This window comes from Capricornis sumatraensis, chromosome 20 (genome assembly GCF_032405125.1).
Source record: "Capricornis sumatraensis isolate serow.1 chromosome 20, serow.2, whole genome shotgun sequence".
In the NCBI taxonomy this organism is placed as follows: Eukaryota; Metazoa; Chordata; class Mammalia; order Artiodactyla; family Bovidae; genus Capricornis; species Capricornis sumatraensis.
Genome location: NC_091088.1, coordinates 51,766,183 through 51,830,110, shown reverse-complemented (window position 1 = coordinate 51,830,110; position 63,928 = coordinate 51,766,183). Strand labels below are relative to the sequence as shown.

The 63,928-nt window shown below is 54.9% G+C and overlaps 9 protein-coding genes and 1 long non-coding RNA gene across 21 annotated transcripts in view; 4 read left to right on the top strand and 6 right to left on the bottom strand.

Annotated features, from left to right (window-relative positions):
* Positions 1 to 150, top strand: part of LOC138096230 (uncharacterized) — a 564-nt gene extending 414 nt beyond the window's left edge. The window contains exon 3 of the long non-coding RNA XR_011146428.1: positions 56 to 150. This is a non-coding gene — a long non-coding RNA (uncharacterized lncRNA). The remainder of the gene's footprint in view (positions 1 to 55) is intronic.
* Positions 1 to 2,398, bottom strand: part of ARHGAP33 (Rho GTPase activating protein 33) — a 9,249-nt gene extending 6,851 nt beyond the window's left edge. For all 3 annotated transcript variants that reach the window (XM_068992335.1, XM_068992333.1, XM_068992334.1), the window contains exons 1-7: positions 2,306 to 2,398; positions 1,619 to 1,741; positions 1,454 to 1,531; positions 1,302 to 1,368; positions 1,160 to 1,219; positions 914 to 1,066; positions 727 to 829 (exon numbers count right to left, since the gene is read on the bottom strand). In XM_068992335.1, coding sequence (XP_068848436.1) covers positions 727 to 829; positions 914 to 1,066; positions 1,160 to 1,219; positions 1,302 to 1,368; positions 1,454 to 1,531; positions 1,619 to 1,741; positions 2,306 to 2,398 — 677 coding nt within the window. The remainder of the gene's footprint in view (positions 1 to 726; positions 830 to 913; positions 1,067 to 1,159; positions 1,220 to 1,301; positions 1,369 to 1,453; positions 1,532 to 1,618; positions 1,742 to 2,305) is intronic.
* A 9,173-nt stretch (positions 2,399 to 11,571) lies between these two features.
* PROSER3 (proline and serine rich 3) lies at positions 11,572 to 21,209 on the bottom strand. Of its 2 annotated transcripts, none has more exons than XM_068992731.1 (9): positions 21,154 to 21,209; positions 19,904 to 20,031; positions 19,707 to 19,816; positions 18,795 to 18,877; positions 18,551 to 18,660; positions 13,138 to 13,331; positions 12,034 to 12,997; positions 11,853 to 11,934; positions 11,572 to 11,698 (listed from the first exon to the last, which is right to left on the bottom strand). In XM_068992731.1, the coding sequence occupies exons 1-9, from the start codon at positions 21,207 to 21,209 to the stop codon at positions 11,572 to 11,574; spliced, it is 1,854 nt and encodes a 617-aa protein (XP_068848832.1). The 2 variants fall into 2 exon arrangements, with proteins under 2 accessions (XP_068848832.1, XP_068848831.1); XM_068992730.1 differs by having other exon boundaries at positions 18,551 to 18,693; positions 19,707 to 19,813.
* A 2,441-nt stretch (positions 21,210 to 23,650) lies between these two features.
* On the top strand, positions 23,651 to 26,139 carry HSPB6 (heat shock protein family B (small) member 6). The gene is made up of 3 exons (XM_068992410.1): positions 23,651 to 23,855; positions 24,852 to 24,974; positions 25,086 to 26,139. The coding sequence occupies exons 1-3, from the start codon at positions 23,658 to 23,660 to the stop codon at positions 25,257 to 25,259; spliced, it is 495 nt and encodes a 164-aa protein (XP_068848511.1). The 5' UTR covers positions 23,651 to 23,657; the 3' UTR covers positions 25,260 to 26,139.
* A 95-nt stretch (positions 26,140 to 26,234) lies between these two features.
* LIN37 (lin-37 DREAM MuvB core complex component) lies at positions 26,235 to 31,361 on the bottom strand. Of its 2 annotated transcripts, none has more exons than XM_068992704.1 (9): positions 31,205 to 31,361; positions 28,297 to 28,486; positions 28,062 to 28,112; positions 27,711 to 27,740; positions 27,545 to 27,630; positions 27,291 to 27,457; positions 26,599 to 26,739; positions 26,438 to 26,511; positions 26,235 to 26,350 (listed from the first exon to the last, which is right to left on the bottom strand). In XM_068992704.1, the coding sequence occupies exons 1-9, from the start codon at positions 31,236 to 31,238 to the stop codon at positions 26,269 to 26,271; spliced, it is 855 nt and encodes a 284-aa protein (XP_068848805.1). In that variant the 5' UTR covers positions 31,239 to 31,361; the 3' UTR covers positions 26,235 to 26,268. The 2 variants fall into 2 exon arrangements, with proteins under 2 accessions (XP_068848805.1, XP_068848807.1); XM_068992706.1 differs by having other exon boundaries at positions 28,297 to 28,372.
* A 1,396-nt stretch (positions 31,362 to 32,757) lies between these two features.
* On the bottom strand, positions 32,758 to 34,120 carry PSENEN (presenilin enhancer, gamma-secretase subunit). 3 transcript variants are annotated; one of them, XM_068992784.1, is made up of 4 exons: positions 33,997 to 34,120; positions 33,710 to 33,825; positions 33,189 to 33,293; positions 32,758 to 33,002 (listed from the first exon to the last, which is right to left on the bottom strand). In XM_068992784.1, exons 2-4 carry the CDS (start codon positions 33,768 to 33,770, stop codon positions 32,863 to 32,865), a joined length of 306 nt encoding a protein of 101 aa, XP_068848885.1. In that variant the 5' UTR covers positions 33,771 to 33,825; positions 33,997 to 34,120; the 3' UTR covers positions 32,758 to 32,862. The 3 variants fall into 3 exon arrangements, with proteins under 3 accessions (XP_068848885.1, XP_068848883.1, XP_068848884.1); XM_068992782.1 differs by having other exon boundaries at positions 33,710 to 33,863; positions 33,997 to 34,119; XM_068992783.1 differs by lacking the exon at positions 33,997 to 34,120 and having other exon boundaries at positions 33,710 to 33,883.
* A 158-nt stretch (positions 34,121 to 34,278) lies between these two features.
* Positions 34,279 to 36,410, top strand: U2AF1L4 (U2 small nuclear RNA auxiliary factor 1 like 4). Of its 3 annotated transcripts, XM_068991993.1 has the most exons (9): positions 34,279 to 34,332; positions 34,478 to 34,565; positions 34,706 to 34,756; positions 34,964 to 35,030; positions 35,113 to 35,162; positions 35,241 to 35,339; positions 35,513 to 35,646; positions 35,756 to 35,851; positions 36,206 to 36,410. In XM_068991993.1, the coding sequence occupies exons 1-9, from the start codon at positions 34,289 to 34,291 to the stop codon at positions 36,288 to 36,290; spliced, it is 714 nt and encodes a 237-aa protein (XP_068848094.1). In that variant the 5' UTR covers positions 34,279 to 34,288; the 3' UTR covers positions 36,291 to 36,410. The 3 variants fall into 3 exon arrangements, with proteins under 3 accessions (XP_068848094.1, XP_068848095.1, XP_068848097.1); XM_068991994.1 differs by lacking the exon at positions 34,706 to 34,756; XM_068991996.1 differs by lacking the exons at positions 34,706 to 34,756; positions 34,964 to 35,030; positions 35,113 to 35,162.
* Positions 36,411 to 37,224: 814 nt separating this feature from the next.
* Positions 37,225 to 39,154, top strand: IGFLR1 (IGF like family receptor 1). 4 transcript variants are annotated; one of them, XM_068991990.1, is made up of 4 exons: positions 37,225 to 37,396; positions 37,856 to 38,040; positions 38,356 to 38,725; positions 38,808 to 39,154. In XM_068991990.1, the coding sequence occupies exons 1-4, from the start codon at positions 37,240 to 37,242 to the stop codon at positions 39,152 to 39,154; spliced, it is 1,059 nt and encodes a 352-aa protein (XP_068848091.1). In that variant the 5' UTR covers positions 37,225 to 37,239. The 4 variants fall into 4 exon arrangements, with proteins under 4 accessions (XP_068848091.1, XP_068848090.1, XP_068848092.1 ...); XM_068991989.1 differs by having other exon boundaries at positions 38,353 to 38,725; XM_068991991.1 differs by lacking the exon at positions 37,856 to 38,040 and having other exon boundaries at positions 37,225 to 37,415; positions 38,682 to 38,725.
* Positions 39,155 to 39,794: 640 nt separating this feature from the next.
* KMT2B (lysine methyltransferase 2B) lies at positions 39,795 to 59,885 on the bottom strand. Its single transcript, XM_068992921.1, has 37 exons — positions 59,523 to 59,885; positions 58,325 to 58,397; positions 56,087 to 58,089; positions 55,762 to 55,875; positions 55,518 to 55,668; positions 54,970 to 55,249; positions 54,753 to 54,808; positions 54,227 to 54,505; positions 53,837 to 53,931; positions 53,464 to 53,562; positions 53,222 to 53,335; positions 52,947 to 53,093; positions 52,752 to 52,847; positions 52,173 to 52,290; positions 51,535 to 51,648; positions 51,194 to 51,378; positions 51,031 to 51,120; positions 50,843 to 50,947; positions 50,645 to 50,718; positions 49,932 to 50,047; positions 49,745 to 49,836; positions 49,528 to 49,665; positions 48,743 to 48,901; positions 48,381 to 48,501; positions 48,219 to 48,297; positions 47,940 to 48,100; positions 46,677 to 46,904; positions 45,299 to 46,595; positions 45,125 to 45,214; positions 44,938 to 45,047; positions 41,666 to 41,803; positions 41,508 to 41,582; positions 41,225 to 41,402; positions 40,817 to 40,924; positions 40,616 to 40,699; positions 40,375 to 40,504; positions 39,795 to 40,284 (listed from the first exon to the last, which is right to left on the bottom strand). Exons 1-37 carry the CDS (start codon positions 59,883 to 59,885, stop codon positions 40,009 to 40,011), a joined length of 8,136 nt encoding a protein of 2,711 aa, XP_068849022.1. The 3' UTR covers positions 39,795 to 40,008.
* A 1,248-nt stretch (positions 59,886 to 61,133) lies between these two features.
* ZBTB32 (zinc finger and BTB domain containing 32) lies at positions 61,134 to 63,274 on the bottom strand. Its single transcript, XM_068993462.1, has 5 exons — positions 62,388 to 63,274; positions 62,057 to 62,130; positions 61,873 to 61,941; positions 61,593 to 61,757; positions 61,134 to 61,411 (listed from the first exon to the last, which is right to left on the bottom strand). Exons 1-5 carry the CDS (start codon positions 63,272 to 63,274, stop codon positions 61,134 to 61,136), a joined length of 1,473 nt encoding a protein of 490 aa, XP_068849563.1.
* Positions 63,275 to 63,928: the final 654 nt, after the last annotated feature.

Sequence of the window (63,928 nt, the reverse complement as noted above, 5' to 3'; positions counted from 1 at the left end):
GGGGCTCTGGTGGGAGACACCCTGCTTGTAGCTACCCAAGCCCATCTGCCTCCAGGGTGTGACTGGGCTCCATCCACAAAGTTGTGCCATTTTCCTGGCTCCAAGAGGCACTGGAAACTGCAGCTGAAATCCCAGCGGCCTCTGCTCACAACCTGGCAGTGTCTCGCCCTCTCAGGTGAGAAAGCTCTATACACGGGACCTCAGCCTCAGGCCCTCTGCGCTCGCCTGGAAGCCCGGGCCTCAGCGCTTCCTACTTCTTAGACTGTTATGCCTACTGCCCCTCTTTGGCCCACAATCCTTCCTGTGGTTCCTCCCTTACTCCCAGTAAAAGCCAAGAGCCTAACAGTCATCAAAAAAGGCCCGTGAGCCTACTCGCCCCTTATCGCTTCTCAAACATCATCTCCTGCCACTTTCCCCTCCCGCTGGCTGTTCTCTCCATGGTGGGAACCACAATGCTCGCTCCTCCACCTCCTGCGCAGCGAGCACTCTCCCAGGAGGCCTTCTCCACCCACCTTGAGTTTTTATTATGATCTCCCTCACCCCGTCTTTTTTTTCTCCAGGCCACCTGTCACTATTGTCAACTCTCTCCTTTCCTGTCTGCCTCTCCTTCCAGCACGTGGACCCCAAGAGGCAGGAGTCTCCGGCTGTCTCGTTCACCATGGTGTCCCTACAACTTAACGCTTGACGTGTGGGAGGTGCTCACGAAGGTTGGTGGAGGGTCCTCACCGTAGCCTCTGGATGTTGGATGACACACCTGAGAGTCGATAGATTCCATCCACCACCCCATGGGCCTCAATAAACTCAGAACAGCAGCGCAGCACCTGGGGCACTGGGAGAAAGCAGGGGTTGGGTCTGCTGCTGTGGGTCACAGCCTGGCGGGGAGGAAGGACAGGGGAGGCGGACTGGGCCTCACCATCCTGGCCTGAGTTGCTGAGGTGTTCTCCCAGGTCACAGCCAAATACCCTCTGCCGCAGAATGCCCCGCTGCCGCAGACGCTGCCGGGAAGGGCGGGAGCGCATAAAGGTGCGGAGGAGGCCAGCCAGCTTCCCCCGCGGCCGGGGCACCGCTGTGGAGATAAAGGCTGGTCACACAGGGTCGCATGGGGAGACGGGGCAGGGTCTGGCCCCTGGTAATTACAAACGGGTCATGTTCACATTACCTGAGGTCAGAGAGGAAACACCCTGGGAAGCCAGGACACCACATGGGGAACCATCGGCATCTGCAGGGTGAACAGTGGTGGAAAGGATGGAGGGCAGGGAAGGGATGCAGGAGGGCCTCCCCACTCTGCCCAGGACACTCACCCCCCTTTAGTCCTGGACCTGGCCGCTCCGTGAATAGTTCCACACACTCACTGGGGAAGAAACCGACCTGAGGAGGATTTGGGGTCAGTGACGGGGCCACCTGAGCTGGCCCAGTGCCCCAGCCCTACCTGTCCAGCTCCAGCCAGGCTGACCTGGAAGCCCCGCTTGCCCCGCCACCAGCTCCGATCCTCCGTGGGCGGCATGTCGATCACGGAGACAATGTCCCCCACCTGGGAGTAGGTGGGCATGAGGAGGCGGGGTCAGAAGGTGCAGATGAAGTGGGAGCCCAGCCAGAGTCTGCTCCCTCACAGCCTTACCTCGAAGGACAGCTCGTCAGGTGCCTGGGCCGTGTACCGCTTTACCACATGGGCAGCGGCCACTGCGGGGATATTGAGTGAGGCCTCCTCACTGAGGAGCAGTCGCCGGCCGTGGTTGTCCAGCTGAGATGGAGGGGGATGTGGCAGGGAGAGGCCAGAAGAAGGTAATAGTAAAGACCGAGAAGGTTCCCCCACTAGAGGCCACCCCGTCCCCTACCTGGGTGCCCCTGTCACTCAGAGCTATTGGTAAAACACCTACACTCTTGCTCCTTCCAAAGCAAATTCCCTTCCATGTCCCAGGATGCCCCTGCCCGAAACCATGCTGATTCACTCCTGCACCCACATCCTCCACAGCAAACATTGCATATCTCCTATCTGAAAACCTGCACTCTTAGCCCGGCGTTCTGCTAGCTGCAGCCAAAACTATTTCTAGCCAGTATATCAATATACCTTGAAATTCTCACATCCCCACAGCCCAACACCTGCACACACACACACACACACACACATGCACGCACCCACTTGTGTTCTCTCTCACAGGCAAGCGCCCACACAGACACTGAAATACCAGTACCTCCTCCACTCCAGCTCTTTTCTTTCCTGTGCCCACACACCCTCCCAGGCTGCTTCTTGCTCCTCAGACATCCCTCCCTCACTCCCAGCTCCAAGCCCCCTGCCCGGGCCCACCTCCATCCAGGTAAGCACCGGCCCACAGTTGAGGTTACTGTCCACCAGCCCTGACAGGGTTTCCAGGTACTGCAGCAGCAGCGGCACCAGCATCTGGGGCAGGTTGTCAGAGTGGGGTTTGTGAGAAGACCCCACCCAAGGGAGCCCACCGCCCTCCTGTACTGCCCTGGGTCGCCTCTGGCAGGGCTGAAATTCAGCGTGAACACATGGGTGCCACTCCGCTGTGAAGTACTGAAATACTGCCATATCAGTTGATAAATAGGCTGAACCAAGGCCCTGTGTGCCCCCAGCGGTCTGGCCATTCTGACCCTCCCCTGGAGCCCCCTGAAACTCCCCATGATCCTAAAAACTAAAGGGAGTCACCCTGCTGCAGTTCTGAGGCCCCCAACTGGTTGGAACTCAGGACATACCAGTGTTTAATATTTATCTATTTCCCCTGCCTTGATGGTTTCACCCATCACTGGTGGGGACACACCTTGGCTGTAGCAGGGCTAGGACAAGTAGTTTACCTGAGCAGCCCTGGCGCCCTCTGGGGGTGGAGGAAGCTCTGGGAGGCAGGAAAACCTCCGGTCAAATATGCATCGGTGGAGGTGGGCATCCAAGGAACGGAAGTCATCATAACTGCGGAGAACTGGCCAGGAACGGCCCTGTGGGAGAGGGAAGGACAGGGGGATAAAGCAGCTTCATCATACTGAGCTGAGGACCACGGCAGTCAGTTCACCAGGCCAGAGGAGAGGCAGGGGTGGCTGCCACACCTGACAGGTCACCTGCACCCCGAACACCAGTTCATTCTCTCCAGAGACGTTCGGACTGTCACGCTCTGGAGACAGCAGGAGCTGCAGAGGGAAACAAAAGGCCCAGGTGAGGGTCTCGCTTTTGTCCCTGTCCTGACCTCTCCAGATGGGCACTTTCAAGGGATGGGACCATGTCTGCCTCCTGGGTCTCCCCACAGTCAAGGCCTGGTGATGGCTCAGTCAGAGTCCAAGGTCCTGGCACAAAGTCATTGCTGAATGAATGAAGGAACAAGTCTCCCCTCTGCCCTGCAGCTCCCGCCACCGAGCAGTCACTCCTGGGGGTAGGTTTCAGGGGTAAAGTGGCTGATGCTGCTTCAGGGTTGGGTGGGATCCCACCTACCCACCTGGGTGCAACCCCCATACCTGAATGTGGCCGAAGTCAACGTTCTCGTAGTGAAAATGGGCACAGTCTGCCAGCCGGGGAAAGGGACCTCGAGGAGCCGAGAGCCTGGGGAACAGACGACAGGTCACTGGCAGCCCTATGCTTGGCTCCCCTCCTAGGTTGAGGCTCTCCCTCACCTCTCACCTCTTCCCAGGCTTCCCCTTCACACTGGGTCCCCCAGCGGGGGGCAGGGGCTGCACGGAGCCCTCCCCTGGGCCATCCAGGCTGTCAGTGCTGCGAGCCTGTAGAGCAGAAAGAAGAATCAGAGGCCCCCAGAGATGGGAGCAGAGAGACAACGGAAGCATTGTTATCTGGCAGCCTGGGCCTGCAGGCCCGAATTGCTCCACACGCTGTCCTGAGCATGGAGTAGAGGGGTGGGTCAGGGGGAGGTGAAGGCCGGGCTCAGGGTAGGTCTGCTTCTTCATGTGCAGTCTGGAGAGGGGGCTGGAAGAGCAGGGGCCATGGGTGCGTCAGGGCAAGAGCATGCTGGTACTCTCTCTCCCTGTTTAAAAGCCGCCTCTAGCCCCAGGAGAGAAGGGGTTGTGCCTTTCCGTGCCTTTCATCAACGTCTGGACAATCACAGCTCCCATCTTATCAGTCTCCCTGCTTCCACCTCTCCCTTCCTGCCAGCTTCTTCACAGCAAGAGTCAGTATCACTTTCACAAAACGCAAATCTGCCTCTGTCTCTCCCCAGGTCAGGGATCTTCAATGGCTCCCTGCTGTCTTTAAGATAAAGTCTAAACACTGTGGTCTCTGCTTACCTCTCCAGCCTCATTTCTCCCCACTGCCTCTACTCTCAGAGCTCTCAGACTTCTAAGAGTCCAACAAAAGAATCATCTTCTCATTTCCTTCTAGGCCTTTGCAAAGGCTGTTCCCGCTGCATGGAACCCTCATCCCCATCTTTTCCCCATGCTTTCACTTAGCCCTCAGATCTGACTCTCATGGTAGCCTCCCCCATCCCAGGCTTGGTGATATTGCCTTAACTTCCCTCATTACAGCCCTGTGCACTCTGAGATGTCCCCATCTGGTGACAAGTCCATCTCCCCCACTGGACTGAGGCTCAGTCCCTACTCCCCTAGCATTGCCCTGCACAGAGCTGGGCAGAGAATTGAAGCTCCTCACAAGTAGGGTTGTGCCTGATTCCTCTCTGGGTCCCAATGCCCAGTGCCAGCTCAGTCACCCAGCAGGGGCTGGGTAAAATCTGATGAATAAATTAACCATCTGCCAGATGAGGATTTCCCAGAATGGGCCCTAGCCTCTCCCTCCTTCATTCTCCTACAACCCCGACTTCATCCTTTGGGTCTCACCCTTGGGTCGGTCCCCCTCCAGCCCATGAAGCTCCCCAAGGCAGGATGGGTTCTGACTTTCTCCGTGCCTGGAGCAAAGGGGCTACACAGAGGTCTCAGTGAATGCTAAGTGAGGGAATGAATGGATGAATGAGCAGGAGCAGCATGGTGGGAGAGGGAGATGGTGGGGGAGGGGGGATGAGGACAAGAAGATGGAGAGGACCCAATGATCACATCGGGGGGTACAATGCACGCTGGGGATTGAGGTGGAGTAAGGAGGAGGGGAGCAGTTGGAGAGGCTGAAGTAAAGGTTCAGGCTGATGCGGGGATGGGGTAAGGGAGGGTTGGTTGAGAAGGACTGGGATGGGATGAGAAAGGAGAAGAAAAGGGTCAGGCTGAGGATGGAGCAGGGTGGGGGTGGGGCTCAAGAATGAGAAAGGGGCTGATGGTAGGAGGAGGAGGGGTCTAAGCCAGGGAGAGGAGGAAGATGGGATGACGATGCTGAGGATGGATCTGGGACAGGGGCTGGTGGAGGACTCGGAGACCCTCAGAAGGCCCCCGCGGAGGCCACTTAGAGGATGCGAGGTCCTTCCCTGGACCAGCCCTTTTTCCTCCCAAGTCTGGGTCTTCGGCTACTGTCACCCCCATACAGGGCGTGGAACAGGGATGCGCGTTGAGGGGGCGGGGCCGGGGTAAGGGCTCGAGCCCAAGACCAGGCCGGGGTACGAGAGGGACCGCGACGAGGGGTGAGGGGCGGCGCGGGCCCCGGACTCGGGCGGGGCCAGGGGCGGGGCGCGTGGGGCGTGGCCGCGCGCGGACAGACTGACTTCGCCGATGGACCGACGGCCGCGTGGGCGCCTCACCACCATAGCCGCGTAGCCTCCTCAGGCGCCAGCCGCGCTGGACCCCTCGCTCGTTGTCCTCGCCGCCGATGCCGCCGCCATGGCGACACAAAGGGGAGGGCGCAGGCCGCGCGCGGGCGGCTGCAGGCCCCGCCTCTAACGGCTGCCCGTGGCTCTGGCGCGCGCGCTCCACGGGGGCGGGGACAATGAGGGACGCGGCGCAGATTCTCATTGGCTCTACCCTTGGCCTTAAGATGACGCCCCGCCCACCTGGCGGCTAATCATTGGCTTCAGCTTGGGTCCTATTTCTGGCTAGATCTCTTCGGTCCCGCCCCGCGAAGTTTGACAGCACCACGCCCATGCCTGCGTTTCATTGGTCGTCATTCCCCTCCTGAGACACACCCCCAGGTTCTTTATGCTTTGCTTCTAACATTTCCAACACTAAGCAGTGGACCCTTCCCTTAGTCCACTGTCAGTGATGGCTCTTCTGACACTTAGCTGGCTTCTCTCATGAACGCAAGCTTTTCTCCACTCCCTAAGCAGCTCTTCAAAGTCCCGATCCCCACTTTGTCAGTCCCGACTCAGCCCCTACCCCTGCTCTTGGAATACTAAGAACATTGGCCCATGGATGTTTTTCACTGGCTCAGATGCCTCGCACAAACTCAATTCTAATTTTTCCTGTTGTTGACTGAAGCTCAGAAAACGCTCTGTAACAATATCCTTTCCAAGAGAACTTGCCATTGGTCATGCCCTCAACAAGGTCCTCGAAGGTACATCCTTGATCAATCCATTCATTCATTCAAAAACTCTGATCACGTAATTTGTGGATCTATCAGTAACCAAAACGGGGGAAATATACCCTGCCCACATGGAACTCAAAAGCTAGTGGGAAAAGAATTTGCAAAATAAATATTTTAAAATATGGATAAAAATTAAGCAGAGATTGGGGAAAGGGAGTGTGATGGAGGAGTCAATTTACAGCTACTTACTTCAATTTATTGAATTTGTTGACCTCACTTCCACAACAGGTATTTCCCGCATGAAGTACCCTCTACCTGGAATATTCTTTGCATCCCCCTTCCCCTCGTTGAAACGCAACTGCAAATTCTTTCATGCTCCTCTCGTGAGAAAGTATTTAAGTCTGCCTTTCCTCCCTCCTGAATCTGGGCAAGACTGTGACAACTTCAACCAATAGAGAACAGGAATGAATAGGAACTGACACTATGTGATTTCCAATGCGAGGTAGTAAAAGGTAATGCAGTTTCCTCTTTGTCTGCTGGAATGGCTAGCTCTGGAGCCTTGGTGCACAATGAAGTGCAATTCTGCTGCTGCAGTTCATGCTTTGAGGAAGCCCAGATCACAATAAACTGTGGACAATTCTGAAAAAGATGGGCATACCAGACCACCTGACCTGCCTCTTGAGAAACCTGTATGCAGGTCAGGAAGCAACAGTTAGAACTGGACATGGAACAACAGACTGGTTCCAAATAGGAAAAGGAGTACGTCAAGGCTGTATATTGTCACCCTGCTTATTTAACTTACATGCAGAGTACATCATGAGAAACGCTGGGATGGGGGAAGTACAAGCTGGAATCAAGATTGCTGGGAGAAATATCAATCACCTCAGATATGCGGATGACACCACCCTTATGGCAGAAAGTGAAGAACTAAAGAGCCTCTTGATGAAAGTGAAAGAAGAGTGAAAAAGTTGGCTTAAAGCTCAACATTCAGAAAACGAAGATCATGGCCTCTGATCCCATCACTTCATGGGAAATAGATGGGGAAACAGTGGAAATAGTGGCTGACTTTATTTTTCTGGGCTCCAAAGTCACTGCAGATGGTGATTGCAGCCATGAAATTAAAAGATGCTTACTCCTTGGAAGGAAAGTTATGACCAACCTAGACAGCATATTAAAAAGCAGAGACGTTACTTTGCCAACAAATGTCTGTCTAGTCAAGGCTATGGTTTTTCTAGTGGTCATGTATGGATGTGAGAGTTGGACTATAAAGAAAGTTGAGCGCCGAAGAATTGATGCTTTTGAACTGTGATGTTGGAGAAGACTCTTGAGAGTCCCTTGGACTGCAAAGAGATCCAACCAGTCCATCCTAAAGGAGATCAGTCCTGGGTGTTCATTGGAAGGACTGATGAGGAAGCTGAAACTCCAATACTTTGGCCACCTGATGCGAAGAGCTGACTCATTTGAAAAGACCGTGATGCTGGGAAAGATTGAGGGCAGGAGGAGAAGGGGATGGCAGAGGATGAGATGGTTGGATGGCATCACTGACTCACTGGACATGGGTTTGGGTGGACTCCTGGAGCTGGTGATGGACAGGGAGGCTTGGTGTGCTGCGGTTCATGGGGTCACAAAGAGTCAGACACGACTGCATGACTGAACTGAACTGAACTGAAACCACAGACTCCACAGGTGAAGAATCTGCCTGCAGTGCTAGAGCCACAGAAGACATGGGTTTGATCCCTGAGTTGGGAAGATCCCCTGGAGTAGGAAACAGCAACCCACTCCAATACTCTTGCCTGGAAAATCTCATGGACAGAGGAGTCTGGCGGCCTACAGTCCATGGGGTCACAAAGAGTTGGAACACAGTTGAGCACATGAACACAAACAAACCAAAAAAAGCCACAGGGAGAGACCTTTTATAGACACTACAGTCCAGCTTGGAGTTGTCTGAGCCCTGATGCCGAACTTAGGAGTGAAGAGGCTCCAGAGATTCCACTCCCAACTGTCAAGCCAACTTTGTCTTCCCAGCCGAACCCCTAGACATCATGGAGCAGAAATGATCTATTCCCAACTCTGCCCTGTCCAAATTTTTGACTCAGAACCTATGAGCATAATAGAATCATTGTTTTGTGCCACTAAGTTTTGGGGATAGCTTGTAACCCAGAAATAGTCATTAGGATGGCCCTTTGTTAATTATTAATTCCTACCTATCTCAACTCCTCAGGAATACTTCTAGGCCCCACTCACCCCACACACACCAACTAAATCAGATTCTGCTGCTATAAACATCTTTTTTTTCTCCTTATACCTAAACAGCTATTTCCTTCTTTTTACTTAAATGTATGGCTTGTTCATAAAGACTGAAAACAAATATTTAACATGTCTATAACATACAAAAGCTGCTTTTTATAGAAATCTATCCTATCCTCTTTTTTGTAAATACAAATATCAACATAATCCTGATTGCATATTTAACACCTTATTATAGAAATTGTTTAACATACAGCAAAGCTGAACAATTTTACACCCATATAACCACCCCAGATCCTACCATTAACATTTTACTATATTTGTTTTATCTCACATCTATTACTCTATTCATCTGTTAATTTAACTTTGGATACATTTCAAAATAAATTGGAGAAGGCAATGGCAACCCACTCCAGTACTCTTGCCTGGAAAATCCCATGGATGGAGGAGCCTGGTGGGCTGCAGTCCTTGGGTCTCGAAGTCAGATACGACTGAGCGACTTCACTTTCACTTTTCACTTTCATGCATTGGAGAAGGAAATAGCAACCCACTCCAGTGTTCTTGCCTGAAGAATCCCAGGGCCAGGGGAGCCTGGAGGGCTGCCGGATATGGGGTCGCAGAGAGTCAGACATGACTGAAGTGACTTAGCAGCAGCAGCAGCAAAATAAATTAAAGACACTGTATACTGTCCCATAAATACTTCAGCATGCATATCTCTCACTAGAGTTCAATATTTATTTTTCTTTTCAGGTAATATATACCCAATGTAATCCACAATTTCACTGAATTTTAACAGGTGCATGTGTGCATTTGTGCTAAGTCGCTTCAATTGTGTTCAACTCTTTGCAATCCCATGGACAGTAGCCTGCCAGGCTCCTCTGTCCATGAGATTCTACAGGCAAGAATACTGGAATGGGTTCCCATACCCTCCTCCAGGGGATCATCCCAACCCAAGGATCAAACTGGCGTTTCTTATGTCTCCTGCATTGGCAGGTGAGTTCTTTATCACTAGCACCACCTGGGAAGCCCCTAGCAAGTGCATATACCTTCATAATCCAAATCCTTACCCAGGATGGCAGCTGAACATTTTTATACAGCATCCCAGGACTCCCACAGGAGGTGAGGGGAAAGATTAGGAGAAAACCAGGTGGAGGGCTTCCCTGGTGCTCTGTGGTAAAGAATCCACCTGTCAATGCAGGAAACATGGGTTTCCAGGAAGATCGCACATACCACACAGCAACTAAACCTGTGTACCAAAACTATTGAGCTTGTGTTCTAGAGCTGGGGAACCACAACTACTGAGCCCACATGCTGCAACTACAGAAGCCCCTGTGCCCTAGAGCTTGCTCTCAGCAACAAGAGAAGCCTCCACAATGAGAAGACTGCACACCACAACTAGAGAGTGGCCTCTACTCGATACAAGTAGAGGAAAGCCTGCACAGCAATGAAGACCCAGCACAGCCATAAATAAGTAAATAAATAATTTTTTAATTATTTAAAAAACAGGTGGAAACTGTATCATCTTTCCTAATCCAATTTAGAAAGTTAAAGTAAAATTGCTTCCTTTGCATTCTGTGGAGGCGGTCACAAAGTTCTACCCAGTGTCAAGAAGGAACATGGACCCTATTTTTTGATAGGAAATATGCCAAAGAATTCGAAGACAAAACAATAGGTTTTTCAATAGTCCAGAGAGATGACGATAGTCTAGACTAGAGTCAAGGGAGGGGTTAAATTCTGGAGGGTTTTTTTTTTTTTTAAGTGATGGTAACTCTTATAGTTTCTTGTCACAGCTTTTATTTATTTAATTTTTTTGGTTGTGCTGGGTCTACTTTGCTGCACTCTGGCTTTCTCTAGTTATGGCAAGCGGGGGCTAGTTTTTGTTGTAGTGCTCAGGCTTCTTATTGCAGTGACTTCTCTTGTTGCAGAGCACAGGCTGTAAGCACACAGGCTGCAGTAGTTGCAGCAGGCAGGCTCAGTACCTGCAGCACAAAGGCTTATCGCTCAACTGCCTGTGGAATCTTCCCCAACCAGGGATCGAACCCAAGTCCCCTGCATCTGCAGGTGGATTCCTATCCACTGTACCACCAGGGAAGTCCCTGGAGAGATTTTAAAGGTAGAGATGATATGACTTGCTCGTCAACTGATTGTGAGGAGAATCAATGACAGCTATGAGGCTTCTGACTTGAGCAGGTGGAAGGATGGAGCTGAGAGGCAGGGAGGAGCAGGTTTAGGGCAAGGATTAAGACCTATGGAGTTTGAGATATTTCTTAGAACTTTTTGTGTGGATGATGAGCAAGTCATGGGATATAGGAACCTGAGGTTCTAGGCTGAAGATAGGAATTTGTTGTAGTACTCGGGGTTCACAATTTGTACGACTTTGTACAGTTCAAAGTCGTCTGTCAGAACAGAGATGAGGTTCAGAACCATGAAGCCAGATGAGAGCACCTGGGACTGATTGTAGATAGAAAAGTCAAGGCCTGGGACACCAAAGTGACAGGTGTGAGGCGCAATGAGGCACAACCAGATTGGTGAGGAGAAGGCTGGGGTTCTGGAAGCTAGGCAAGGAAGTGCTTCAAAGAGTGAGTGGGGATCAGCTCACCTAATGCTGCTGCTGGGTCAAGCAGGATGTGGAGGCCTGACCATTGTCTAACACTCTAATGACTACAAGCTTCACACCCAGAGAATAGTTTCTTTGGTCTCATCTGAGACAGGAGGACCCACTTGCCCAGAAACCCTCTCCTGCCCTCAAAGATGAAAGCAGAAGAGACTTGGCTTCAGTGGTCAGAAACAAGAGTTAAGTGGTGCAGGGCAGAGCTAGTGTGGGGGAGGGGAAGGGGGCACAGGGAGCTATTTCCCTAAATTAGCAAGACCTTTGGCCTTTTCAAACAACTTCTTTTCCGGAGACAACCAGTAATCTGAAAAAAATTTTTTTTATTAAGAAAAATAGAATCTATACAATTCAAAGTCGTCTGGCCTCAAGAGAGGCTCCTTCCCTCCTCGGCCGCAGCCTTGGGGACCCGGGGGGGCGACCTGGCTGGAGGAGACTGAGACTCTGGGTCTTCAGGGTGGCCCAACAGGCGGGCTATTTGGGCATCCACTTTCCTGGAAAAAGGACAGTGGGTAGAGGTTGAGGTATTTGTTCAGGATTAGGGTCTGGGGCTATCTATGTTCTGGGAAAGGGGTTCAGGAGAGGTGGGCACCACATGGCAATCTCAGAATTCGGGGGCCGGGTGTGTTAAATCCTGGCGATGGTCACCTTTTCTGCTGCCGCAGCGCCATCCTTTGAATCCTTAGCACCTGCAGTATAGGGTCGTCCTGGAACTCGCTCCCATCGGAGTCTAAGGGGGAAAGGAGCAAGATTCAACGGGCCGGACTCATAGCGTAATGGACTGCCATTCAGAACACGGCAGCCACGCGTGGCGTGCGCGCCTGCTCACCTTCCGCAGCCTGCAGAAGTCTGGCAGCCTGGGAGAGCAGGTCTTCTGAGGGGGCGTGGCCAGCAGCGGATGAGGGCGTGGCTACCACCTCAAGAGACCCGGCCTCGAATGGAGGGGGCGGGGCCTTAACACAAGTGGCCACCACCTCAGCTGGAGGAGGCAGGATCTTGGGCTGCAGATGCTTGACTTCAGCCAAGGGAGTGTCTTTGTCTTTCCTAGGCACTGATCCCGCTAGGGGGAGCATGGTCTTGGCATTCCGAGACACCACCTTAGACCGATCCGGTGATTCAGATAGATGAGCCGTGACCTCTGAACGAGGGGTCATAGGGTGTGTGGCCTTGGCTTTCCGAGGTTCAGCCTCGTGTGGAGGCGGGCCCTCAAACCGAGGGGGCGTGTCCTCCAGGCTGTCCGGAAACAGCCGAGCCATCACCACCTGGCCCAGCGCGCCTCTGAGCTGCGGGCCAGGGCCCTCGTGCTCATCCGCGGCCGTGACTCGCCCTGAAGACTCCCGGCGTTGGGCTCTGCTTCTCCGAGGCTTGGAGCTTTGCTTCTCGAGCTCCTCTGGGCTGTTTGGTGCAGGGGTGGGAGGGCCCTGGGGGGCTGCAGGGGTCGTGGGTGTGGAGGCAGGGGGCGCGGGGGTTGAGGCTGGAGGGGCAGGAGTGGAGGCCAGGGGCGCTGGGGCGGAGGCTGGGGGCGCTGGGGCGGAGGCCGGGGGCGCTGGGGTGGAGGCCGGGAGTGTTGGAGGGATGACCCCAAGAGATATCCAGGGACTGGGCTGTGGGGCCCAGAAGAATCCATGGGGACTGGGACCCCAGAAGATGTGTGGAGAGAACCCTGGGGGAATAGGAGGCCTCTCCATGCGGAAAGCTTCCTGGAGTCCAGGTGGAACGACACTGCCCCAAAGTGGGATGGAGTTAGACTGGGTTCCCAGGGAACCAAGGGTCTCCACAGCGGGAGGAGATGGCTGTGGACAGATGGGGGAAGGGACCTGAGAGAGAGAGGAAAGGTAGAGAGTCCTCAGTCCCTCTCAGCCTCCCCCTTCCTCCAACTTCCCTTAGGATCCTCCCTCCACTCCCCCTTAGGCTCCTCCCTCCTCCATCTCACCGAGGTGGTGAGGGCAGTAGTCTGCGGCAGCACCCAGGTTCCGTCACCCTGGCTTCTTCGAGCCTGTTCAAGTTTCCGCCGCTGCCGCCACTGGTACAGAATGTCATCCTCTGGCCGCAGGGGTGCCTGGGAGGAGGCCGGGGCAGGAGTAGGGATGGGGGCAGGAGTAGGGATGGGGGCAGGTGCTGGGGTTGCTGTGGAGGAAGTAGAGAGAAGAGGGGTAAGGCAGGGCCTGGGTGATGAGCAAGGATAGGCTAGCATACACCCTTTGAGTACCAGGTTATTCAGACAGGCTCTCCAGATATTGTCCCAAGTCCCCTGCAGATTGGGAAATGGGGAAAGGGGGCAGAATCGGAGAAGAGAGCCCTCATGGGCTTCAACCTGTCATCATTTGACTCTTCATCATCAACAAATATTACTGAGCCCTTACTATGTGCCAGGCACTGTTCTGGACACGGTGGTCACAGCAGGGACCAGGGCAGATCTTCCAGAATCTGCCCACATCTCCCCACTTTACCACCCTCACTTGCCAACCCATAACAACTTCCTCCATAGCTTCCCTTCTCTCCCATCCTCTGAAACGGCCTCCATATCCAGTCCAGGGAGCCTGTGAACACCTGAGTCAGGTCAGGGCCCTCCTGATTTAGAATCTTCCCTGGGCTGTACCTCTCTCCTGGTAAAAAGCACGTCTTTGCACTTGTGGTTCCCTTTGCCTGGAAGGCTCTTCACTTATGCATCCACGGGATTAACTCCAAGTCCTTCAGGTATTTGCCCAAGTACCACCTTTTTCATGAGGCCATCCATGGCTGCCCTATTCAAAATTGCAATAGCCCAGCCCTACCACCCTCCATCCTGTTTCCTGTTCCATTTTTCTCCTTAGCACCTATCACCTTCTAATTACTAAAGATCACACTTCTTTGCTTATTCATTGTTCATCTCTCCCTCCACAATGCCGGCTACACAAGAACAGCAGTTTTTATCTGCCAGGCTGTTACCAGATCCCCAGTGTCAAGAATAGGGCCTGGTGTCAGTATATGTGACCTAAGGGCAAAATAGAAAATAAATATATGCAAAATTGTGCTCCATTCCAGTGTCCAGCACTGTACTGGGGATACAGGAGTGACTAAGGGCAGGGTCACCACCTATCCTCAGGCCTGTGGGACAAAGGGACATCATTCCCCATCACCCAGGTTATCATTTCATGAGTCATGATTAGTATGACTATCATTATCTCTCAGAAGCCCTACCTACTAATGCTGCACAGAGAAGGGGAAGCGGGGTAGGGGGCAGCATCTGGGACCTCTCCTCCCCTCCCCTCTATATCCTGTGAGTCTATTTCCAGACCTGGCCACTTCCCTTTACTCTGCTCCTAGCCGAGTAGCAGCCACAGGGAGTTTGCTAACACCCGGTACAGATCTTGTCCCTGCCTTGCTCACCACCCTCCTGTGGCTCCCCAGTAGATCATGACCAAATGCCTCACATGGCTACACAGCCCCATGTAATCTGACCCCTCCCAATATCTTCCACCTTATCTCACACTACCCCTACCCCTGGTTCTTGCCTTTTCTTGTTCATTATCTGCATTGTGCTCTCTCCCACCTCAGGTCCTTTGTACAGGCTACAGGGCTATAGTCCTCACCTTCATCATTCAGGTTTCCACTTAGATAGCACCTCTTCCAGGAAGGCCTTCTCTGACATCCCAGTATCACAAGTCTCCCCTGCATGACCCTCATTTCTGCTTATATTTGTTTGTGGAGTTATGCAGCTATTCTGTGCCCGACACTCACTATTCTGTGAGCACCATGAAGGTGAGACCATGTATGGTTGGTTCACTAAGGAATCCCCAATCTCGAACACAGGCTTCACAGGCAACACGTATTCAATGTGTGTTACATAAAAAATACATATATTTACTCTGCAAAAAACTTATGAAGTAGTAGGTTTATCCCTATTTTACAGATGAGGAAACAGGATCAGGAAGGAGAAGTGAATAAAAAGAGAAGCTTGGAAGGATCAAAGAATCAGGGGACGGCTTGGGCAAGATCACTCAACATGCACAAACAGCACTCTGTTCTCTCTGCTTGCCTGTCCCCACTCATGGGAGTCCCATGAGATATGGAGAGACTCTTTCCTGGCTACCACTGCATCCCAGGAACTGGGGCACAGAGTAATAGTAACAACAGTGATGACAAAATAGTAACCCACCTCTTTAACCCAACCTCTGAAATCTCGGGGGCAGAAATTTGAGAGTTCAACACTTTGCATGTTTTAGTCAAGTTGCTAGGTATGTACAGGATTGACAGGGATCTGGGTCAGAACATCAGGTATATAGAACACTGGTATATAGCTGAACGTGTGAAATTGCCATTATTCAACCATTTTTTTACTTACAAAGACAAAAATTACATAAGATTCATAGTAGAATGAATATTTACTCCCTGACTTCAGACTATACTACAAAGCCACAGTAATCAAAACAGTATGGTACTGGCACAGAAACAGGCACAGATGAATAGAATAGATCACAGCACCCAGAAATGAACCCACACACTTATGGTCAATTAATCTACAACAAAGGAGGCAAAATATACAATGGGGAAAAGACAGTTTCTTCAATAAGTGCTGCTAGGAAAACTGGACTGCTGCTGCTGCTAAGTTGCTTCAGTAGTGTCCGACTATGCAACCCCATAGACAGAAGCCCACCAGATTCCCCCGTCCCTGGGATTCTCCAGGCAAGAACACTGGAGTGGGTTGCCATTTCCTTCTCCAGTGCCTGAAAGTGAAAAGTGAAAGGGAAGTCACTCAGTCGTGTCCGACTCTTTACGACCCCATGGACTGCAGCCTACCAGGCTCCCCCGTCTGTGGGATTTTCCAGGCAAGAATACTGGAGTGGGGTGCCATTGCCTTCTCTGGGAAAACTGGGCAGCTACATGTAAAAGAATATTAGAACATTTTCTCCCACCATATACAAAAATAAACTCAAGATGGATTAAAGACCTAAATGTAAGATCTGAGCCATACAACTCCTAGAAGATAACATAGCCATGGCGTAGCAATATTTTTGTAGATCTATCTCCTAAGGCAAAGGAAACAAAAACAAAAATAAATGAATGGGACCCAATTAAACTTAAAAGTTTTGTACAGCAAAGGAAACAATCAACAAAACAAAAAGGCAACCTATTGAATGGGAGAAAACATTTGCAAGTGATATGACCAACAAGGGATTAATAGCTCATACAACTTAACATTAAAAAAAATCTTAATTAAAAGATAGGTAGAATCTGCCTGAGGACAACTGAGGCCACTTTCTGGGTGCCTGGCCTCGCTGCCCAGCAGCCCCAAGTGGCGACCGGCCCTGCCCATGGTCCCTTGCTTTCCATGGGGCTGGTGGCGGAGTTGGGGGTGCGGGTGGAAGCAGGTTCACATCTGGAGAAGCACTAGACAACCCCCACCCCTGCCCCACTTTGTATTATTCCTCCTCTTACTCTGAGCTGTGAGTAATTTTAACCCTGTACATATGGCAGCTCTTCTGATGCAGAGACTGTTTTATCAATGTCAGTGCCATCCCCGTAGGATGACTCCATGGGTGTTTCCAGACTCAGGCTCTGACGAACGAAATAAAAAAAAATTTTTTTTTTTAAAGAGATGGGCAGAAGACCTGAACAGACACTTTTCCAAATAAGACAGATGGCCAACAGACACATTAAAAGATGCTCAACATTACTACTCATCAGAGAAATGCAAATCAAAACCACAATGAGATAATCACCTCAAATCTTTCAAAATAGTTATCATTAAAAAGACCACAAATAACAAATGTTGGCAAAGATGTGGAGAAAAGGGAACCCTTGTAGTACAGTGTTTATGGGAATGTGTTTAAATTGGTACAGCTATAATGGAAAACAGCATGGAGATTCCTCAAAAGACTAAAAATAGAACTATCATACATTCCAGCAATTCCACTCCTGGGTATATATCTAAAGAAAATGAAAACAGTAATTTGAAAAGATACATGCACCCCAACAGCAGCATTATTTACAACAGCCAAAATACAGAAGCAACTTTGGTATTCATCAACAGATGAATGGATAAAGAAGATGTGGTATATATATACAATGGAATATTACTCATCCATTAAAAAAGAATGAAATTCTACCATTTGCAACAACACAAATGGTTCTTTTCTGGGGGTGAGGGGAAGATATTTTGCTTAGTGAAATAAGTCAGACAGAGAAAGATGAATACCATATTTTATCACTTATATGTAGAACTGAAAGAATAAAACAAATGAATATAAAAAAACAGAAACTGACTCACAGATATAGGGAACAAACCAGTGGTTAGGACAGAGGGAAGCAGGGGGAGGGTGGGATAGGGACAGGAGATAAGAGGTAAAAACTACTGTGTATAAAATAAATAGGCTACAAAGATATATTGTGGAGCACAAGAAAGATAGCCAATATTTTAGAATATAGGGTTGGCCAAAAAATTTATTTGGTTTTAAGTGAAAATAAAAGACATACTCTTCATTCTCACCAAGAACTTTACTGAATAATGTATTCACTAACCAAATGAACCTTTTGGCTAACCTAATAATGTTAAGAGCTTCCCTGGTGGCCAAGTGACAAAGAATCTGCCTGCAATGCAGGAGACATGGATTCTATTCCTGAGTCAGGAAGATCCCCTGGAGAAGGAAATAGCAACCCACTCTAGTATTCTTGCCTGGGAAATTCCATGGGCAGAGGAGCCTGGTGGGCTACAGTTGGACACTAAATCACCATCTCCGCAAATAACTTCAAATGGAGTATAATCTATGAACATTTGAATTACTATGTCATCCACCTTAAACTAATAGAATATTGTCAATCAACTATGCCTCAATTAAAAAAAGGATGACTTCATCCTAAATGAGATAGATATATAAATATTCTTCATACTATTTAGGTCAAATTTTGCTGCCAAATCAGCTGTGGTGCCAAATTTGCAACAAGCCTTCTGATTTTGGAGCTTCATGTTCAGAACTGCAGACAGGATGCAGAGAAATTGCATACTCATGGGAGCTACTGTGTATGCTTTCTTAATTTTTCTGGCCCCGGCTCATAGCATGCGGGATCTCAGTTCCCTGATCAGGGATTCAAACTGCACCCCCTGCACTGGCAGTGTGGAGTCTTAACCACTGGACCACCAGGGAAGTCCTCCCATGATAGGTACTGTTAACAGAGCCATGCTGTGTGCTCCATGTAATCACCAACTCTTTCAATCCTCACGACACCTACAGCAGGGGAATACAGTTATTATCCCTGTTTTACAGCTGGGTAAACAAAGTGCAGAGAAGCCCAAGGTCACATAGCTATAAGTCAAAAAGTTGGAATTTGCACCCAGACTGCCCTCATCCTCGCCTCCCAGCACTTACCTTGTGCTCTGAGGTCAGGGTCCTTGATGGAGTCAGGAGTGAAGGTCATGGAGAAGGGAGAGAGGCCATCAGAGCTGACAGGGAATGAGGAGCTGCCACCATCGCTGGGGCTGAGGGAGGAGGTGGAGGAGACGGAGGCCTTGCTGGAGGGAGAAGGCAGAAGTGAGGCCACCGGGGATTCAGAGGCAGCAGCCTGGGCCCGGAGAGGAAGGACTGGGGAGGATGATGCGGGCGGGGGAGGCACCTGCGTTTGAGCAGCCTGGCAGCTCTGCTTTGCAAGCTCAGTGTCTCCAAGTCTAGCAGGGATGAGTTCCATGTGTTGAGACTCTGTGAGGTGAGAGGGGGTCAGAGACTAGCCCCCATCGCAAAGGCTTCTGGGAAAGGGGCTCTGGACAGAGGGCCTGAATGCAGGTCTACATTCCACCTGGCATCCTCACATGCTGGCTGACAATCTGCTCCTCCTCCTTAGGGAAGACAGACCAGGTTTCCCTCTGTGGATCCATAACCCTCAGTGTAGTCATTGTTATAGTAGAAGGGTTGACCCTACCTTCCTGATCAGGCCTGGCTGGTCACAGTGTTCTGTCCTCCAGTTCACAGTGACTGGCTCACAAGGATGAGTGAATGAGAGTAAGTCCTGGGGCTTTGGATGGAGCTATTGGAAAAGCTTTCTCTTTTCACTGGAGTAATCAAGTATATCAGACACCTACAGCTACTGAAGACATCTTAGCTATTTTGAGGGGAAAGCCTACCTGAGATTGAGCCAAACAAGGAGGAACCGAAAGCCATGAGAGTTGAGTGCCTCCCAATACTGGTCAATCACCTGGATTCAGCTATGCTGAAAAGCACCTAGTTTTGGATTTCTTGATTACACTAGCTAACAAAGCCTCCCTTTTTTGTTTAGGCTTCCTTGAACTGGGGGTTGACTCTAATGCTTACTACATGTTTGTTTGTTTGTTTTTCCTTCTTCTTTTCTGGCTGAGCCATGCAGTGGCATATAGGATCTAATTTCCTGGCCAAGGGTCGAACCTGCGCACCCTGCATTGGAAGTGGAGAGTCTTAACCACTAGATCACCAGGGAATTTCTGACTCTAGTTCTATCTCAGGGCTGGTGCTATCAGTCCAGGCATGGAGGGAAAGAAGTGGGTGGCAGTGTCACCTGCTTTATTTCCTGAAGGGGTGCCACAGCCTTAGCCTTTGATGCACTGGCCATCTTAGCATGAGTCAGGGCTGCTGTGTAGGGTCTTCCTTCTGGTTCACTGGCTCCTGCTGAGATGCCCCAATTGATTTAGTTGGGGGCAGGTAGAGGAGCTGCTGGGGGTATTGCTCAGGAGGAGATGAGACTGAAGCAGGTACCTGCTGCAAGTTGACTGCCAGGGTCTGAAGATTCAGGCCGCAGCCACCAAAAGTCAGCTGGGGTTGGGCCTGCAGACTGGCGTTCTTCTCGGCTTGTGGGCTGAGCCTGTCGGAACCGGTTTATGTACCTGTGAGCATCAGAGAGTTGGGAGGTGGGTGGGATGAGGAGCACCCAATAATAATAACAATAATAATCACAATAGTCAATGTATATATAGCACCGTAGCAATACTTGGTAGTTGATCCTCAGCATCTGTTCTCCTTTCTTATACAGTAATGCAATATTATGTAAGACGATATAACCCTGGGGACATAGCCACTCTTCTATAAATACATTTTCTAGATACCCTTGCAGATTTATGGCCATGTATATTCCTGACCACAAGATGCAATTCTGGAAAGTGGATATGGCTGGGAGCCATTATGGGCCATGAAGGAAAGGGTAACAGCCTAGGGAAGGGAGAGCAACAAGAGAGAAGGAAACTGTGTCTCTGACACCTCAGTTATGTGGCTGCCATATCAGCCCTGGAGAAGGCAGTGGCACCCCACTCCAGTACTCTTGCCTGGAAAATCCCATGGACGGAGGAGCCTGGAAGGCTGCAGTCCATGGGGTCGCTAAGGGTCGGACACGACTGAGCGACTTCACTTTCCCTTTTCACTTTCATGCATTGGAGAAGGAAGTGGCAACCCACTTCAATGTTCTTGCCTGGAGAATCCCAGGGACGGGGGAGCCTGGTGGGCTGCCCTCTATGGGGTCGCACAGAGTCGGACACGACTGAAGCGACTTAGCAGCAGCAGCAGCAGCAGCAGCAGCTTAGCAGCATATCAGCCCTGGTTGCTTCTGCCTGGACTGTTATGTGAGGGAGACATATTGATAAACACTCTTGTTTAAGGCACGATTCATTTGGGACTCCTTCTTATAGCAGCTGAACTTGGATCCTACAAATCCAAGGGCTCACTATGTGGCTCACTATTGTTTGTTACAGATGCGGTACTGATGGTAATTCATTGAAAACTTAAAACAGACCCAGAACATATGTGCTATTAATATCCTCAATTTACAGATGAAGAAACTGAGGCCAGGATTGTACAGTGATAAAGCCTGGATTTGAATCCAGCTCCAGAGCACTTGGTAATGTGAATGAAGCATGATCCTAAAAGTGCAGCTCTGGCTAGGATGATTATTATGGATGTCTGCCCCCTCGCACTGATCCAAACCCTTCTTTTCCCTGAGAGCTACTGGAACTTACTTGGCCACCACGGAGTCCCCACTGTCAGTCACGATGGGTGGTGGGGAGGCTCTCATCTGGCCCTCAGCGGTGCTGGGTGGGGAAGGGGTCCCTGAGCTGGATGGCCAGGACTCCTCAAACAGCTCAGGGGAGCTGGGGCCTGTGGCCAGAGCCTTGGAAGCTTCTGGAAGTCTGGATCTCTGGGATGTGGATGGGCTCAGGGTCTAATACAGAGGAGGTGAAGAGAAGAAAAAGTGAGGCTGAGGAGTCATCCCTGTAGGGAAACGAAGACACATATGAAATCTCAGTCCAGAGGGGAGGAAACACATCCCACAATGGCAACAACTCAGAGTGATTGGGGAGGTGACAAGGGATTTAGGTGGTGGAGGACAAGGGCAAGGCCATGGGGAAAAGAGGAGAGGCTTTCTTTTAATCTCTCACCCCCATCTCTCATCACGTCTTCCTTCCCTCTAGTCGTCACTCCCTTGTTACTGGTTGGCACACAGCACTCTCTGTGGGGTGTCCTCACCTGGGGGTGCCAGGTTTAGCTTCAGAATGGCCAGTAGTGGCTTCAAACCACACTACGGTTCCCACGGAATCCTGGAAGAGAAGAACTATAATTTCCATGAAGCACCACTGTACATTCAAGATAATGACACTGGAGGCACGATTCCCACCAGTCCCTGGAGCAGTCTCAAAAGAGAACCCGGGAACTGTTGGTTGGTGATTCGTAACCCTGGATCCAGTCTAAGAGGAGTCTTTTAAAAATACAGAGGCGTGGTCCTCACCCAAGATCAAAAGAATCAGAGTATCTGGAAGGGGGCTGGGCATCTACATACATCTGTTTCGCAGTGTTTCTGGTGACTCTGGAGTGGAAGTCAGGAAAAGAGCCAAGGCTAAACCCTATCACTGTATATTTCCCATAAGTCCTTGGGACATTAAGGAGAGGAGTAGATGGATTACAATTCCTATAGTCACTGGGCTCCGCCTAAGCAAGACACCCGTGGCAGTCTTGGAGCAAATTCAAAATTACGAATCTTAATTCCCAAGGTGCCCCCAGACATTTTTAGGAAAAAAAAAAAAAAGCCCTTAGGGCCACTTAGCGGAACGTAAAACGCTATGGAACCCCCGCAGTGGTAAAGTCCAAGGTCGGAGCCGCTTAAGGCTGTGGAGCATCTTGGGAGTTGTAGTTCCAGTAAGGTTGAGCACCCTTGACTCTGGAACGTAGCAAACCTGATCTTAGGCTGTGTTACTCTCACCCTTGATCCTCCCCAGGCCTCCTGTAATCCATCACCTGAAGTCCATCCTGCAGCTACCTTGCAGATTCCGCCGGCTCTGCTCGGTCACCGGACTCACCCGGAGCGCATCTTCGTCGCTTAGCAATACTCTATAACCCCGCCCCTCTTTGGGACTGCCGGCGCGGGAAGAGAGCGGTCTCTAAGGCGACCAATGATAGAGAGGAAAATAAAAGTAATTGGACAATGGCCAAAGGGATATGCCTCACAATTGGCTGTAACGGGAAGGAGAGGGAATGTTTGATTGGGGAACGGTAGCGAGATGCAGTAATTGGCAAGCCCGTGGACCAATGGAAAGGATCCGAGGCTGGGCTCGCGGTTAGGAGGAAGTCCCAATGTACTCTCTCTTTGCTGTAGTCGTGTATTCTAACCACTCCCCCTCTTGCTGTCTAAATCTCATCCAGATTCCAGTCTAACTACGGATTTTTCCGTTGCAGGGGCCATCAGGGAGCCTACCCCCTCTCTAGCCGCCATCCCTTCATCAGTCCAGAAGTCTACCAGTCCCTCCCGAGCTTCTAACCACTTCCGTCTTGCTCCAGGAGCAGCTGGTTGCTCCAACTGCCACGCCTGGGCTCCCGGCCGAAGTGGCTGGATCATAACGAGCTATTTCGGGCCCCAGCTTTCGGCCCCCGTGGGGCCAGCCTGGACTGTTCCTGCCCGCGCCCCCTGGCTTCGGCTCACCTGGCAGATCCCGCTGTCCTGCTCACCCGAGGCTGAGTCAGACGCACAGAATTAGGCCCGGCTTGCCGGGGGTTGGGTCCAGGGCCCTGCTCAAATGGGAATAGGGTCTGTTCTGTGTCGTCCTGACAGCCTGGCCCAGCTACCGCATTCCCTCTACCCAGGAATCTGCTCCCAAGACCGGCATCTGCGTCATCCTCAGAGCACCTTCGGGGCGGGGGTGGATTAAAGGGACTGGGAATTCTTTGGTGGGTTTCTCAGGCTGTAGGTCCCAAACGCCACGCTTGCACCCCACTTTGGCAAGGGTCCGCCTCCTCAGCCTTAGTTTTTCTTTTGGGAAATTAGGGAATGATACCTCGCTGGCATCCAGCAGGAGCTTAATAAATGGCCAAGTCATTGTTGGGCTGTCTAAATAAGGCTCTATTAATGGCCGGCTCTGGCCGCGATCCCAATGTCCCCGGGCGGCCCGCCGAGGGGCGGACACAGGGCTACTATAAAGCAGCGGCGGCGCTCGCTGGAGCACTGCGGAGCCTAGGGCGACAGCAGAGCAGGATGGAGATCCCAGTGCCTGTGCAGCCGTCTTGGCTGCGCCGCGCCTCGGCCCCTTTGCCTGGGCTGTCGGCTCCCGGGCGCCTCTTCGACCAGCGCTTCGGCGAGGGGCTGCTGGAGGCCGAGCTGGCTGCGCTCTGCCCTGCCGCGCTGGCCCCCTACTACCTGCGCGCACCCAGCGTGGCGCTGCCTACCGCCCAGGTGCAGACCTAGGGGAGGGGCGGTAACCCGACTACTTTCAAGGCTGGGGTCCTCGGTCACCTTGAGGGGGGTTAAGGAAAGTCCCTTGACTTTGAGCGGGGTGGAGAGTCCGGCCACTCAGAGGGGCTTCCGGAGTTCCTGGAGTATGGATTCTCAAAGGTCGTTTCCCTGAATCGGGTGGGAGGGCCCAGTCGGTGTGAGGAGGGTCTCACGTCCCAGAGTGTAAGGGCAGGGTCCCTAATAGGGTGGGGATGCTCCCTCTGAAGGGGTGTCTTGGTGATTCTGAAGGAGGCTGGGGACTCACGGAATCCGGGGAAAAGGGAGAGCCTAGTCATTCTGAAGGGCGTGGGGCTCCCAGTGACTCCCGGGGCGGGGCGAGGGAATTTTCTGTTATTCTTGAGGAAGAGAGTTTGGAGACTGTGGGTGGTGACTGTGTGTGTCTCCTGGAGAGGCAGAGGGGAAGGAGGGTCCTGCAACTTGAGAAAGGGGGGTCTGGACACTCAGAAGTGGGGGAGTAGTACTGCTGAAGGCTCAAGCAATCTCGAGCGGGAGGGTAGAAAGAGGATTCTGGAGAATCTGGGAGGAGGCTTTTTGGGGATTTCTGGCGGAGGTGGAGCAGTAAGGGCTCCAAGGGGCTCTGAGGGGAATGGGGCTGAGGAGTCAGTGCCCAGGAGGATACACGGACTACGAGGTTGTTGACTCTGGGGGAGCCGGCAGGCCTCACCCTGTGAGGGCAGCGGTCCCTGACCTTGGAGGGCAAGGGATGGACCCTCATCACCCTGGATGAGGGGAAAATCCCCGGTGGCTACAGGGGGAGGGATAATGCCAGTTATTCTGGGTAAAGAGGTCCTGGGTGGCTAAGAGCAGGAAAGGGGACGTCCCAGTTCCGGAGGCCTGGATAGGCTGCAGCACCGGAACCAAAGGGGAACCGAGGGGAGGGGCCTTGCTGGGCCCCAGGAGCCGTGCCCCGCCCGATGACCATCAGGTTGTACGTAGGTATCGACCGACCCCGGGCATTTCTCGGTACTGCTGGATGTGAAACACTTCTCACCGGAGGAAATTGCCGTCAAGGTGGTTGGTGACCACGTGGAAGTTCATGCGCGCCACGAGGAGCGCCCGGTGAGCCCGCTGGCGGGGGCGGGGCCAGAACGAGTAGGCGGGATCCACAGGCGGGAGGGGCGGGGCACCTACGGGAACCTGGCGGAATCTCTCAAGCCTCTCTCCCTCCAGGATGAGCACGGATACATTGCGCGCGAGTTCCACCGCCGCTACCGCTTGCCGCCTGGTGTGGACCCTGCGGCCGTGACGTCTGCGCTGTCCCCTGAGGGCGTCCTTTCCATCCAGGCCGCACCTGCGCCGGCCCAGGCCCCACTGCAGTCGCCGCCCGGGGCGGCTGCCAAGTAGGGGTCAGGGCACACCTGAACCTTGGGAGCCGCCTCAGCGCCCCGCCCTTTCAAAGCCGACCTGACTCCGCCCAACCAGATGTCCCCAGCGCGCGCCAAGACTACCCGCCCACCCAGTCTGGGATGTGCCTTGAACCTTCCAACCTACTCATCCCTGATAACTTACTTTCCACTGACACTCCGGCTCTCACACCCTCTCGTGCTTTCAAATCTCCAGACACCTCTCTAACTTCCAGACCCTACAACCACAATCCCTCAGCTAGTCTCTCATCTCTACCAACCCCACTTGGCATATAACCCCACTTCAAACTCCCTATTTCCTTTTGACTTTTCTAGAAAAACATCCCCTCACCCCATTTCAATCCGACCCACCACCAAAGATCATGGTGTAGACAGCCCTGCCCCCACCCTAGGCCAGTCAAGCATAATCCCCCCTTCTCAAATGTCCAAGACTCTGCACAGACCTCCCACCCTGGACCATCCTGGCCTGGTCCCCAAGACTCTGGATCCTTCCCCTCATTCCAACCAGATACACTTCTCACCCTCTCCCTCCAACCCATCTTCTAACCTGAAACCTCAGCCAGCCACTCCCAGATCCTTGAACGCCTTTTCTGACCCTACCTTTGTACCCCTATTCTAAGCCAACCAGAACCCTCAACCTCGAACTGTACAGATACCTACCCCTCCTCCCCAGAGTCTGCACAGATATCTCACACTATCCAGAACTCCTCAGTCACTTTGTCTTGACCCCCCAAATCTCCAACCACAACAACCCTCCCCTTATTCTCCAAGACCCAACCAAGCAGCCACTTTCTTTAATTCCCTACAATCTTTCTCCCTCCTCAAATTCCCTGATGCCCCATCCCCTACCTAGGTCCACTCCCCCAATAAATGTGCTAGAGCTGTGCCAACTGTTTTATGTCTGATCCAGGAAGGATAGGCTGTAGCAAATGGAGACCAGTGTGGAGGAGGGGAATGTTTATTGGGATGGGGGTGGGGACAGGAAAACATCACTGTCGCTCGTACATCTCCCGTAGGATCTTCATGCTCTCTGAGTAACGAAGCTGGTTCCGATGAGATGCCTCCTTCCACCTGCAGTGGGGGTGGGGGAAAAGCAGAGGGAGGACTCAGCAGTTGGAGCAGAGGCCATAAAGAACAAGCTGGTGGGGGGATGCTCACCTCTGGCGGATACGCTTCCAGCGCTGCATGTTACGGTAGATAAGCGTGGAGGGTGAGGGCTCAGGCTCGGAGGGCTGCATGACAGAGAGGCCAGGCTGGGTGACCACACTCATACCCCACAACACCTGCCCCGTGGCCCTGAGCCAGCCCAGCATACTCACCTCATCATCAGGGGTACCCTGGGTCTCAGGCTGCAGCGGGGATGGAATTCGGGATCTGCAGGCGTCTCCAGGTGGCCCAGGAGCTGTGGGTGGAGGCAGCTTATACACGTCACGACTCTTGCTGTTGGTGACTTCAGAACCCTGGGGATACAAGGACCCCACACCAGGCCCAACAGAGTCAGAGAAGAGGGTCAGGGACATCATTTCACACCTTCCCCAGCAACAAAAGACATGAAGGTTTCTCCAGGGACTTGTACTTAGGAGTCATGTGTCTGCTCCAAGGACCCCTGTCCAACCCAGGGACCCCTGATCACTCCTGCCCAGCATAGAGACCTCCATCTATGGAGACCTCCATTCCTAGCCCAGGGGGTTGCCATCTGCTCCCCTAGACCAGGTGGCTATACCTGGTTGCCCTAAGGACCCCTGCCTAGTCTCTCAACTCTTGGTGACTTCTGATCTTGGAGGGCACATCTATTTACCCAGGGACCTTGTCTCCTCTGCCTCTCAGACCAGAGAGCCATGTCTGTCTGCTCTAGGGCACTCCAACCTTTGCCCTGGCCTAAGGGTTCCTATCTATGTGCCTCACCAGATTCAGGAGTCACTGGTGTTCTTGTCTGCCAGGGAGGGTGCCTTGTGACTGCCTACCCATTGCACTCCCGGGCTGCTGGGCAGGAACCCACCACCCATCTCACCTCCTCATCCTCAGGCAGGGGAGGCAGTGGCGAGCTGGGTGAGCGTTCACGCTCACGCACTGTGGGGCTGTTGCGCATCCAGGCTCGGCAGATGGGGTACAGTGGCGTGTTCTCACTGAACTGAGCCAAGTCCACACTCCGGTCAAACAGCTTGATCACATAGGTGTCTAGAGTGGGGCGAGTAGGAAGGGTATGAACATCCTTGCCTAGTCCCCCCAATCACTGCCTGCCCTCGAGGGCCACCGCCTACTCACTGGATCGCTGTGGCCCTCCCTCAGCCAGCCCCTCATCCATCTCCCTCCTCTTCTTCCTCCGCTGGTGGGGGAATCGGGCAGAGGGCCTGTGTGGGGAGGGAGAACATCAGGACCGGGGTGGGGACTACAGACCTCTCATCAGCTGGTGGGGCCCCTGCCACCTTACCGTTTGCCAGTGGCCGTGATGGAGCAATCCCTGTGGGGAGAGACAGGGTGTCATGTTAGCAGGCTTGCCCTTAAACGAATGCCTGCTCACAACCCCTCAAAGAGCACCCTGGGGGTACTGTGAATGAGCTCATAGAGATCCCACCAAACCCTGCAGCCTTGGGTCCCACCCCTTGCAAGCTGACATGCCATCATCAGGGGACCTGAGTTTCTGCTGCTCCATGGCTTTTGTACGTGAAGAATGGTTAAGACTGTGATGGAGAAAGCACGGGGCAGGGGGCTCAGGGCTCAGATGAAGAAAGAAGTTATCTACCACAAACCCTCAGACACAGATCCCATCAATAAAACTTACTTGTTGTGGGTGTCTGAGGAGGTCTTCCCAGGTTCCTCATCCAGACGCTCCCTGGTAGCAGAAGAGAACTGCATGCTCAGGGTTCCCAGGGCCCAGGGTGGGAAAGTACCCAGTGGCCTCATCCATTGGGCCTCTTCCTTCCTAAGTCAGTCTCTGGGGTCCCACCCACAACCAGAGGGTCCCACCCGCTAGGGCCCCCCACTTCCCATGACCCTGTCCTGGGTCAGATCCCAACCTGTCCATGTGACTCTTCTCTAGCAGACACTGCAGAACAGCATCCAGTTGGTTCCGGGCCTTGGCCATCTCCAACTCTGGGGAAGAGGGGGAGTACCAAGCAGGAGTCACTTCCCAGGCCCAAGACAGGTGGGCAGCCACTGGACCAGGAACGGGCATGCAGATCCAATCGTTTGGCTGGGCCAGGCGTACTAGGAGGGTATAGTGGGCAGAGCCTACTAAAGAGCAAGAGCTCTGGCTTCCAGGGCTGACCCACACACTCATGTGTGATCTAAGGTGAATCACCTTACCTCACTGAGCCTGTTTCCTCATCTTGAAAATGGGTCTCCAAATGATATCTATTGCTAGGACTGTTTTGAGGTTTAAATAAACCTATGCTGTATATGAAAGCTTATTATGTGCCAAGCATTGTTCCAGGCACGTCACGTATATCAACCCATTGAATTTTTTACAACAACCCTGGCAGGTGGATAGGATTTTTATCCCCATTTCAGAGATGATGAAACTGAGGCACAGAGAGGCTAGGCTACTTGCCCAAAGTTACACAGCTAGAAAATTGAAAGGCTGAAGATATACATCAGGTCATTTGGCTCCAGAGTGGACATTACAAGGCAGGGGCTCAAACTGGGTGCAGAATCTAGCCCCAAGATGCACTTTGTTTGCCTAAGGTAATGGGGTTACTTCAAATCTGTTAAATCTGAATGAGATGACTACATTTGAATAGTTGGGAGATTTCACCTAAAATACCCATTTTGGGCTTTTTCCCCCCCAGGAAATGAGATATCTGGGCCCACCTTCCTGCATGCCACAGACCCAGCCTGGCCCTAAGAACCTATGTGTTTGCCTCTCTTCATCAACTTATGGAGGTGATAATGTTATAAATCTCCTTACATTTCTTGTGGGGTGTTCATTCTTTTCTTCCAACTAATAGGAGCTCTGACCCAGTGCTCAGAGCCCAAAAGGACACTCGGGGACATGACTAGCCAGTGCTGAGACTTCCTGAAGAGGCCAGGAGACATTACTCAGAGCAGACAGGGTGGGGATGTGGGGCTGGGAGCAGCTGAGATTCTCTAGCAAAGAGCCTTGGGTAGGAGCCAAGGTGTGAATAATGCCCAATGTCTTTCCTCAGTCCCTGCTTCTCTCCTGAACCTCAGATCTTGGGATCCCATGGACTCCCGGACACTTCTCCCTGGACATCCCCCAGGCTCCTTCCACGGACTGGGTCCCACACTGGCCTCAGTGTCTCTAAATGTATCCTTTTTTCCTGGACCGCCATCTCAGAGATATCCCTATTGTCACCCAGTCCTTTTCTTGGTCTCAACATGGTCATTGCTCTCCCTTCCCCGCCCACCCCACAACCTGTCTACTAGTCTCCTGAGGTTCTCTCCCCTCTCCCACCTCCCTGGTCTATCTGTCGTGTCCCTTCCTTCCCCTGGGCCCCCAGCCCCAGTCTCCCCTTCTGATTCACCCTCCACAAGGTTGCCAGGGGAATCTTCCTAAAGCCAAACCCGATCCCGATCTTTCCCTGTTTAGAATGCTCCAGAACTCTGCAGTGCCCCCTGAGGCAGAGTCCTAATGGTCAGCCTGGTGTTCACAGGCTTCCATGACCCTGCCTACTCCTTCCTCAACACCCTCATTTGTGGTCAGACCCCCTTCACTCTTCCACCCACGACTTTTGGGGCATTTTTTGGCAGTTGGAGGGGGCATCTTGTAAAGACTTCCTCTGTGGTTCAAAACCCTCCCTTGGCTCCCCATTGCTCTTGGAGCAAAAGCCAAAGTCATAACCTGGGCCCACAAGATCTGCCCCTTTCCTTCACCTCTTTGCTCTCATCTCCTCACCTTTCTACCTCACTTCACTTGCTCTGCTCCAGCCACTCTGGCCTCCCTGCTGGCCCTTGAACACGCCAGAGAAATCTTTCACTCCTCTGCCATTTCAAAGCTATTTCCTTTGTCAGATTCGCTGTTCCCTCACTTATCACTCTCTCCCTCACCTTGCCTCACTCCTGATCTCCTTAGCTTCTCTTGTTTTTTTTTTTTCTTTTTGACCATTACAGTATTTACTACGGAGAAGGCAATGGCACCCCACTCCAGTACTCTTGCCTGGAAAATCCCATGGATGGAGGAGCCTGGAAGGCTGCAGTCCATGGGGTCGCTCAGTGTGGGACACGACTGAGCAACTTCCCTTTCACTTTTCACTTTCATGTATTGGAGAAGGAAATGGCAACCCACTCCAGTATTCTTGCCTGGAGAATCTCAGGGACGGGGGAGCCTGGTGGGCTACTGTCTATGGGGTCGCACAGAGTCGGATACGACTGAAGCGACTTAGCAGCAGCAGCGTTTACTATCTCATGTCATTTTACTTGGTCTGGATTCCAGGTCTCTCCCACCACCCTTAACATGCTAGCCCTGGGTTCCCATCAGCTTGGCCCAAACCCAGAATGACTTCCTCTCTCAGCTTCAGTTTCCCCATCTATATTTCCTACTTCCTAGGAAATAGGAATTATCAATCCCCTAGGATTATTGGGATACAGTGACTGCAAAGATTAAAAGCTTTCCTGTACTTCAGGTGATCAGCATAATGCTTCACTCAAGACCACTGCTAGAAAGGGGGAAATGGAGGCAGAGCCAGGAAAAGAGTCCTTCTTGGAGTCACACGGTTCGGGTTCCCCATGTGGGACTGCATCACACTGCCAGGCCACCACCATTCAGCCTCAAACCTATCCTGAACACAGTTCGGGAGGGTATCAAGGTGGCCGGAATCGCTCGATCGATGCCTGACAGCGGTAGTCATATGGGCTGCAGGGAGAAGTCACGCAGTCCACCTTATCGCGACAATCCTGTTTAATGGGGCTCCCTTACCCTGATCAGTCCGCTGCTCCCTTACCTGCCCCCAACCTCGGGATCCTCACCTGATTTCTCCACTTTCACCTTCACCGGGAACATGGTTGGGGTCTGGGATCTGGGTAGCTAGGCCAGAGGAGCCCAAAAGAGCCTAATGTCACAAGTCAAGGCCGGAGGCAGACGGGGAGAGGTCAAAGGTAAGCTTCATGTGTAGCCAGTCCGCCGCCCTGAGCAGTGTCCGGCCGCGACGGACGCAGATGCCGCCACCTCCTCCCGTTCCTTCTGTGGGCGGGCCCTCTCGGCAGTTCCTTGTTCCCATTAGTCAGTGCAACCGTCAATCTTATATCGTGGCCAATTAATAGCTGCCGCTGTCGGCTCCCAGCTTTCAGTCCCACCTTCCTAGAGCTTAGTTTCCGGAAACAAACCAACGACATCCCGGGGCTCTTCCTGGGACGTGGTTCTAACTTCCGAGACTCGGTAGAAGTAACGCGCGGTGGGAAACGAAGGATCAGAGCATCGCGAGGCTGCTGCTTAGAACTTGGAGAGTTAGAAGCTTTTGAGTAACATCAGTTTAGCTATTGAACAGGAGTTATTTAACCGTGGAAGTCTCTTTATCCCTAAGAGGAAAACAAATTTGGGGTTAGGCGGGGCTCCCTCTTACTGAACACTCGCTAGGTGCCAGCTGCTGCTGCTGCTAAGTCGCTTCAGTCGTGTCCGACTCTGTGACCCCCTAGACGGCAGCCTACCAGGTAGCTCCCTGTTAATCTCTTTTCAAGTTTAGCCTCATTCACTTAGCGAATATTAGCGTGCCAGGTACTTCTCTAGGTACTGGGGACACCGCAGTGAACAAAACGATAAAAATCCTTGCCCTAATGAGCTTATAGAGAATGGAAAATAAACAATAAACAAGTGGAACATTTTAAATGCAATGTAATAGGAAAAAGAATATAGCCTGAAAGAGACATGGAGGGTACCCAGGAGGGGGACGGAAACTTTGAATAGGATGGTCAAGGAAGCCTTCTCTAATAAAGCAATTGAATACTTTTCTATAGCTACGGACAGTCTCCTTCAGAAAATGGGGAACTTACATTTACCACATGTGCCTTGGCCCAGATAAATTCTAGGGGGTAGTGTTGTGATCCACATTTCTGATAAGAATAATGAAGCCCAGTGGAAAAGTATATATTTTCAAATTCACATACTACCAGTACAGGATAACAGCCCCTACTAGTGAAAGTACTCTTCCTTTCTGGTTCCAAATCTGTAAAACAGTGTTCCCAAGCAAGTTTTCTATTTTTGAGAGTTATGAGTAGTATACAGTAAACTAATGCACATCATGTTTGAAGCACTAAGCCTAATACAAAGTAAGCAACCAATAAATGTTCCTGAATATTAATAATTATTTTAGGGAATTCCCTGGCAGTCCAGTGGTTGGGACTCCATGCTCTCACTGCCAAGGGCCCAGAGGGCCTGGGTTCAATCTCTAGTTGGGAAAATAAAAAATTTCCCAAGGTGTGTGCATGGCAGGCAAAAAAAAAAAAAACAAACCCCAAATCATCTTATCCTTCAATCTCCAAAAGATCCCAGGAAGTCAATATTGAGAATTAGGGTCCTTTATTGGGGGATGTCAGCAGAGAACATAGGAGACAGGAACAAGTCTTAAGGGCTTGAGAGTGGGCTTGGAGTAGAGGAGCCCATCCTGGTCCTCAGGCCTGTACAGAAGCTGTCAGGGGGTACCCAGGGGTATGGTGAAGGAGAGGTAGTCCCCAAGGGCGCCCCAACGTGGCCGGTAGATCTGGAAGATAGTGATCCAGGTGGAGAGTACAATCACCCATAAGAAGAAGCCCACAGCTGAGCGCCAGACATCTGTAAGAGGGAACAGGAAGGGAAAGGTTGTCGTCCACCTGCTCTGTGGTCTCCCTGAGACCGGCCCTCTCTTCTCTTCCACAAAGTTCCAGGATTCTTGACCCTCCGTCATCCCCTCCCACCAAGGCTTCTTGAGTCCCCCTCCTTACACCTGATGGCCTCCCTTCATCTGTGCCCTGGACTCACAGCCTTTGATTTGGCTCTGCTCCGTGTATGCCGGGACAATGAAGGCCTCTCGGAAGAACCAGAAAATGTTGACCAACCAGAGAAAAGGCAGGAAGGCAAACCCACCTAAAGAGAAGGAAAAAGACTGGGACATGAAGAAATGAGGATCCTCCCAACACCTACCTGTTGAAAGGTCCAGTAGGAAGATCCTCTCCCACAACCTAAGTGAAATGGATATCTCTGCTATCAGGGACTCAGAAATCCTGACTCCTCCCTGGGAGTCAAGAATCCTAGTCCTCAACCACGTCTTTGTCAGAACCAGGAGTCCAGCCCCCGCAACATTTCTCTTTTGGGACCCAGAAATTGAGGTCCCAGTCTCCTCCTTCAGCAAGACTCAGGCCCTTCCTCTCTTGGGACCGAAGAATCGGCGTCCCCAGCCACTTCATCCTCTGGACCCAAGAACCCAGGCCCCCAGACCCTCTTCCATCAGGCGCTCTAGTCCCGCCCCCTCTCTTCGGGTACCCTAGGATACCGGCCCTTACCCAGGTAGTACTTCCGGCAGAGGTTCAACTTCTCCTCGTTGGACACTCGCTCCAAGTTCATAGTTGCGCTGGGGCCGGGTCTTCCGAGGGTCTGGGGCAAGACCCAAGTCCTGACCCTAAGTGACAGATCCAAGGATCACAAACAACCACGCCCCTAATAGGACAAAACGGAGAGAAACTGAAGGATGGATTTTCTGGAAGAAGGGCACCCCTGCCCCCACCAGCAAGCTGACTGGGTTGAGACGCTCTTTACGTTTATTTGGGTGCGGAAACGACCCTCGACTCACCAGTGGAGTCTTAACTTCCTCCGGTCTGGGCCCCTTTGCCACTTTCAACCACGGACTTTTGCGCGAGATGCCCCAAGTTTCTCTGGAGATTGTAGTTTTTTTGATGAGGCAACGCCGCGCGCATGCCCCTTCAGGCAACTCCACTGGGTGAGCCTGTGCGGAGAGTGCGAGCCTGCATCACGCAAGCGCACTAGGGAGTTTCCAGTGCGGAGGCAGCGAACTACACTTCCCAATGCTTTTAAGCAACGGAAATGACGTAAATAGCAGGCAGAGTTGGAGGGTTTGGGTAAAAATGGCTGAATATTTAGCATCGATATTCGGGACTGAGAAGGACAAGTGAGAATGGGTGCAGGGAGTGGCCCCTTCGGGGGGCCGGGGACGGGGCACTTGGCAACCTGGTGGCTGGGCGGCGTGGATCGGTGTTTCTGGAGTGTCCAGCTCCCTGGCCCTCGGTTCACCTCTGTCTTTGCACCTCTTCCAGGGTTAACTGCTCTTTTTACTTTAAGATCGGGGCCTGCCGGCACGGGGACCGGTGCTCCCGGCTTCACAACAAGCCGACTTTCAGCCAGGTGAGACCCGGCGCGGATCCTGGGGGGTTAACGCCTCCTGGCCATTCCCCTTCTGTTGTCCATCATCACGAGGTCCCGCCTTTTCCGGATTTCTAGGGCCCACCCTATCGCCCGGTTTTTTTCTTGTCGGACCTCTACAGGTTCCTCCCCCAACCTTCAGGCTCTTCTCCCAGGAACTTGGCCACGCCCCCGTACGTACAGACCACACCCCTGGGCTATCCCTCACTGCTAGATACCCTCTCTTCTGGTTCTCTGAGGGGCAAGCGTTGCTGAGGCACGCAAGATGTTTATGCTTTTTTCTCTGTTGCGAGGTCTCACCCGCAACCTTCATATCCCACCCCTTCGCATATAACCCCGCCCTCTGAACTCAGGCCCTGCCCCCTTTAAATTCTGTTCAGACCATAGTGCTGCTCAACCTGTATCGGAATCCACAGAACACCGCCCAAACCGCAGACGGATCGCACTGTGAGTAAGCGGCCAGTGCTGGGGGCAGGGCGGACAGCCCCCAGCAGGCCGCCCCCTGATTCCACCCTGCCCCCGCCTCCAGGTCACGTGAGCGACGTGGAGGTGCAAGAACACTATGATAACTTCTTCGAGGTGAGGGAGGGTTGGCGGGGGTGGGTTGAGTTTCCCGTGGGCCGGGAGCTCCGCTGATTTCCTCCTAATCTTCCACAGGAAGTGTTCACCGAACTGCAGGAGAAGTACGGGGAGATTGAAGAGATGAATGTGTGCGACAACCTGGGGGATCACCTCGTGGGCAATGTTTATGTCAAGGTGCCTGCTGTCCCCCCAGAGCCCAGAAGTGAAGGCATTTCAGTGCCTAAAAGTCACCACTGAAGCCTCACAGCCTGAGGTCCATCACTAAAAGCGGTCCAGCCCTTGAGCTGCTAGCTAATCCTCTGAAGATTTCTGAGTTTGATTGTTCACCCTGACTGACTTTTCCTCAGTTTCGGCGTGAGGAAGATGCAGAGCGGGCAGTGGTTGAGCTCAATAACCGCTGGTTCAACGGGCAAGCTGTGCATGCTGAGCTGTCTCCCGTCACCGATTTCCGGGAGTCATGCTGTCGGCAGTATGAGATGGGGTATGCTAGTACAGCAGTGGGATGGGCACTTGGAGTCCCAGGCTTCTGTTGTGTGTTGAGGGGGCTGTCAGTGACAGTGGCCTCATCCATGTATTTATCCTTTACCCAGGGAATGTACCCGAGGTGGTTTCTGCAACTTCATGCACCTGCGACCCATTTCCCGCGACCTCAGGCGGCAGCTCTACGGGCGGGGACCCAGGCGCAGGTATTTCAGGACCAGCCTGCCAAGACTTCTCATACCCCAAGCCCCATGAACCCTGAGATGAATCTGATCCTATGCCCCAATAAGTGTCTCAGCCTTTTTGTGCCCTAAGACTAGCCCTCAGCCCTATCTGAAGGTCAGCATCTAAGTCTCAGCCCCTAAACCAGCCTGAACCCCAAACCCAAGTCCATCCTGGCTCTCCAGTCCTGAGATTAGTCCCTATGCGCCTATCCTGAGGCCACCCCCCGGAGCTATTTACTTCATCAATTGCCATGATTTATCCCTGAGCAGGGAGGCTGAACTGGAAGATCTGCACATCATTCCCTATGGCTCTAACCCTCCTCTCTATGTCCCCAGGTCACCCCCAAGGTCCCATACTGGCCACCGTCCCCGAGAAAGAAATCGACGACGGTCTCCAGACCACCGGCATGGCCGTTTCTGAGACCCTGACCCCCTTGCCCTCCACCCTTGGCAGGCACAGATGTTCCTCGCCAGGACACCTCCTCAAAGTTCCCATAACTTCCCAGTGACATCTTCTCCAGACTCTGGGTCTCCATGATGTAACACCTTCAACACAGGGAACTTCTATTGCCCCTCCCCTAATAAAATTCTGTACTGAGGGTTTAGAGCTTTGTTGTTAGCTTAAGCCTGGCTGTAGGCTGGTTTCCTTCCACCCCCACATCTGGTGAAAAGGGGAAGCGGGGCTGGGCTCTGGCCACAACCTCAGCCAAGGAACTTCCAACAACAGGTGCAAAAGCAGAACACCCAGGGTCCCAGAAATCCCCAAGTAGGACTGGATAGGTGGGGCTGCCTTTGTGCTGGAAACTTCACATCTGGCTGATGACTCTCGAGGGAGATGCTTGGTTGCAGCAGGTTGGAGGACTCCTAATCTGGAGGAGATTGTGGTTAGGAGCTAAGGTAAGGTTGCTGGGCATTGGGTGGGAGTGTGCAGTGGGTGAGGATTGGGTCCTCCATGCCCACTGCCCCGCGATTGAAGTAGGTATTCTATGCCAGATACTGTTCTAAATGCTTTACTATCAGTCATAGTTTTACTTCTCCAGTTACCCTCTGAGACAGGTTACTATTATTATCCCATTTTACAGATGGGAAAACAGGGCAGGAAGATGGCAGAGATAGGTTATAAATCCACGCAATCTGGCTCTAGAGTCCTCGCTCTAGTGATCTCAAGGCCTTATGGCCTCTCTGATAACCGGCCAGGAGTTGGACTAGGGGCTGGGGGATAGATTCTTGGCTTCTGAAGGGGACTGAGGGTCCTATGCCTCCACATCCACTGCTTCCTTCTTCTGCCCCGGTTTCCTGGCAAGTGCGGCAGAAGCGCTGTGGCAGGAAGTCGTGTGGTCAGGGGCCCCCAGATTGCAGGCTCCGCCCGGATGGGGCCCCTACGCCTCCTCCGGACTGCTGTGCTCCTCCTGGCCCAGGCGGCGCCTTGGGAGGCCTCTCAGCACTGCGGCCGCCTCGAGTACTGGAACCCTGACAACCGGTGCTGTGGCAGCTGCCTGCAGCGCTTCGGGCCGCCCCCTTGCTCGGGTGAGGAGCGGGAAACTGGGCGTTTGTATATGTTCGGGCGGAGTTAAAGGGTGATGGGGGCAGGAGGAGGGGCGAGGTCTGTGTGCTACGGCCTGTGAGGCTTGCTTCGGGGTAGGGGCGGTGGGTTGTGCATAGACGAGTGAGGATGGGGGCTAAGTCTGCGAAGAAAGGAGCTGTGTGGGTTAAGAGGGTCAAGGTGAAGGTGTGTGACCCATTAGGCGGGAACCGAGCAGTGAGGAAGAAGTGGGCGGGACAATTTAAGGGGCGGTGCCTGGGTAGAGAGGGTTGGGAGGCTGCTTGAGATACTGTGGGGCGGGGTTAGAGGTGATAGGTCCGCTGATAGGTTGGGTGAGTACCGTATAAGGGGCGGGGCCTTCAAGGATAGGGCATAGATGAAAGGGCGTAGCTAGCGCAGAGAAGGCCGGCTTGACAACAGCACGTGAGACTCTCTCCCACCAGACCTAGAGTTTTCGGAAAACTGCGGGCTGGATGATGCTGGCAATCACGTAATGCACCCCTTCCAAGAGTGTCCTCCTGGACAGTGCAATAGCAACAGCGCGGAGCTATGTAGCCTTTGTGGCGGCGGAGCAACGGCACCCATTCCCTCAGGGAGCCGCGGCGGAACTGGGCGGCCCTGCCGAGAGGTACTGCTTAAGTTTCAGAGGGCCTGGGCAGGGGTGCAGCTTAAGGGAGCGGGGCGAGAACTGGAGGCCTGACTTGGGATCGGATGGGTGGGGTCTTATTAAGGGAAGGGGAGTAGCTTAACTGAAGAGGGTACGGTATCTGAAGATGACTTGCCTGGGTTTAAAGGAGTCGAGGGTTGCGGGGGGGTGGGGGGCGGGGGCTGGATCAGGCGGGGATGTAGACCCATTGAGGGAGGTAAGGATGAGAGGTTTGTGCTGAGAATTCACAAGTTGGGCATGCCTCGCACTTTATTCCAACCCCTTGTTTTCCAGAAGCCTGTCCCTAACAAGGAGCCCTGCCCACTGACACCTGGAAAATCGAGCATCCTTAGCTCCCAGGAGCCCAGCTCACCAGCGATTCCCAGTGTTTCGTGGACTTCTGAGCACAAAGCCCCTCAGAGTTTGAGTTTTGCCCTGTTCCTAGTGCTGGTTCTGCTCGTGACCTCAGCCATAATCCTGCTTGCCCTGCAAAGGCACCGTCGCCTCAACCAAGGGAAAGCAGTCCAACACCCGTATCCTAGCTTGGTTTGCAGCGACCTTGACACCCACACCCGCTTCTTGCACTCGTCCTCTCCAGCCTCCTTGGAGACTTCAGAGGCAAGGGACTCATGGAAGGAGGTCTCTCTGTCTCCACTCCTAGGCAGGGGTTAGTTGAGGATACACCAAGGATGGGGAGGTGGACTGGAAGCTTGTACTCCCCCTTCCTCACCCCTCACTTTGTCTCCCAGAGATGCCAAGCCTGGAGTCACAGCCCCTCTCTCGCCTCCTGGATGAGCTGGAGGTGCTGGAGGAGCTGATCCTGTTGCTGGATCCTGAGCCTGGGCCAGGTGGGAGGATGGCCTGTGGCACCACTCGACACCTGGCTGCAAGATATGGACTGCCTGCTGCCTGGTCCACTTTCGCCTACTCACTGCGGCCCAGTCGCTCACCTCTGAGGGCTCTGATTGAGATGGTGGTGGCGCGGGAGCCCTCTGCCTCTCTGGGCCAGCTTGGCACACACCTGGCCCAGATAGGGAGGGCAGATGCACTGCAGGTGCTGTCCAAACTTGGCTCATCAGGGGCTTGCCTGGCCTAGTATTCAATAAAGTTTCTATTGAAGTAAGTGCTGCTGTCTCTGGGCCTCATTAAGAGCCCTCTTAAAACAGTATGAATTAGGAATTCCTGGCACCACAGTAGCTCCAACTCTGCATTTCCACTACAAGGGGGACTAGGTTTGATTTCCCATCAGGAAACTAGGATCTTGCATGCCGCTCCCCACCCCCAAAGCCTTAATTGGGCCAAAACCCAACAGACATCCTGATTCCCCTTCTAATCCCACCCCCACGGAATGGGCCAATCCCACCTCACAAGACCAGCTGTGGGTTACCTCTGGGCAACCAGGGTCCCCTCTGAGAAAAGGCCCTGCTCCCCCGGGAGAGTTCATCTACAAGGACTTAGTTCAATTCTAACCCAGAACAGGTACTGTATTTAGCTCTGAGCCTTCAGAGACCCCACAATTCTAGTTCTGAACCATGCCCTTACCTACCTGTTCAGGCTGACGGGTTTCCCTGGCTCAGGATGGGTGTGGGGCACAGAGAAATGAGGTCCTACCTGTCCCCTGCACCATACAAATGGAAGACCACCTCTCCAAACATTGACAGACTTTATTGTGGGGGGGTTCCCCACCTGGGATCCCACCCCCTTAAATAAAAAAGTGCATAGAAAAGAAGGGATTTAGAAACTTTTGTACAATATCTACATCCTGGGCCCCCAGGGCAAGAAGGGGGCGATTGCTGGGTGGGCTGGAGGGGTGGAGGCAGGGCCCTCGCCACCTGCATGCCCACATCCACCCTGAACATGAGGGTGGAGGTGAGATGCTCTGGGAGGGACGAGGGAGCCCCCAAGCTAGGGGCAAGATGGCAGCGGGGGGCGTGGCAGGCAGCCACTGCTTCAGTTAAGGAAGCGACGGCAGCGCTTGGCGCCACAGTTGCAGGGCAGTTTGTTGCTGGCATCCTCAATGGGGAACTTGTAGTCATAGGTGAGCTCCTCACCACGCAGGATGCGGCGCAGGGCGAAGATGACGATGTGCTTCTGGCCCTCCACATGGATGACTCGAGAGAAGCAATTGGGCTCACACGAGTGGTTGATGAAGCGGGCGGCATTGCCATGCATGGTGGCGTCCACCACGTCAAAGTCATCCATGCGGAACATGTAGCACCCAATGCCCTACAGGGACAGGGTGGGGACGTCAGAGGCTCTGTTCCCATGGACCGCCCTGTTTCAGCTGCCTCATTCCCACGGCCTGGCAGAGCCTACCTTCCCATCATAGAACTTCTCCCGCTTGTCAGTCAGCACAGAGCGAATGACAATACCAGAGTACTCAATGACCATCTCGCCAGCATCGATGTTGCGCTTACAGAACAGGCCCCGCCCGTGGATGGCAGATCTGCCGGGTAGGATGGGCAAGGGGGAGGTCAGGGGGACAGAACCAAGGCAGCCCCTGACCCGGGCACCTGCCTGTCCACCCAAGGGGCATCCTCCCCACAACCCCACGAACCTGTAGACACCCACAGCCTCTTTGGATGTCTTCTTGAGGTGGCGAAAGCGCATGGCCATGGGCAGCTCCAGACTGGTGGCACGTCTGGTGGGGGATGGCAGTGTCACACAGGCTGGTACCCAGAAATAACTTCTCTTGCCCTGATTACCCTCTTTTGGGCCCTTCCAGACCACTCCCAGCACCCTGGCCTGCCTCCCATACCTGGTTGACCTGAGCTGCACCTCGTCCTCTTCCTCGTCACAGGTGGCTCCCTCAGGAAGCACCCGGTGCTGGGAGGCCAGGAAGTTGAACATGTCAAAGGTGCACTTGCTGCAGGTGGGAGGGAGGAAAGGAGGGAGGTTCGTAGCCATTCTCTCAGGAAGATGCTACCCATCTATTCTTTGGCCTGGGCCTGCTGCTGGTGGGGCAGGAAGAATACTGCTACTACTGAAGACACAGCAAAAGGGAAGAGATGGGGTTCATTCTTCTGATGTGGTCTCCAGAAACAACTTCTGGAGTAACCTAGTGTCTTCTCAGACCTCAGTTTCCAATCTGTGCAGACTAAATTTCCACCCTTGAGAATTCCTCTAGGGCTACCCGGACCCAGGCACCACACCCCAGATCTCTCACCGGAGATAGACCTCAGCGCGGGCTGCCCCATGGGGATTCAGGGGTGGCTCCTCCTGGCCCTCTCCCTGCTGGTGGTAGCGGAACTTGTAGTGCTGGCAGCGCTGAGCCCCGGGCAGCTGCTCTGCCAGGAAGATGACAGCATCGTGGTGGATGCCCAGGAGCCTTGCCCCACTCATTCCTGGGGAGAGTCAACGGTGAGGACACACTGGTCATGTCGGAGGCCCATCCTGTCAACTGGGAGTCATCCCAGATCCCAGCATCCCTGTGGACCCCCCTCAGTTACCACTGAAGGAGAGATGTCTGAGCCGGGCATGCCCTCGGGCCTCTTGCACCTTCTCAATCAGAGTTCTCCATGCCCCTGGGGAGAGGGCAGGGCCAGAGCTGTCAGGATAATGTTCTATGGAACATCTCCCCTCCCTGTCAACCCTATCCCCAACTCACCTTCCAAGCTCTCTGCCTCCACACTGAACCCATCCTCACTGCTGATCTCAAAACGCAGGTGTGGGCCAGCCCGTTTAGGGGCCTGGTTCTCTTTGTCCTCTGGGGATGGAGGCTCTTCCTCGGAGCTTGAAGCCTCACCTGGTCCCAGGGAGCAGATCAGAGTTGGGGAGGGTCACCCTTCCTTGACTCAAACGTCCCTGGCTCCCCTCTGCCTTCCCTTCCTCCTCGGGTACAAGCACAGTTACTAGATTTAATGGCCTTCCTCTTGCAATATTTGCCCAATGAATCCTACAGAATGGACATTATTTCTTCTAAAGGGTCTACAGTCCCTTTTCTGTAGGACGTGTTCACAGCTCACTCAAACTCAGTCTATCACGAATGCCCATCTACTCCTCATTCTTCTGAATCTCACACAAAACTTAAAATACTGGAGAACTATTTTGCACGTGTTTTTTAAAGTGGGCTTCCCTGGTGGCTCAGTAGTAAAGAATCTGCCTGCCAAGCAGGAGACACGTGTTCGATCCCTGGGTTGGGATGATCCTCTGGAGAAGAAAACGGCAACCCACTCCAGTGTTCTTGTCTGGAAAATCCCATGGATACAGGAGCCTGCTGGAGTACAGTCCATGGGGTCACAAAAGAGGTAGACATGACTTATTGACTAAACAACAATTTTTTTATGTGCACCCCATTTCTGTAAAGATTTCTGTAAAGATTATAGTATTATAAAAAGCCCATACTCACAGAATCAAGTATATGTACACTATAAGGGACTTCTCAAGGGCTAAAGAATTTAAAGCTAGAACAGACAGGCCTAGCTAACATAGGTGACGTGGATGTGAGAAAGAGGAGAGTCAAGGACAACTCCAGGTGTGGAGTCTAAACAACTGGAAGGATACAATGGCCACTGACTGAGGCAGTAAAGGTAAGGGAGAAACAAGTTTGTAGTGAAAGTTAAGAACTCAGTTTAGAACACACTGAGTCAGAGATCTCTCCTAGAAAACCTCCCCTTTCAACTTGTGGCAGAGATGGCAGGCGGGCAGCAGGATACAGGAGCCTGGCTAGCGATTTGGGAGCTATCAGAATTAGAGATGGGATTTAGAGCCAGGAAGATAGACAAGAGCACTCAGGAGTAAGCGGAGATAGAGAAGTCAAGGCCAGGGTCCTGGGACACACCAAAGTTGACAGGCTAGAACAAAGAGGCACAACCAGAGGTGAGGAGAGGGCTGGAAGCCAGGAAAGGACATGCTTCAAGGAGGGAGGGATCCATGCACCAAATGATGCTATTGGCTCAAGCAGGATGTGAACTGAGGCCCGACCACTGTACCTAAGATGAGTGGGATGGGGGCAAATGTTTTGAATGGAGCACATTATAGGAGAGGCAGGAACACATGGCCAAGCTTTCTTCCCACGTAACTTCTCTGGGCCAACCTGCCCATATGCCCACCCTCTGTCCCTAACTCTTGCTGTGTGACCCACATCATCTCCAAGCTTCCAAATGCTCCAGGGTCCTCCTCTGACTTCCGCCTTTCTCCACCCTCACTTCCATTCTATTCCCTGAACATAACTACACAGACCAGTCTGTAGACAGAGGCCTCACCCAGGCACTCTCTCACTGGCTTCTTTCTCACAGCGCTCATTCTAAGCTGAAGTGCACTTGCTAATTACATGTCAGTTTCCTCTAGCAAAATGTGTCTGGTCCCTATGGGCAGGGACCTGTCTGTCACGGTCACCACCACCTACTTATGCCGTCTCTGACCCCTGTAAGTAGCCTTTCAGCTAAACAGTCTCAGTCTACTTCATTCCACTTCCCTACTCAGCAGTTGAGCTCTATGTAATGGAGAAAATCCACACATCCCAACAGGACTGGGGCCACAAGAAATTCTGAGCCTTGGGCTGCTCAATTACCAGCTTACTTGGCTGGAGCCCACTCCCTCTCCCCCTGCCCTCCATGACCAGCAGAGCACTGCCCTTCCAGCTTCACTGAGTCCATCAGCCAGAACTGCTCCAAGTGCCCCATCCTGCATCCTGATGTCTCATTATCTCTGCAAGTACAGGCATAACTCGGAGATATTGCGGGTTCGGTTCCGGACCACCGCATTAGGGTAAATACTGAAATAAAGCAAGTCAACAAATCTTTTGGGTTTCCCAGGGCATATAAAAGTTATGTTTACACTACATTGTAGTCTCTTAAATGTGCAACAGCATTATGGCTAAAAAAAACAATGTACATACCTTAATTATCGCTAAAATATGCTAACCATCATCTGAGCTTTCAGCAAGTTGTAATCTTCTTGCAATAGTAACAGCAAAGATCACTGATCACAGATCACCGTCACAGACAATGAGAAAGTTTGAAGTATTATGAAAATTACCAAAGTGTAACACAGAGACACAAAGTGAGCAAATACTGTTGGAAAAATGACGCTGATAAGACTTGCTCCATGCAGGGTTTCCACAAACCTTCAATTTGTAAAAAATGTGATAACTGAAGGGCAATAAAACGAGATATGCCTGTACACCTTCCTCGTGTCCTCCTGTCTCAGGGGTCTCCAATTCAAACCTGACTGCCACAGCTCCTCCCACCTCCTCTTCCATCCATGAGTCCCATTCAACTTCCTTCTTGCCTTTGCTTTCACAGCCCTCACACAAAACCCCTGTGAGTCTGTCCCCCCCTCCTCCCCCTCCCAAGACTCTCAGCTGAGCTTTTTGGTGAGGTGCCTGGGCTTTATTCTGGCTTCCTCATGACCACTGTCTTCAGTTTTGGACTCTGACACAACATCTTCCCCACCCTGAGCTACCTGCACAGACAGCACACCTTTCCCAGACCCCATGTGCATGGTGGCCTCTGCAGCAGCTGGGATGGCTGACTACTGCCTTCCCTGAGCCTCTGGACACCACTCTCCTCTGACTTCCCTACTGCTCTTGCCCTTCCTCTGGGTCTCAAGTGGGCTGAACCCTTTCTGAATGATCCCCAGAACCCCATCTTTGGCTTTACTAGGTACCTAACCCTCTGACCCTGGCACACGAAGTTCTGAAGCCCTTCCTTGGCCTTTTGGGGACACTGGACAGGCATGTGTTTATTTCTGCCACAGGCCACATGCTCCTAAGGGTATCTCTGCAACCCTAGCACCCCACCTCAGGCTTGTATCCACGTTGAGTGTGCAAGTTGCAACACCCAGGGGTGTTTAAAGTGGACCAATTGTGTATGTCAGTTACTCAGCTGAGACCAGAATGGGGGAGGGAGGCAGTGAGAGGGAGAGGCTGGTCCCTACCTGAGTAGTGGTGCCACTGGGACTCAAGCAGCAGGTCAGGGGGACCATCAGGGGCCCGGGGAGGACCACCTTCGGGAAGTGGCAGCAGAGGGGACCGGTCCTGGAGGGGCCTGTGAGAAGAGACCTGTCAGAAGGAGGAAAGGACAGCAGTACCAGAGCCTCCAGGGGAAGGAGGCTGGCCACTCACCTCGGGCTTTCCCCCGCAGTGGGCTCCCCAGGATCACCCAGGTCGAGAACTCCACGCACGGTGGGCGTTTTCATCCTCACTCGGCTGAACCTGGGGTAGGGGCACCGTAAGAAGGCTGAGTGCCTTCCTCTGCCCACCTCTCCCCCACTCCACAGCCTGGCCACACTCACTCACCCACTGCCACAAGGCCCTGGACCCTGGGGGGGGTCCTCCAAGGACTCTCCATCTTCCTCCAGCCGGGGAGTCTTGCTTGGTGGAGGCGCTGGTGGAGAACGGCCAGAGAAGGTGGACACCCTTTTGACACGGATGGCCTGGCGGGGCGGGCTGGGGGGCCCACTGCTCAACACCAGCGTCAATGGAGGGGGAGGTGGGGGCGGGGCAGGGCGGACCACCCCCACCACTGGCAACACACCCAGCAAAGGTCCTGGGGGCAGAGTCCAGGAAGTGTGGGCCGTGGGCGGCATGGGAGAGGGCAGAGGCGGTGGCTTCACTGGGGGTGAGACAGGTTCACCCTCCCCCGCCATCTTTACAAACACCTGCCCCAGCTTGTTGACAAGGATGATCTTGGATGCGGCAGGTTTCGGGGGCTCAGGGGCAGGGCCCAGGCTCAATACCCGGACCCCTGGGGGTCCAGGGAGCCAGGCAAACGTCCGGGTGGGGTCAGCTGGGTTAGGGGGCAGGCCCTGAGGGGGCTGGCTGCCGTTGGCCAGAGGAGGTGCTGTGGGGAGGGGCTCCTCTCTGGGTCCAGCACCGCCCTCCCCAGGACCCCCTAGGTTCTTCAACACAAAATCCACGATTTCTGACGGCAAGTCCTCAGGAGGTCGGGCCCTGTCCCCTGTAGCCCCGATGATCCCCGCCCGGCCTGCTCCTGGCCCTGAAGGAGGAGTCCCCTGGCCCCGAGGCTGCTGGACTGCCTCGGCCTCGCTGTCGGTGCCATCATCCACTCCGTCCAGCTGTTCAATGCGGGGGGCTCCGGGGAGGGCACCGGGGACCAAGGCAGGACCGGACACCACAGTCACAGGGAAGTGGACGTAGCGGGGGGTGGGGCCGGCCTCCTCCTCTGAGCTGTCCCCCGGGCCCCCATGGCTGCTCCCCCCAGCCCCCGCAGCCACGATCTCTTCCTGGAAGGGCTCAGTCCCCAGCAGGCTGGCCGCAAAGTCCAGGTCAGCAGCACTCAGTCCTGACACCACCTCCATGTCCTCAAAGTCTGGGCCCAGGTCTTCAGGGGGTGGTGGAGGAGACGGGGCCCGGCTTGGGGGAGCCAGCTCCCCTGAGGTAGGTGTGAGGGCTCTAACGACTGAGGTAGGAGGGGGCACCCTGAGCTGAGGAGAGGTTCTGAGAGGGGGAGAGGCCCGCCGTGAAGGTGGCAGCCTGGAAGCCAGAGGGCTGGGGCGACGGGAGCGTCTCGGGGGAGCTGGGAAGTCCGGGTCTCCCACTGTAGGGATGTGGTGGGTCAGAGAAGATGGACTTCCTGTAGGGGGAAGGGTCAGCGTCAGCCAGGAGTTCCTGCCTCACCCTGCCCCACCCCTCCCCAGGACTTCCAGGTACACACCAGGGGAGGGCAGGGGTCCAAAGGACACACCCCCCAAGGGCCTCCGGGATGGTGAGTAGTTGGGCACTTTGATTCGAGCCCCCGAGAAGGAGCGGGGGGCTGGAGGAGGGGCGCTGCTTGGATCCAGCCGAGGTGGGGGGTCCGGGTTCTGAACGGGTGGGTGGTGCTCAGAAGCTCTAGGGATAAGGGCATCTGTATCTGGCAGGGGGTCCACATGATCTGGGGGCTCTAGAGAGGCAAGAGAATGGGGTCGTGGGTGGCGGGGGCTCCTTGTGAAAGCCTCTGCTCACACAGCTTTCATTCTCTTGAGGCACCCACACCTCCGTCTGGCCCCTGACCCGGGTACAAGGTGCTTGCGTTCCCAGTCATGGCCCAGATCTCAAACCTCTCTGACTTCTGCAAAACCTCCCCATACACCTGGCTCAGAGTCCCTTTGTGACCCCCCTCACCCATCCTGGGCCATTTCCTCACTTCCTGGATGCCTGCTGTTCCCTCCCAGATTCAGGGCCCACGCAGGGTACGGCCCTCCCTCCAGCATGGCCAGTCCTACCACTTTCTTACTTGCGCTGCACATCCCAGCCACATCAAAGGCATCCACCCCATCCTGGCGCTTGTGGCGCCCCATGACCTGGCTCCACCCAATCTGTACACGCTGATCTCTGCTGCCTGCTCCCAATGCTCCTGTGTTTCCAGCCAGGGTGGCTGTACTCTCTTTCCCCCCTCTCCATGTTGTGCTCCAACCCAGAACAAACACCTTGCCCACAAGCATGATCCATGTCTCTCCCTCCTCCCACTGGGCCCACCAGGAACCCTCTCTCTACCAGTCCTTGAGCCCATTCTGTGCTTCCTGCCAACCGGCCCTAAGCACTGGCATGGAGGGGAGGGTGTCAGTTTGGGAAATGAGCAGATCTAGGGTTAAATCCTGGCTTCACCACTATGCCCCCTCTAGGATGTACAAAGGAGCTTATCCCTTTTTCAAGGGGCTGCGGGGAGCATAACACAAGCACAGAGCCCCAAGTCAGGTGGCCATAAACGCTCCTTACATTTGTCTAGAAACTGCCACCCTCACAAGCCGTTAGTGTGCACCTGCCTCTCTCCTCACTTCCTGGCACGAAGTTAATCTTAAGCTACCACCACTACAACACACAGAACAATGGCAAACATCCTGGGATTTCATTAGGGCACAGGAGAACAACGCTTGATGGGTAGCTGTTTGCGGAGGGCAGCACTCGGGGAAAAAACGCGTGAGCTCCAAGGCCATACCTGAGGAAGGGGCAGGACTGTGCACAATGGTCTGGTTCTCTTCTGCTGCCTCCAGGTGAACCGGCTCTTCTCTTGGCCCCCATGGCCGATACTCCAGGATCCGGCACCGATACCAGCAGCGCCGCCGAGCATCTACCGTGCTCCAGTACAGACGGGAGCACCTGGGGCGGGGGGAGGTGGGGGTGGGTGGCGCGTAGGACAAAAGGGACAGGACACCTTGGGAAACAAGATCCAGCCTTGGAAGCCCCCAGCCCCACCAACACCCCTTGGGTTGCTCACTGGTAGCCAATGGGGAAGAGCCGTCCCTCACAGTCTGAGAGGTCAGACAGAGTGCCCAAGGAGTCGATCCGAATGGAGCCTATGGTACAGGTGGGTGGGAGAGGTCAGGAGAGCGGGCCTAGGCAGGGTCAGGAAGATGAGGGGAGAGAGCAAGCTGCTTACCAATGAGTACATTGATGGCATCAGGTTCAAGCCCCGTCAAGAACTTTCGCTTGAAATTGATGCCCTCAAAGTCCACGTAGACTCGGCGGAGAACATCAAAACCGTCAGGGTTCACGATCTCCTGGGAGGTGGGTGGCAAATGGGGTTGCTGGATTGGTGAGGGGGTGAGGGGGATGTGAGGGAAGGCTTGCTCCAGAGACTGGTCAGTCAAGGGGCTTGACTAAAGGACTGGGGGCGGAGAGCAAGGGAACAAGGAAGAGACACTAAGAGGCAGCTGGGTGAGGCCCGAGGGGCTACAGGGCTCCCTGAGAGGAAGAAGAGAGCGAGCAGTGGGGCAGTGTGTCCCCAAGGTGAGGGCCCACCTTGCCATCCAGCAGGTCTGTGTGCTTCTGGCAGAACACTTTCTTGTCATCCTGGAAAATGCAGTAGCTGGCCCGGGCGCACATGAAGTGGAAGTTGCTGAGGCAGGAGGAAAGGCAGCAGCCCACCGTGGCGCCAGGCTTCAGGCAGAGTTCACAGCGCTATGGGCAGAAGGGGCTGCTAGGCGAGGAAGCAGGGCCTGACACCCAGCATCGCTGTCCTCAAAGACTCCCTTGGGCCCCTGCTGAGCCTAGCACCTCACAGAACAACAGCACGTTACTCCCCACCAGTGGCATCCAGGCCCAGGCACACATCAAACAAGCGCAGACTCCTTGAAACCGAGTTGTAGCAGGAAGAAAAATAACAGGAGCTGAGGTTTCCTCACGCTGTTCTAACATGGAGCCCGTATTACCTCACTGAACCCTCACACCTGCCCGCTGTGGCAGGTCTCTCTCATCCTACTTCCTGACGGTGAGCTGGCAGCACCCCACAGAGGGGGGTTCCCACGCAGTACCTCACCTCACAGGGATGGAGTAAGAGGTCAATGCCACACAAGCCTAGTAACAGATCATCTAACTTTTCGTCTCCGAGGCTTCAGGCCCCCGTTAAGCGAGAGAGCACAGATAGGAAAAGACTTGCTTTCGCTGCGGCACTAGAGTCCTGGACAGCCAAAAGAGGCACCAAGGACGAGCTGTGGCAGAGACTGCGAAACCAGAGCTGTCTCTCCTGGAGGTGGGCCCCACCCTAGCCCCCGAGAACTGCCCCCTCTCCAGGCCCGCGCCCTCACCATCTGCCTCCCTCGAGCCACAGCAGCATGCACGTTCTTGAGGGAGCCGTCATTTTCTTCAAACACTTCGGCTGACCAAATGGCACAGTTGACATGTGTCCACTCATTCTGCCCAATGTACAGGAGCCGTCCCGCCTCCTGGGGGCAGAGTCGTGGTGTGAGGGGAAGAGTCAGAGACCAGACCCTGCAGCCTGGGCCTTCACGCAGCAGCCCTCACCTTAGAGTCCGCATCCCCGTATTTGAGGCAGAGCGCACACTGACGGGGGTCCTCCAGGTGTGAGACAGCAGCTGAATCCTTGCCCTGGAAAGCTGGTAGGGGTGTGGGAAGGACGGTCTAAGAATGAGGACCTGGAGCCTGGCCCACCAACGAAGTGATCAAGCTTCTAGCCCCAACTGCCCAGTACCTGTTGAGGGATCGCCTGGAGGCTGCCCTGATTCTGGGGTCTCTGGTTCCTGCTGCCTCCACTGAGCGTAGACGTGGTCCAGGGATGGGGGCAACACCGCATTGGGAAGGACTCCGCTGTGGACAGGCAGGGTCAGCCTCTGACACATCTATCGAGGGGTGCTGGACTGGGGCCCACCCATAGTATCAACCTGATTATGCCATGAGCCCCTCTGTCCTCTCTCTACGTGAAACTTCTCTCAGCCTTCCAAACAAGCCAGACCATCGCGTGCCACCTTTGCCACATAAAATACTGTTCTCTGTGCCCAGAATACGTCTCCTCCACTTTTCAGCTTAGATGTCATTTCTCTGGGAAGCCTCAGGCCCGAGGCTCCTAGGCAGGCACCTCCTCTGAGCTCCCACAGCCCCTGGGCCTCCCCATCAAAGCCCTAACTGTCCAGGTTATCAGTGCCTGCCCAACCCCCCAAACATGGCTTGCCCACTGCTGTCCCCAACACCACCTTGCATAATGTACAGCCAAAGTAAGAATTAACCACACAATATGAGTCTCTGCTCATCTAGAACCACTGGGGACTCTCATCCTGGTGCCACTGCCCTCCAAAACCCTAACCCTGCTCCATGTCTATTCTCAGTCCAGCTGGACCCTGGATTCCCAGGTGCCCCTGCCTTTGCCCTCTCTTCCTGGTTCCCCTCCTGCTACCCAGCCTTGCTCACTTGGGCAGCCGGGTACTCCGTCGCCAGTACTTGGGGTCGTGGGCGTCGAACCAGCCGAACGCAGACTCTAGCAGCTGGGGAGCAGGTTAACAGGATGAGAAAAATGTCTTCCCCAGGAGAGGTGGTGGGGGCAGGAACCCACTCTCTCCTCCCTGCTACCATGCAAGTCACCCTCAGGGCGGCCCCCAAAGAGCTCACCTTCAGTAGGAGCCCCTTGGTCTGGCCTCCAGCCCGGCGCTCCAGCATCTCTCCTTCCTCAGAGTGCCTCATCAGGATGCTCACCACGTCCTCCATGAAGCTGTGCTGTAAGGCGGTTTGTCAGGACCCGAGCCCCAACCCTAATCCTCTCCCCTAGGCGCGCAGTGGCTCCTCAGTGTCCCACTCACCACAGACTTGTAGTGGCCCTCCTCGAAGCGCCGGCTCACAGCGTGCAGGTCGCAGGGCCCTGGGTGCAGCTGCTGTCCTTCCTGCCCACACTGCAAAGAGGGAAAATCAGCAGGGCTCGTGCTGGGCCGGGCCCCTCCCGTCCAGTCATCTGGGCCCGCAGACCTGGGCGCACAGCAGCAGTGGGCCTGCCACCTTGGAGCTCAGCAGGCCGTGAAGCACCTGGCGCAGGCCCCCCTGTAGGGCCCCACTCAGGGCCTCTCGCCAGCGAGGGTGTGTGGCCCCAGCACACGGCCCACAGGTGTACAGCACCGAGTCTGGCAGCCCTGAAAGGATCTCGTAGTCTTCATCTAGAACAGCCAGAGCAGGAAAGGGAAAAATGATTTCAGTGACGTGGAAGTTCTCAGACCGCCCCAGGTCACCAAGAACATTTTGCTGTCCCCTGAGAGCCTGCAGCAAAGGGCAGGGCAGGGCTGAGGCCACGCCCCATGCTTCCGCCCACTCACCTGAGAGCCCCTCACACTTGGCGTGCACCCAGTGGTCACACTGTGCACACTGCATCATCTTGCTCTCGTAGTCATTGTCTTCGTAGCAGCGTGTGCAGATCGGGCAGTAGTTTCCTGGAGCAAGAAGAGAAAAGTCAGAGAAGTTGGTGCCATGAGCTGCCCTCAGCAGCCTGGCATGAAGGCCAGCCGGCCCACGACTGCTGCACAAGCTGCCCTGTCCTGCCCCACTTGGGTCCCTACCACGCCCCAAAGGCTGGCTAAAGATAAGGATGCTCTCCTAACTCTGCAGCCGCAAGGCCTCACAATGCAAAGAGCCTTGCTAAACCTGCTGCTTGAGCCAACGAGGAAGCCCAGGTCTTCAGAGAGCTCAGCGGAGACTTAAAAGTTCTAGGAGGTACTTCCGGGACCACCATGAGGGTGGGGTCCAAGCCCTCCACTCCCACTGTCCTCAGAGGGGCCGTGTCCCTCTCTTAAGTACTAGATGGGCTCCTACAAAAGAATACTTTGAATGGAAAGAAAGGCTCCAGAGAAGAGAGTGGAGAAATACTAGCAGAGAGAATCTCTTCCAACTGCTTGTCTAGGAACCTGGCCCACACCCCGGCGGCCCCCGGGGCCCCGGTCCCCTGCCAGGTCCCCACCTTTCTCAAAGAGCTGGGTGCACCTGGGGCAGAGGCTGTAATCTCCCGACCACTCGACGTCCCAGTTCTTGCCTGGAGTCGCCCCACAGCTCTTACAGCGCACGCAGGCTGAGCAGATCTGGAGGGGCAGGGCAATGTTAGGGGGAGAACATAGACACCAGGCTGGAGAAGTGTGAAGTGGGGAGGGGCAAAGAGGAGTGGGCAGGAGACAGATGCTGAAGGACAGCTAAGGGGAACAGGTGTGCGGGAGAGGTGAAGAGGAGGATGGAGAGGCAAAGAAGCAGGGCAGGAGAGAGATGAAGTGTGGAGACTGGCAGAGTGAGACGGAAGAGATGAGGCTACAGCAGGGGACTGTGAGCTGGGGACTACGGAATCCATGAGCCTGTAAAACCATTACACACAAATTCTGCACAGAAATCTTGTCTGTGCAAAATTCTTGAAGAGGACATGTGATGCTTATCAAACTCTTAAGAGGACCTCCACCCTCCCATCCCCAAGAGCCCTGGCCTAGAGCAATCCTGGGGTGGTGGCGGCATTAATTAGAGCTCCAAAGCCAGGGGAGGGGGCCTCATCTCTCACCCAGTGGCGCCGTTTGCGTGTGGCCCGGGTTGGGTAGCTGGGCCCCAGACAGGCTGGGTGGTAAGCATGGCGGCAGCGCTCACACTCCAGGAGGTGCTGCAGGATATCGGAGAAAGACAGCAATGGCAAAACCTACTGGCTCAGAGACAGCCCCTCTCCTCCATGCCGCCACTGCCATGGCCCTTGTGCCCAAACCTTGGATCCCCGGCCTTTGCGCCCACAGACGTGGCAAAACTTGCAGCGGCGGCAGCACCAACTGTCATGATGTTGGGGCAGGGGTCGCTCGGCCTCCTCCAGGCAGAATGGGTGGAAAGGGTCACAGCAGACCTGGCAGAACACCAGCTAGGAGCGGGGAGAGTGAACAATGGGCAGAGTGAGGGGCCAGGAGGCCAGGGAGCGTGACCCTGTTTCAAGAGCCCGAACACCAGGCAGTCAGGGCTAACGGAGACTTGAGGGGAAAGGGATCCAACCTCATGTAGGCCTTTGCTGGCACACAGCAAGCACACCATGGGTGGTCCCCCTGGCACGGAGGTGAGTACGCTTAGGCCACCCATTAGCCACACGTTCTCCAGGTCACAATCCTCCTGAGGGAAGAGAAGATGCAGAATCAGAGAGCAGCCAGCAACACAGCAAGATCCAAACTTAAAGCCCAGAGTTCTCATTCGTAACCAACACGTTTCTTCCCACCAGTCCCCACCACCCTATGCCATACCTTAAAATCCACACGAACCCGGTGCACGCCATCTGGAGACTTTTGTTTTCCAGTCCAGCCATTGGGAAAAGAGGCAAAAGGGCCAGGGGCCAAAGCATCCTAGAGAGGGACAGTGGTGCTAAGAGGGCTGCAGCCCCACCATTTACCAACTTCTCACTGCCCTCTCCCCACCCTACGCCACCCTGCTTTTTGCCTAGATCCTACTTGGCCTTCCAGAGAGAGATGCCTGCTTCAGTCACTCAGAGCCTGTCCTCTGGCATGGACACACTACAGCACTCAGGTGAGCCTGTGACCCTGACTTGCCAGGAAGCTCCTTGGGATGGAGCCACGTCTCACACAGGGCTCAGGCTCTTGGTGTGGGGGCTATGCTGACCTTGTCCAGGCGCCTTCGGGCCTTGAGCTGCAACACAGGCTGCAGGGTGGGTTTGCGGGGCCGACTCTGCTCCTCTGGTTCTGGCACTGGCAGCTCTAGGCAGGACACAGGAGTGGTGAGGTTCCCCCTCTTCTCTGTCCCATCCCCACTCCTCGACCGCCCCCATGTGATTTCCAGATCCCCAGGCCTTTAACGAGCCCAGGTCCATGATGACGACTTGAGCTTTGTTCAATAACCTACTGAAAACCTCCCGCACCCGTTCTCCCTGCCCACTAAAACCGCCCTTCTCTTCACTCAGTCACTCTCCTGGAGACTGACAGAGCCTTGGGTTGGGGAGTCCTAACTATTCCACACACAGGACTGATAGTGAAAGCAGCAAACAATTCGTACCATTCTCCCGGGGGGTCCGACGCCGAGGAGCAGGGGGACCCCCGGGCTCTGAGTCATCCGAGTCCTCGAAGATATCATAGGAGGGTCGCTGTTTGACACAGCGCCGGGCTGACTTGCGCTGCAGTAGGAAGGAGTCCTGCTCCTCGGGCCCCGGGGGGGCCACCACCTCCTCCCGGGGCCCCCCAGCTCCCGCCCCCCGGCGTGGGCCTGGAGGACCAGGGGAGGCCTCAGGAGATTCATCGGAATCCCAGGGCAACAGCGTCTTCACTATCGTCCGGCCTGTGGGAACAGGGGACTCAGTAAGATCTGAGCTCAGCCAAGGACGTGGACACTAGGATGGAGAAAAGCCAGAAAAAAGCGGGGCAGAAGAGAACAAGTACAGGAGGTACAGAAGTGCACGATGGGAGAAACGACAAAGGCGGTGGACTGCAAAGACAAAGGGAGGAGGGCAGAGAAAGACACGGTTTCCTCTACACCATGCGTCTCAGGAAGACTGTGTAAAGAAATGCTCCTCAAGCCTCGTTACCTTTTTTGGCCAGCCGTTCCATCTTCCGAGCCTCTATCTTGTCGCACTTCCGGTATCTGGGGAGGGGAGCAGCACGTCACCAGGGTAGGGGACTGGTGGTCTGGGGGAAGAGAGGAAGCTCTCCACAAGGATGCCAATCCCACTGCTCTGCTGGGGCAGGAGGCCTGGGTGACTGACAACCATGGGTGGGAACGGAGCCTGCGCCCCAGCTACTCACACACAGCACTGCTTCTTGGTGTTGGGGCCCCCAAACTTGGGCTTGTCCAGGCAGTTGACACAGGAGCCACAGTCCTGCACACGCAGGCAGCCCCGACAGTGTCCACACCGTGCCATCCGCATCTTCTTGCCGTGATGGGAGGGCAGTGAGCGCCGAGGTGCATGTGCCAGGGGCCCTCCAGACCCTGCAGGCTCTGAGTCTCCCCCGGGCCCTGCTGACTCCACCTTTCCCGGCTGGGACTGGGATGGGACGCTCTCAGTCTCAGATGCTGATGACGTATCTAGTGCAATGGAGAGGTGGGAATGGAGCCACAAAGCACAGGAGTTCTACCTCGGTCCCCTGACCTCCCCAAGATCCCATTCAACTTTCCCACCATGCTCAGGCTCCAGGTGCTCCCAAGTCCGCTCTAAGATCTAGCATTCCAACCCACTTGCCACCTTGCCCAAAGCACCCTACTCGGTTGCCATTCTCCCAGGTTCTTGATTCCTTCACTCACCCCCAAATTTGGCACAGCTGTCAAAACTTCCCCACAACACACCCGCCCCTACCCTCCGCGTTGAGGTCCTGCCGATCCCGGAGAGGGAGAGCGCTGAGGCGGGGGACGTCTTCGGGCACCATGGCCCGGGCCTGACCCAGGGCCACAGCAGCATGACGGCAGACATGTTTGATGCGGGGTCCTTGCACAGGGGACTCAGGGCCCTGGGGGAAGGAAAACCAGGAATACCTGTGGAGAGCTGCCCCTCATACTCCCTCTGCCAGTCTTACCCAGAGGGCCTTCTTCCCACTCCATACCGATGGTCTCTCCCTCTTAGTTTCCACTGATTCATCTTCCGACTTGACAGAACCTCTATCTGGGATCTGCTTGACAGTCCCCACAACCTCCTCCATCTGCCCTCCAGGGCTGGGCTGGTGGGGGAATAAATAGGGTCAGAGGCTGGAGAGTGAGGACAAATGGGGCCAGGGAAGGAACCCAAGAAGCTGGGGGACACGGGAAAGGCTGGCTTGGAGGGTTCCCTGCAATGCTAGAAGGTGTCCTGAGCGCCAGGAGGTAAAGGGACTGCAGAGAATTGAGCCTGAGTGACTGGGTGCAGGGGCCTGGCCAAAGCACCATGCTCACCGGCATCAAAGACGCCACTTTCTGCTGCTGCTGCTGGTCAATCTTGATTAGCTGCACCTTGGCTCTCTTGAGGAGACTGAACATTTTCTCCTCCACACCAGACAGTGGTAAGGACCCCAGGCCTGCAATCCGGGCCTTTTCCAGTGGTGGCGCCTGCTGTGGCGGTGGCTGCAGCTGTAACTGTGGCTGCAGTAGTGACTGCTGTGGTGGTAGTGCTGGGGGCAGCAGCTGGGTTTGCAAGGCCTGTAGGGGCTGCTGCAGCTGAGCGTGAGGCTGCTGCCCACTGCTTGGAGCTGGAGCCCCAGGGGAGGGCATCTCAGCCTTAACAGGAGTGGCGACCACAGGGGCAAATCGAGGCAAGCTGAGGTGGTTCGTGCGGCCCACTGCCCGCGGCTCAGGCTCAGCTGGAGAGTCATCGGCAGGAGGCGGCTCTGGCTCAGGGGCTTCAGGGGCCCCAAGAGGAGGAGTAGTAAGCACCGATTCGTAGATCTTCAGGTGGGCTTCACTTGGGGTAAACTGAGGGGCCCGAAGGAGCAGGGGCCTCCGGGAAGGAATTACAGGGGCAGGAAGTGGGGGTGGGGCCGGTGGAGGAGCAGGGGGAGGAGGGGGCAGTTCCCGGGTCAGTGAGGTCCAGCGAAATGTGGGTTCCCTTAGGATGGACCGTCTCTTCTCAGGGAGCAGGACTGGGGTAGATGGAGGAGTTGGGGCACGGGGTGGAGAAGGGGCTGGTGCTGGTTCCTGGGGGGCCGGTGGGGAGGCGGCCATGGGAGGCCGTAGAGTAGGTGAGACCTCCACCTTTGGGGGCTTGGGGGGGTCTTCATCCATAAATCGCCGGGGTGTCTTGATGACACGGGAAGAGCGGGCACTCACCACAGGCATAATAAACTGTCGGATGTTCTTCAGAAAGGTGGTACTTTTGGGGGCCACAGTGGGGCTGTCTTCCAGAGGGCCTCCTGTGGCGGTGCTGGGGACTGGAGTGGGAGGAGAGGTACCCTCTGGCCCTGCCCGGGCAGCTTCCCGCTCAGCCCGCTGGCTGGGAGTTAGGGGAGGCCGGCCCCTCTTTCGCGAGCATGTAGCTGGGACCACGGGAGGAGGGGACTCTTCCAGCTCCTCAGGGGCACGGGGTGGTGGAGGGGATGGTGGGGGTGGGGGAGAGACAGGTGGGGGGGGAGGGCAAAGTGGGGACGGAGGAGATGCTGAAGGGGGTGGCAGGGATGGAGGAGGTGGAGGGGCTGGAGGAGTCAGGGGTGGTGGCGGCAGCTTTGCCTCTCCCTTTTCCTCGGCTAGCGCCATTGCTTCCTCAGCTACAGCTCTCTCTGCCTCCTCATCTTCCTCTTCTTTCTCCTCCTCTCCCTCCTCCTCCAGCTTCTGCTCCTTCCTCCAGCAGGGGCCCTCTTCTTGCCCAGATCCAACTCTTCCCTGGGGGGCATCCTGCCAGCTTTCCTCATGCTGATCTTGACCCTGACCTGATTCAAGTCCCAAGGACAACTGTCCCATCTTCATTTTTTTGGCCTTTGAAACAAACTTGATCACGAGGGGGAGCCGGCCTCGGCCTCTGCCCCTGCCTCCACGGCCTCCTCGCCCAGACTGTCCTCCACGCTTGGGGGTCCCAGGGCCTGGGCCGGGCCCCTCCTTGCACTTCCAGCTGCCAGTTCGGTGTTTTACTGGAACAACAGGAGGTGGGGGCTCAGGTTTGGGGATTGTCACAGCTGCTTCTGCCACCACTACTGCTTGTTGCTTCTTCCTGCAGGGGCCTGCTGGCCGTCCTGGGGGCCGTCCCCGAGACCGACGGGGGGTGGAGGACTCACATGCCCGGCTCCGGGGGGCTGGGGGTGCCTGGGCCCGCCGGAGAAGTTCAGTCAGTGCCTGCACCATCCGTTCTGTGCCCTCCTCACCCCGTTTCCGGGCAGGAGTCTTTGGGGGTGTAGGAGCCACATCTGCTAGGCGAGGAGGCGGAAGGGGGGTCGTCTTATGCTTGCGGCCCCGACCTCGGGGGGCTCGACCTAAAAGGAGAATAGGTGTGGGGAGATGGGTCAAGCTGGCCCTGCAGACAAAGGAAGACTCCAGGAGTACAGGGACTCTGACTTGTCTGCTTCCCCCACAGCCCAGCCTAGCTGGGGCTTTGACACAGAACACACTTGGTAACTGATGGAGACTCTAGAGCAGGGCAGAGCTGACGCGAAAAGCAAGAGTAACATTCCTATAAAGCTACAGAGGTAGAGTTTCCCCGTCACTCACCTCGCTGGGATCGGAGCGCAGAGCGCAGGGAACTGGGGGCCACATCTTCATCTGAATGAAAACCCTGAAACTCCTGATTTAGGGGACCAGGGGTGGAGGGGAGAAATAGCAGTCAGTGCCAAAGCCCTTGTTTAGCCTGAGACTCAGGTATTGAGGAATATCCCCAGCTTCCCCCTTAAGGTATCCCTATTTACAAATAACTAAAAAGACTAGAAGGTGAAGGGGAAAAATACACAATCTCTTCCCAGGGATGGAGACAGAACGTATTTTGAAATTGCATCCCCAGTTTCAGACCACACCAGCACAAGTCATCAGTGGACCACTGGCTCAAAGGGAACAGAACAGGGTCTAAGTCAGACAGCAGCCACTACCCTAATATTCTCTCATCCTCCAACTCAGAAAAAAGTAGAAACTCTGTCTATACCCTCTCAAGCTGTTGTTTCTCTCTGAATGAAAATTGGGAATTGGGGCACCCAAGTGGGGTGTGCATGTGTGTGTATTAAGTAGTTTATCATATTATGACCTGCCGTGAGCACTCAGGTGGCTACAAACCGTCCTAAGCAGTACAATCCACACCTTGAGCCTTTTCCGAGAGACTGGTGATAAATCCTGCATTGAACTCAGACCTGCTGGAGTGCCCAGTCTCACCTACGTCCCAGGTCTCTTGCGCCTCTGCCCCCAAGAAGAAGCCCTCCACCATTCTCCCCTCTCTCCACTTTAGTCGGAAGAATTGGGGCACTGGTGAAATGTGATGTGTCGGAGCTTATGAGGCCGGGTGGGGCAGCTTGCAGGTCCACAGCCTAGGTCCACCGGCTAGCCTGCGTCCACTCAAGCCACGCTTCTGCTGTCAACCACCACTGGTTGGGCACGCAGTCCCATAGCCTCCTGGCCCAAATCTCTCCAGCCATGGCTTTGCCAACTACCAAGAAGGATCAGCCCAGGACACTTCTGCAGGACCTGCCTCGAGCCGAAGTGCTCAGCGGCAGCTCAGGCTTCTCTATCCACTTTCAGAGGCCTCTTCCACCGACAGCTCCGCACAGCCTACCTACCTCCTCCCCTGCCTATTTCCAGGGCCCTTTCCCTCCTCAAAAGCCCTGAGGACTCCGCTTCCCCACACCACCCCTCGGGGCCACCCAGACCCCTGGAAGCCCCCTGCCTCCGCCCCGCCCAGCGCTGGGGACGCCTCCGACTGTCTCACCTCATCGTCGGACTCCCCGTCACTGCTCTCCTCCTCCAGCAGGCAGCCCCGGCTCAGGCCCCAGCCCCGGCCCCGACCCCGGCCCCGGCCCCGCTGAATGCGCGGGCCGGCCCACAGGCGGCGGAGCCGGCGCAGGCCCCGGTGGAGTCCCAGCAAACGGAGCAGGGCCGTGTCCTCCCCGGGCTCGGCTCCGCCCGGCCCTGCCGCGCCGCCGCCGCGCCGCAGAGCTACCCGCACTCTTTCGGCCCCGTTGCCCCGTCCGCCGCGGCCCCCGCCCCCGCCGGAGCCCCGCGGCCGGCCCGGGAAGCGGCCCCGCGCGGAGCCAGGCCCGGGGCAACTGCCGCCGCCCGCCGCCGCCGCCATCTTGGCACCGTGAGAGGGGCCGGGGAGGCGGGGGGAGGGGCGGCCCGTACGCAGGGCCGGGGGGAGGGGAGCAGAGGAGGGGCGGGGCGGCTTAGGCTCACGACAACAACCAGCGCCGCCGCGGGGCCGACACGAGCCGGGGGCTGGGCCGGCCGCGCGGGGCACCACGGGAGCGGGAGTCCGAGGCCGGCCGGCTGGTCACCCTTAGACCGCACCTAAAGAGCCTAGATCCCGCGTCGCGGCGGGAGAGGGCGAGGCGCAAGGGTCTCCGGGAAATGTAGTTCGAGCGCCTCGCTCCTTCCGCCGCGAGCTAGGGCCGCGAGAACTGGGACTATGGGAGCCTGACCCGGCGCAGAGAGCCATCTCCTGGGCCGCCGGGAGATGTGGTTCTTGCCCCAGACTCCTCCCATTGTTCTTGTCGAGACCAGCGGCCCGCGTGAACTAGCACTCCCAGAGTGCAGCGGGCCTTGGACCCTCAGGGACACTGGGAGATGAAGTTCGCGACTGCAGGAGGCATGGGCTGGGTAAGGGGCGGCCGCCTCAGTTTGGAGTTTGACCCGGCAGCCGCTCCGTATGGCTTGGAGGGAAGATACTGGAGGGGCTGCGGCCTTTCGGCTCTTGTGCTCCGGGAAGGAGTCGGGTGGCTGAAAGCAGAGCATAACATGCGTTCCTTTCGAGCCCCGGGCTAGACGACCCAGACTCAGACTTGGTGCGCAGTTGCTTGCTGTGAAAGGGACCAGTAACTTGGGTTCTCACAGCCTTTCCACACAGGGCTTGCTGCGAAGTCGGTCTGGACACCACCCTGTCCTCGCGGCCCGCTGCCTCGAGGGGAGGATCAGAAGCCCCGGGAGACGGAGGAGGTGGCCGCCACGTTGAACCACCAGGGGCCGCTACAGGACTAAGGGCAAGGCTGCCCCCGACGCGCAGACGAAAAGCTGGACTCTACTTTCTGGTCCCGAGAGGAGAGCACAGGAAGCTTTATTTTGGTGATGAATCGCCAGTCCTCGCACAGTTAACCGTCACTCGTGCAAACTTCACTGCCCTCACCCCACAGGGGCTCTCTGGCCCAGGTCCGCGGCCCGAGGCCGTCTGGGAGAGGGCTCCTGGCTCCCTTCCCGCGGTGCTTCTTGGAGCCGAGTTTGCTAGGCTGCCGCAGCCGCGGTGCGGAATCAGAAGCCTGCTCGCCGGCCCGTCTTTCATTCTTTAATTGTAAGCTTGGCTGAAGCCAAAGAAGTTACTGACGCCCCGTCAGGTGGTGGAGGAAGAGGGCCTACTGGGAGAGGTCGAGGCCCTAGATGGCCTCGAGGAGGAGGAGTAGAGGAAGGTGGAGCGAATGGTCCATCCCGGCGGGAGCTGACTGGGCGAGTGGCCGCGCATGTGCGCCTGCATGGAGGCCAGGCTGGGGCAGCCGGCCTGGCACAGAGGGCAGCGGTAGGGTGCGGCCCCGTGCGTCCGCAGGTGCTTGGTCATGGCTGAGAAGTCCCGGGAGCGCTGGGGACAGAGGCTACAGGAGAAGGGCTTCTCTCCTAGGGAAGGTGGAGGGGAAGGCTCATGAAGGAAGAAAAGGGGCGTGAAGGCTCGCCTAGGGGTAGGTAGGGGCACCTGGGCAAGGTTGTTGCTCGGGAGCACGGCACTCACAGAGGGACTTAGGAGCGGGCCCACTGGAGTTTGGAAGGAAGCAGTTTGCACAGGGCAGGACGCCCATACCTGTGTGGACACGGTAGTGCGTCTCCATCTGATGTTTGAGTGAAAACCTCTTCCCACAGACAGAACAAGAATAGGGCCGAGACCGAGCAGGAGTGGGTGGGGGAGGGTGTGGGTGAGATGGACGGCTTGCGGTGCCGACCTGACTCACACAGGTTGCTAGTTTACCTGTGGGAACAAAAGGCAAAGGAGGGCAGGGCTGGGATTCCCAGAGCCGGGTCACTGGAACACTCAGGCTGGGGCCATAGTGGCGCTGAGGCAAAAGCACCCTCACTCTACTCACCTGTGTGCCTCTGATCAGACTCTTCCGGCTCCCCAGGGCTGAGCTGTGTGGGGCCCTGGGGGAGGGAACCTGGAGGGAACAGAGTGAAGCAGGCGCCCTGCTCAAGCTGGACTCCTGGAGCCCTGGCCTCAGTCCCAGCCTCGAGACCACGTTACAGGGTGCATGCCAGCAGTGAGGGGCTTACCTGGGGTGGGGCTGGAGGAGGCCAGCTGGTTCTGGCTCCAAAGGCCTTTGTGGAGGTTTAGGGACAGTGGGATCCTGGGGGTGGGATGGGGAAGAGTTACAGCCTTGGTTACACCTGGGATCCTGCGGATCCCTTTCTGGGGAGGGAGGAGTCATAAGTCCTCTGTGGGGCCTGGGCTTTGGCTTGCCCTGTGGTGACAACTTCTTGTCCTACCTCAACTCAGGCAATGTATAGTAGAGATAAGAGATGTGGTACCCTTCCACCCATCACTGCTGCCTCTCCTGAACCACTCCCTCCCAGCCAGAGGTCTTCCATAAGCCCTTCGACTCACCTCTGGTCCCGAGGCCAGACCTCTTGCCAGGCTCCAGTCATAGGGATGCTATGGGAGAAGGGAGTGCCATATCTAGGTGGCAACAGAAGGATGCTCCACAGGGCAGGCTGGCCCTCCCCCAACCAAGGGGCCTCAGCCCACCAAGGGCTGGGGGTGATGCCAGTTTGGAAGGAACCTGCTGGGGGAAGGGGGCCAGGGAACTCCCGCAGACTTTCCTCAGAGCCCTTTGCACTGTCCCTCAACCACATGATTACTTCTTGCTTCCCACCGACTCTGCCATGGCCAACAAGGGCTTGGTGGAGTTGCTCCTTTGGTCTCATCTGCTCCCCTCGACCCTCCAGAGTTGCCTCTGCCATGTCAGGGCTCTCTCTTGGTGGCCGCGGCCTGTGCAACGTCTCCTGCTCTTTCCCACCAGCTCTAACAAACTTCTCTGGTCTCTGCTTCTCCCCAAAGGCCCTCACGCCTCTCATCGAGTCCCTTGTGGGTTTCTCTAGCTCCTCCTGTTGGTTCTTCAGCCCTGGACCCAGCTCTTCTCTAGCCATGTCCCTTCGAGCCCTAATGCATGCCTCTTCCAGGGACTGCACCCCCAGTGTTCTGGCTGCCTCCTCAAGGGGCCCCAGTTCCCCAGGATGCAGCTCTAGACTCTCCCCGTAAACAAAGTGCAGAAGTTGGGCAAAGGTGGAAGGGCTGATGCCTTTCACCACAGCCCAGTGCCCCCTGCGACCCAGTTGCTGGCTCACACCTGCCAGGACCAGGCTGTGGGCAGGGAACTCCTGGCTCCCCACTGTGATCAGAGTATCACATAGTGCTGGCCGGAGCCTGGCTGCTAGCCGTACCAGCCGATCAGAAGCATAGGGACTAGGCAGTCTTGTTGGGGACAGGGGCATTGTGCCTTGCCTTGGTACCAATCTCAGAGGTTCTGAGAGAAAGGCCACAGTGTAGGGTCCGTGGTGAAAAGGGGAGGGAGGAACCGCATACTCAAGCCTGTGGAGGTGAGGGAAGAAAGTGAGTTGCTGGATTTGAATCAGTTCTCTGTCCTGAATGGGGCAGAAAAAATGACCCAAGAGAAAACCCGAGGCTGTTCAGAATCATAGCAGGGGTGGAGGTGGTGAGAGAATGGAAATTAGACCAAATTCAGGACTTAAAAGAACAAGGATTGCACATTGAAGAGCTATCTCAAGTAGTGGGTAGATGGGTCCTGCCAGTTGGCAATGTCTGACTTAAGGGAGAGCAGAGTTGGCAATGTCTGACTTAAAAGGAGAGCAGACACTGATATTTCTGCTTCTCCAAGCTCCTCTGCAGGGAAAGACCCCCGAACAGGCCCCGGCTCTCATTCCAGACAGGATCACCACAAAACCCAGTCAGCCCTGTAAGTTAGGAGTGGAGCCAGACACAGTTTCATGGGAGTTTAGAAAGCCAGTGTGTCCTCCTCCTGCAAGCCTGTCATGTGGGGCTGAGGGTCCTGAGAGGAAAAAAGGGCAGCAAGATGGGGTCATAGCTGCAGAAAGCAGGCTCAAGGCATCAACTGATCATCTCCCTCA

Coding starts and splice junctions, on each gene's coding strand:
- PSENEN (XM_068992784.1), bottom strand. CDS start 33,770: ATGAACTTGGAGCGAGTGTCCAACGAGGAGAAGTTGAACCTCTGCCGG. Junction 33,294..33,709: donor CTGCCGGAAGTACTACCTGG/GTAAGGGCCGGT, acceptor CCTTCTCTTTAG/GTGGGTTTGCCTTCCTGCCT. Junction 33,003..33,188: donor GCAGAGCCAAATCAAAGGCT/GTGAGTCCAGGG, acceptor TCCCTCTTACAG/ATGTCTGGCGCTCAGCTGTG.
- ZBTB32 (XM_068993462.1), bottom strand. CDS start 63,274: ATGCCCCTGTCCCCAACAAGACTGCCTAGTCCCTATGCTTCTGATCGG. Junction 61,758..61,872: donor GTCTGATCAGAGGCACACAG/GTGAGTAGAGTG, acceptor TTGTTCCCACAG/GTAAACTAGCAACCTGTGTG. Junction 61,412..61,592: donor GCACTACCGTGTCCACACAG/GTATGGGCGTCC, acceptor CACCTTCCCTAG/GAGAGAAGCCCTTCTCCTGT.
- KMT2B (XM_068992921.1), bottom strand. CDS start 59,885: ATGGCGGCGGCGGCGGGCGGCGGCAGTTGCCCCGGGCCTGGCTCCGCG. Junction 41,583..41,665: donor GGAGGCAGAGAGCTTGGAAG/GTGAGTTGGGGA, acceptor CCCTCTCCCCAG/GGGCATGGAGAACTCTGATT. Junction 40,285..40,374: donor AGAAGTTCTATGATGGGAAG/GTAGGCTCTGCC, acceptor CTGTCCCTGTAG/GGCATTGGGTGCTACATGTT.
- PROSER3 (XM_068992730.1), bottom strand. CDS start 21,209: ATGAGAGCCTCCCCACCACCCATCGTGACTGACAGTGGGGACTCCGTG. Junction 20,032..21,153: donor GGGGACTCCGTGGTGGCCAA/GTAAGTTCCAGT, acceptor TGATGCTCACAG/GTACATAAACCGGTTCCGAC. Junction 11,935..12,033: donor ACTTCTGCAGGCTGCGGAAG/GTGAGCAGGCGC, acceptor TTTCCCCCTTAG/ACTCCGATGGGAGCGAGTTC.
- U2AF1L4 (XM_068991993.1), top strand. CDS start 34,289: ATGGCTGAATATTTAGCATCGATATTCGGGACTGAGAAGGACAA. Junction 34,757..34,963: donor AGGAACTTGGCCACGCCCCC/GTACGTACAGAC, acceptor AATTCTGTTCAG/ACCATAGTGCTGCTCAACCT. Junction 35,852..36,205: donor GGGCGGGGACCCAGGCGCAG/GTATTTCAGGAC, acceptor CTATGTCCCCAG/GTCACCCCCAAGGTCCCATA.
- IGFLR1 (XM_068991989.1), top strand. CDS start 37,240: ATGGGGCCCCTACGCCTCCTCCGGACTGCTGTGCTCCTCCTGGCCCAG. Junction 38,041..38,352: donor CTGGGCGGCCCTGCCGAGAG/GTACTGCTTAAG, acceptor CTTGTTTTCCAG/AAGCCTGTCCCTAACAAGGA. Junction 38,726..38,807: donor GTCTCCACTCCTAGGCAGGG/GTTAGTTGAGGA, acceptor TTTGTCTCCCAG/AGATGCCAAGCCTGGAGTCA.
- LIN37 (XM_068992704.1), bottom strand. CDS start 31,238: ATGTTCCCGGTGAAGGTGAAAGTGGAGAAATCAG. Junction 27,631..27,710: donor ATCACGGCCACTGGCAAACG/GTAAGGTGGCAG, acceptor CTCCCCACACAG/GCCCTCTGCCCGATTCCCCC. Junction 26,512..26,598: donor AGGGTACCCCTGATGATGAG/GTGAGTATGCTG, acceptor TCTGTCATGCAG/CCCTCCGAGCCTGAGCCCTC.
- HSPB6 (XM_068992410.1), top strand. CDS start 23,658: ATGGAGATCCCAGTGCCTGTGCAGCCGTCTTGGCTGCGCCGCGCCTCG. Junction 23,856..24,851: donor TGGCGCTGCCTACCGCCCAG/GTGCAGACCTAG, acceptor GGTTGTACGTAG/GTATCGACCGACCCCGGGCA. Junction 24,975..25,085: donor CGCGCCACGAGGAGCGCCCG/GTGAGCCCGCTG, acceptor CTCTCCCTCCAG/GATGAGCACGGATACATTGC.